This window comes from Chenopodium album, chromosome 10 (assembly GCF_948465745.1).
Source record: "Chenopodium album chromosome 10, dcCheAlbu1.1, whole genome shotgun sequence".
Classification (NCBI taxonomy): domain Eukaryota; kingdom Viridiplantae; phylum Streptophyta; class Magnoliopsida; order Caryophyllales; family Amaranthaceae; genus Chenopodium; species Chenopodium album.
The window spans coordinates 27,962,808-28,034,896 of NC_137843.1; the positions used below are offsets into that span (position 1 = coordinate 27,962,808).

The 72,089-nt window shown below is 38.2% G+C and overlaps 2 protein-coding genes and 3 long non-coding RNA genes across 5 annotated transcripts in view; 2 read left to right on the plus strand and 3 right to left on the minus strand.

The window, feature by feature from the left end:
- LOC145565115 (uncharacterized) overlaps positions 1 to 9,020 on the minus strand; it is a 9,031-nt gene extending 11 nt beyond the window's left edge. Inside the window, exons 1-3 of the mRNA XM_081625210.1 lie at positions 8,422 to 9,020; positions 7,752 to 8,288; positions 1 to 182 (exon numbers count right to left, since the gene is read on the minus strand). The exon at positions 1 to 182 is cut by the window's left edge and continues 11 nt beyond it. Of these exons, the coding sequence (XP_081481336.1) occupies positions 1 to 182; positions 7,752 to 8,288; positions 8,422 to 9,020 (1,318 nt within the window). The remainder of the gene's footprint in view (positions 183 to 7,751; positions 8,289 to 8,421) is intronic.
- Positions 9,021 to 12,499: 3,479 nt separating this feature from the next.
- LOC145565116 (uncharacterized) lies at positions 12,500 to 13,096 on the minus strand. Its single transcript, XM_081625211.1, has one exon. The coding sequence runs from the start codon at positions 13,094 to 13,096 to the stop codon at positions 12,500 to 12,502; it is 597 nt and encodes a 198-aa protein (XP_081481337.1).
- Positions 13,097 to 37,440: 24,344 nt separating this feature from the next.
- LOC145563859 (uncharacterized) lies at positions 37,441 to 38,320 on the plus strand. The gene is made up of 2 exons (XR_014094640.1): positions 37,441 to 37,659; positions 38,096 to 38,320. It is a non-coding gene; the product is annotated as an uncharacterized LOC145563859 (long non-coding RNA).
- Positions 38,321 to 41,773: 3,453 nt separating this feature from the next.
- On the minus strand, positions 41,774 to 43,223 carry LOC145563860 (uncharacterized). The gene is made up of 3 exons (XR_014094641.1): positions 43,036 to 43,223; positions 42,498 to 42,682; positions 41,774 to 42,079 (listed from the first exon to the last, which is right to left on the minus strand). It is a non-coding gene; the product is annotated as an uncharacterized LOC145563860 (long non-coding RNA).
- Positions 43,224 to 51,036: 7,813 nt separating this feature from the next.
- LOC145563861 (uncharacterized) lies at positions 51,037 to 54,307 on the plus strand. The gene is made up of 3 exons (XR_014094642.1): positions 51,037 to 51,174; positions 52,406 to 52,570; positions 53,862 to 54,307. It is a non-coding gene; the product is annotated as an uncharacterized LOC145563861 (long non-coding RNA).
- The last annotated feature ends 17,782 nt before the right edge of the window (positions 54,308 to 72,089 follow it).

Sequence of the window (72,089 nt, forward strand, 5' to 3'; positions counted from 1 at the left end):
CATTCATATTGTTGTCTATGCTATAACACTGTGACTGTGGTGTGTAGAATGCTCTCACCCACTTCACATAGTTCCTTTTCCTCAAGTCCTGGGCAGCCTTGACATTGATCTCATAGAAGAGCTCCATGTTTGCCTCAAATCCATTAGCTATTGTGCTCTTAGCAATCTTCCAAAACCCTCTCCTACAATGTAAACCACCACCAAACATAGTCTTGAAGTTGCAGTACACATGCCTTGCACATCATCTAGTTTTAGCCCTAGGAAAGACAAGTGAAACAGCCTTTAACAGGCCCTTATGCTGGTCAGAAATTATGGTGTATCCAAAACCATCTATAGTGCTGTAGGGAATATTTCAAGCATCAAATTTGAGCCCCACTGTGATTATGCAATCAAGCACGATGGTGTCCAAGGGGAAAGAAACTAGAGCAAAAGAGTCTCCAACAAGTTTTAGGAACTTGTAAACCGTCCACGGCTGTGAAGGTTAAACCCTATTCACGATCACAGAGATGCTAACTCCATAGTGGTCCTGAACCATGTCTGGATATTCGGGGATGATGGTACGAATCCAACCTAAAAGAGATTGAATCTACCCTAAATAGGCCTCTACTTTATTCTTCTCATATTCATGTGCGCTTTCCAATTAACATACAATCAATAAATTAATTCTAAGCATATTTAATTCATAGGCTAACGTAGTATCACCTAATCAAAAGTAATTCCTAAGTCCTCTAGCTAAAGTAGATAAGGAAGTAGGGTCAAATCCACAAGGAAACAGCGTTCTTCTATTCCTAATTAATTAATATAATCTAAACTATTGAGTTACCAAATTATTTTTTAAGGGAATTAAACTACGAAGAATAATTAGGGTGAAATCAATAAAAGGAAGCCTAGGGTCACATGTTCACCAAAAATTAATATTCCGAGATAAAACATAACAATCAACAATTAATATTGCATATATAACATGATTAACAGGCTCTCGCAATTTAGTAATCAACATAGATCTAACAGGCTCTCGCAATTTACAAGATTTAAGTTCCTATTGAAAATAGCCTTTAATATCAAATTAACATATGCTCGATTCATCAATTCAGTATTGCTATACTTTTACAATCAATCACATATGCTCGATTCATAATCCAATTGTAAGGAATTAAAACAATTCAATAAGAAATTATCATTCAATATCAATAACCAACAATAACAAATTATCCCTTCATATTAATTATGGATCCCCCAAGAACCCTAGAATTAAACTACTCACACTTATTTAAATCTAAACTAATCAAAGCATATGAATAAGACATGATTGAAATCAAAACAGAAATTAACGAAGCAATTAAAATCAAAGTAATGAAATAATCAATAAAAGAGAGAAGAAATAATATCAAAAGAAGGAATTATGAAATTGCACTAAAAGGGAAAAACTTGAGTTCAACAATAAATCATCAACTAAGAATCTCTCTAGAGTTAAGTATGAAATATGAAAAAAAGGTACCTAATAAAGATTACAAAAGAGTTTTAATACTGAGCTCAAGAATTAGCCAAAACGACGATTCCTAAACCCCTCAGAAATACACGTGCCCGATCGAGCCCGCCTTTTTCTTCTCCACCGCAATCTGGGCATCCGCCCGATCGGGCCCGGTCTTTTCTTGGCCGAATCCTTTGCTTCTCTTCTTCTTTAGGCTTCAACTCTTATGGGGCCCAAATCCTTATCTTCCTTGGTCCATAGCTCGGACCAAATCCACGAACTAAGCCCTTAATCACCAATATGATTGGTCTTGGGCTACGATCAACGGTCATAAATGTTATACAAGCTTCGATATCTCGTAGTGACCGGAAAACCATAGAAATTCCCGACAAATTCGGGAAATTCCTACAAAACAAATGCCAACTCTAGAAAACACTCGAAACCACACATTAGTATTAAAAGTAGCTCCGAAGAGCTCAAATATGCATAAAAAGATAGTGGGATGGGGGATAAAATAGCAAATAAAACATATATATCAAACTCCTCCAAGCCAAACCTTTGCTTGTCCCTAAGCAAGGAAATGAACAAAACAAATCATAACTTCACCCCAAATCAAATTCAAAATCCATAATACAACTCAAAGCCAATCCAACAAACATGCATCATAATCAATCACTCAAATCCATCCAATTACCAATCTTCCCTAACAATTTTCAAGCAGAGCAAACCACAAGAGCATATAGAATTCAAGACTAGTGCTCACACACTCGACTCTCATTTATGTAGCGAGTAAAAGATATACTCGATCGCTCTCCAACCAACCCCTTTAATGTGAACAATGCCCTCCCAAACTCAGAACACTCGTGTGTTTAAAGAGTTAAGCACTCAACCTATATAGTCGACTCGAAATATATCAAGTCATTCTTTGCATTGATAAACAACTACCTTCACATTCACATAACTCTATGCACAAAGGTTGGAAGGTCTTTAAAGCTTGTAATGTAAGACTAGGGTAAAGGGTAGGAAATATTTGGGAAAATGTGAGAGTAAAGCTATGCTTAAGAGAGCCAAATCCTAAAAAGTCAAGGGCAAAAATTAATAATGACCAAAACATCTCCAACACAACTCAACTCTACAAAAAATTAACCAAAGTACCAAATCAATATTTCACAAATTTTTCAACACTTAAAACTTCAATATAAAGATATGATATTATAGAACTTGAGTGAACCAAACTTTAAACTTTTTTTTTTCTTTTTTTCTTTCTTTTCTTTTGAGCAACCTTCAATCAGAACACTTGAACATTGAAACAATTTCTTTTCTTTTGCTCTTTTTTTTTCTTTTCTTTTTATCTCACATTGGAATTTTCAACTTTGAACAACAAAATTCTCATTTTTCCAATCACAATACCAAAAGAACAAACTACTCTTCTTATTCTCCCACATTGTGCAAATTATGTGCACACTACTCCCTCACCTCACTAACTAATAGCTCCCTCAAGCCAAGTTTGGGACTAATAACCAAATTTGGCTTGTAATGTGGCTAAATAAACAATAAAAGGGCACAAGCAACAACATGGGTAGCAAGAAGGAAACAAATATATCTAATTTCACCCGAGGACACCTACAAGAATGAACGCCTTCGTCCTCCTCATTGTGCATAATAATGAATCATATAAACATTACTCATACTCAAATTCATTGATATACCAGGAACTAACACACATTCCTAACTAAATCAACTAGTCAAGCACTATGTTCACAAGAAGTTGGGCAAAATTGACGCATGTTAAAATTTCAAGGCAGTCAAACATCAAATCATGACCAACTAATCTACAATGTTCATTATCAATAACCAAGAGTCAAAACAATTTTCATCAAGGGGCACAGGGAAGCATGATTCATCTTTTCATTGGAACGTATTTTTGCATTTTTTTTAAAGCAATAAATCTGACCAAAAGAAAAAAAAATTATTAAAAAGAGAGAGGGTGAAAGATATACCATGCGCACACGACAACCTCCCCCCAAGCTAAATCTGACAATGTCCTCATCGTCTTAAAGGGAAGCTAGTAGTCAAGGTGACTACTCCTCATCATAACCGCATCAATGTCACCAAAACCTCGAGGATCACAATGCATCTCTTTGGAACAAATTTGGGCAATAATGAAACAAAGTGTTAGTGGGAAAAAGATAAAAATTGAGTCAGATGCACTATTTTGATCATAACTTTTGATGTAGAAATGATAATGCAGTGATTCTAATTGAATTGGAAAGTAGACTTGAAGATCTTTCCAACGGTAAGTCACACGCAAAAATCAAATAAGAAACGTAAAAGTTATGGCTTGTCAAAGTCGACAAATTTTGCTGACGCGTACGCTCGCCCGATCGAATATGAGTGCAGTCCAGCGTATTCTTCTCCTTTTAAATTAGCCTTCTAAATCAAAATCTACACAAAAAGAAATTCCCAAAAGCATAAGATACACTCTCCTTATGTAACACCCCGTATTTTCAAACTACTATTTAATGTGCATTTCAACCTATTATTAAACGTAATTTCTAATTTAAATTTCTAAATTGAAATGTTTATTTAGTCATCAAAATCCTTATTTTGATTTAAGGGTTATCCCAAGCTTTTCATATCCTAATGTTTTGACAAAACGATTCAAAGTTATTATTTAAAAGGTTTCATATTTGAGTTTTAATCATTTCAAACTATATTTGACTTATCTAAATTGATATTAGCTTTAAAGGGTGATTCCTTAAGTTTAAGCGTCAATTCAGATATTTAACCTATTAAAATTGATATGGGTCATCATGGGTGATTTCTTGACTAAAGTGTCAATTCTATACGTATAAAATGATTTTAGAGTTTTTAATACATTTTACGTTCAATTGTATCAGTATCGATAAATAAAGTTGTATTGGGTGATTCCGTCAACTCATTTGTCAAATTGATATTGTTTATAAACTATTCTTTAATTTATATTTATAAAACTCATTATAATGCCATTTTATTCTTTAGGTCATCATAGATGAATAATATTATTGGTTTCACATCTCGCCTTTTTATATTGTTTTTCCGTAAAATATGAACTTTATATATATTTTTGTATCGTAATTTAAATTATTGTTTTCATTATTATTAATGTAATTACTATTTATATTATTTTTGAAATATTAATAATATAATCTATATTATATGTTTTAAACATATTTTCAAATCGCCTCTTGTTACATTCCTTTCCTAGTCTAGTTTCGGGCTAATTAGAATTTATTTATAAGTCGGGTTTTGCCTTAACATTTTCATGACTAAATAGATTAATATAGGTTTGTTTATTATATTTCTTAAACCCATTCTTAAGCCTGAAGTAATCACTCAATCAAGCCCAAAAGAAGAGCCTTGAACCGATGTATTATGAGGCTTGTTTGTGAGCTTCATTTGAGCCCATTTTATGCTGATTTACATAGCAGCTTTGAGGGATTAGTGGCTGATCATTTTACCCTAAGTAACCTCCTCTAATCAATGGTAATAACACCTAATTATGGCTGCCCAACTCCTCTTCTTTCTCCTTTTACGTACAAAACAAGGCTAGCTTTCATCAGTTTTCTTCACCAAAAAAAAAAACGCAGCACATCTCTTTCTATTATTCGTGGGTTTCAAAGGCAAATCAAGGGGGAAATCAAAGTCTAATTTTCTGCTTAAACCTACCCCAATTCGTGCTCAAATTCCCCCTCTTTCGAAGTGTCAAAATTGAAGAACCTTGAGGGCTTTCGAGAGGGCTGCTTGGGTGGATCTTTGTGCGTGTTGTTGCTACTGTTTGTGCTTGGCGTTGCTGTCCTTTTCTTCTTGTTTTGGTGGCCTATACATCAAGTTAACTAGCCTTTCTTCCCTTAGATTAGAAATGCTAGGTTTTAGGGTTGAATTGATAGGTAGAAATCATGTTAGGATTAGATTGATTTGTTTATTTTCGTTCTTGAAATGTATGTCAGAATTTCGTGTACAATTAAGGAGATTTTGGGTGTTTGAATCATGTTTTTCATGATTGAATTATCTTACAATCAATCCCTAATAGGTGTATGATATTTTGTTATGATTATATTAGGTTTTGTGACGATTTTTGGGTACTTAAAACTGATTTTGTAATCTGATTATGTGCGTATAAGACTGCAGTTTATGCGGTGGTTATTGGTCGTGAATGAGCCATGAATCTAATGATTTTATTTTACATTATTGTAGAGGATTGTTTTGCGATTGATTTGATATATTATGGGTAAAATTCGAAGGTGTTTAAGGCCTCCAAATGACTGATTTTGTGGGACAAGTTGTGCTGCCAACGTGAATTAGGACGTGATATTAGATAGAGTTTATGAGCATGTAAATATCTTATTTTTTGTGACCAATTGAATATATCTTCTAGATTATCATGTTAGGATTATATAGAAGTTTGTATCTTAGTCAAAATATGTGTGTTGAGGCAAAATTCTATCTTTTATATACATGTACTTTCGAATTAGTGTGCTGTAATGACAGCTTGTGTTTCACCTATTCCTAGGCTTTGAATTAACTATTTGTGTTGATTTTATTTCCTAAATTGAATTAGTATCATGGTAGGCTATCACCTAATTAATTCTGGCAGGATTCTAAGCAAGTTTGATTTGTTTTAATGGCGTATAACTAAGTATAGGAACTGCTGCCATCCACTGCGAAAGGAGTGTGATTAGAGAGTTTTCAAGATGTGTTTTGCCAAATTTATAAGCCTAAATGCATGATTAACATGACCTATTGTGTTTTTAGAGTGTGTACTAAAATGAGCTAAGCTTAGTTTCATGTTTAAGGTTGGTTTTAGGGGTGTTTTGTGTGAATGGTACTGCTAGATCCTAAATTGGAGCTGTTGTGTTTATGATTTTTATTTAAGCATGTGAACTCTAGAATTTTAAGTCCGAAATGGTTTTATATGATTCTTATTGAGTATATGTATGTGCCCTAATTTTTATTTCGCATTTGATTTATGTTTGATTGGGTTTTTATGATGATTTTTGGACTCGTATCTTGCTGCCCTGTTTTGGTTGTTTTATGAAATTGTAGTTTGGATTTTTCGTTTTATCAAATGAATTTATGAAAATTTTATAACTATTATATATTAGCTGAAATTATATTTTAAATAAGTGATGTGGGAATATTTGGGTATTATAAACCCCTAAAGTAAAATATTTTGATGTGTGTTCGAATTTGTGTGAGTTGTAATTGTATTGTCGACGTCGTAATGCTTTAGAGAAGAATAACACTGTCTTTAGCATTACTTCGCCAAGAGTTGTGAATGCACTTAATTGTTGAACTCCGATAATTAATCATATTCCCAGACGATACCTTTTGTGATTTATTGCGGTGAAATGTATTTTAAATTGGAGTTTCAATTGAATTTAAGAAATATGATTTTCTTATGCAGTTTGAATTGAGTGTAAGACCATTTTGGGCTTCTCTGCAAATTTCTCAGTGAAATATATTTTATTAGTTATTTTAAATGATTTTTGAATTGTGTGTGGGGCCATAGTCGGGTGTGAGGCCGAGTTGCTTCCCGATGGTTAATGAACATGCTAACTACCTGGATTGCGAGTCTTGGGTAGCTCAACCTGGGTTAATTGTTGTCGTCCGGGGGTGTGTAAGACCTTATAGGCATCTACCCATAACCGGGAGTTGGCCAATCTTAGACACGGTCTCTGCGAGATGACCGGGGGTTCGTCCTGACAAACCTTAGGAAGTGGATTGCGAGGCCACTAGCGTTCCCTCCATGCCAGTTCTGATGTTTTGAATGTTTTGAGTTTGAAATATTGAAACTATGAAATTATTACTTATTTTGAAGCTTATATAAATTATGATTGAAATTAAGTGTTTGAATATCAATTTCTTATTTTAAGTTTATATCGAAGTATTTTATAGTTTTGTAGTTTGTTGGATTTAAGTGATTTCATTTGAGTTTACAAGTTGTATGTGATTGTGGTTTCTTTCTATTAATTTAAGTCTAAAATATTTTATTTCTGATTTGAGGGAGAACTGCTAGTTGCTCCCCACTGATTGTGGAACGTTGTTATAATTTGCAGGTTCTATTTGTTTATTTGATCTATGTGACGATAGGTTGGGAATTAAGAGTTTAGAATCCAAACTTTGGGCTTGTATGCCTTTGTTGTTAGTTTTTTTTTTTTTTTTTTTTTTTTTTTTTTTTTTTTTTGGAAGAAAACGATTAGTGCATTAAATCATAGAAATAGTATCCAAAAGTACATACGGGGAAATCTCATTAGGCACAAGATAATCCCAAAGTTGTTCACGATCAACCAGCACTAACCTAGCTAGGTGATGGGCTACGAAGTTCCTATCACGCTTTACATGGGACCAAAAAATGGAAGAAAAACTCGAGCTAACAGAGACTATGTCCTCTAAGATACCATCAACCATAGCAAAGGAGAAGGATTTCTTCTTAAGCTTAGAGACAAGTGACAAAGAATTTGCCTCAAGGATGACATCGTTAAAGCCCTTGTCTCTGGCCTTCTTCAAACCAAATAGCGATGCTTTGCTTTCTGCAACCAACGGTTCCCAATGAGCTCTGACCCTGCTCACAACCGAGAAAAGAACCCGACTCCTACTGTCACGAGTAATGGCACCCAACCTCACCCAACCTTCTTCAGTGATAGAAGCATCAACGTTTAACTTCACAACACCACAAGGGGGAGGCTGCCACACCTGTCTTCCAGCAGGTTCAATGGGAGGAGAAGTACCACCATATATTCTCTCTGTATACTCACCATAATCAGCCACTAATTTGCTGTGGTGAAGGAGAACAGCCTCATCCAGGTCCCACACATTCTCAAAGACGCATTTGTTACAGCAAAACCAAATAAACCAAGTGAGAAATAAGCATCTTTGATAAATATCATCAGGTTTGGTTTTTTGCCCACCTTAGCAAAATTTCTCCAGACGAAACAGAGTCAACCAAGTTCAGAGCTTCTTTGCAGCCACTTTTCACCCATAATTTTTGCGCACTTGGACACAAAATTACAGCATGGATTGTTGTTTCACTCGCAGAACCACAACAGGGGCAAAGGTGATCATCAATGAGATGCCTATGCACCAAGAGACTTCGAGTTGGCAGAGAGTTAGAGCAGCATCTCCACAAGAAGTGACGAACCTTCGGGGTAGTCTTCGCCTTCCATACTTCAACCCAGAAGCGTTCAAAGTTGTCAAGAGCTAGGGATTTTCCCAAGATGTAAGCAGACTTTACTTCATAGCAGCCCGATTTCGACCATGCCCAAGTAAGAGTGTCCATTGGTCTACGTTCACTAATGGGGATAGCTAAAATTGTAAGCTTGTCCCGATCGTTAAAAATGCTTTCCACCTTGTTTAAATCCCAACAGCAGCCTTCCTCATCAATCAATTCAGCAACTGTGGAACAAAGATCAGTTCTGTTGTCAGAGGTAACAAAACGGCTTACATCATCAATAAGCCAGGGGTCCGACCAGATATTAATGTTGCGACCATCACCCACCCTCCATAACATGCCCTCCTTCACAAGAGCTTTAGAACTCCATAGGCTCTGCCAAGAATAACTCGAAATCGGCCCAAGAGCTGCCTCAAAATGGACGTCCGCGGGTAGTACTTTGCTTTGAGAACACGACTAACAAGAGATGTCTTATTAGTTGCTAGCCTCCAAATCTGTTTTCCGAGAAGAGCTTCATTGAAAACTCCCAAGTCTTTAAAACCCATACCACCAAGGAACTTGGGCTTACACAGTGAATCCCAACTCTTTCAATGAATTTTCCTACCCTTTTCATTAGACCCCCACCAGAATCGAGCCATCATGCCATGGATATCTTGAATTAAACCAATCGGGAACTTATAAACTCCCGTAAGGTAAGTAGGGATAGCTTGAATGACGGCTTTAAGAAGTAATTCTTTCCCGCCCTCGACAAAAGTTTCTCCTTCCATCCTTTTCTTCCAAATTCGGTCCTTCACAAAAGCAAAAACCGCTTTCTTCGATCTCCCCACTTCAGTTGGCAAACCAAGGTATTGATATGGCCCTCAACCATTTCCATACCCAGAATAGAGCTAAAAGTGACCCGAGATAATAATGGAACTCCTTCACTAAAAGATACCTCCGACTTCTCCAAATTAATATTTTGCCCGAAAGTTGTTTCTTATTTGTTGAGAATATCAACAATGACTGAACATTCCTGTCGAGTAGCTCTAGTAAATAAAATACTATCATCTGTAAGGAACAAATGAGTAATCTCCAAACCATTTCTGCTAGCCCGAGCTCCGTGGATCAATTTTTTCTCCGATGCCAACTGTAACATTCTAGACAAGACATCAGCGACTAGAATGAAAAGATAAGGAGAAATAGGGTCACCTTGACGAAGTCCTCTCGACGGAATCAGGGGATCCGAGGGGCCCCCATTGATGATGAAAGAATACTGCACAGTAGACACAAAGGCCATAATAGTATCAACCCAAGCTCCGGCAAACCCCAATTTAGTCAAAAGTCTCCTCAAAAATTCCCATTCCACCCTATCATACGCTTTGCTCATATCCAGTTTCATTGCAACCGTCCCCCTTCGACCCTTAGATCTCTTCTTCATAGTGTGAAAAAGCTCGAGGGCAATCAAAGCATTATGAGTTTTCAGACGTTTGGGAACAAAAGCACTCTGATTTTCAGTTACCATACCATGAAGAAGGGGCTTCAGTCTATTAGCCACAGTTTTTGAAGCTAATTTGTAAAGCACATTACACAAAGAGATTGGTCGGAATTGAGCTATACTAGTGGGGTCTTTAATTTTCGGGATAAGAGCAACATTAGTACGATCATCACCAAAACAGTCACATCAGGGGAATTCTACCAGAAATAATATTATTGACAAAAACAGTCACATCATCACCAACAACATGCCAATATTTCTGGTAAAAAATTGCATGAAGACCATCTGGCCCTTGGGCCTTACATGGGCTCATCTGAGAAAGAGCGGAAAATATTTCATCTTTGGGGAAAGAGCGACATAGAGACAAATTCATTCCTTCAGTCACCATGGCTGGAACACTCTCAAGGACCTCCTCCATCAATGTCTCGTCGATATCACCTCTAGCAAACAAGGAGCCATAAAAATCAAGAATTATCCTTTCAACTTCTTTTTTACCAGTACACTATACCCCATCTGCATTGTTAAGCCCCTTTATATAATTTTTAATTTTTCTTTGAGAAGCCTTGTGGTGGAAGTATTTTGTGTTACGATCCCCATCTTTAATCTCAGAAACCCTCGATCGAAGGAACCAATATGCTTCATTTTTCTCGTGAAGATCATCAAGGATCGCTTCTAGCCTGCTACATTCTGTAAAATATGGGTGGGAACCCGCATTTTGCTGCACTTCTTTGAGGGCCTCTTTGGTTTCTTCTATCTTCTCACCTAAATTTTCGAAAGCATCCTTGCTCCATGATGTGAGGTTGTTTGCAACAGTGAGCAACTTATTTGGCATGTCAAGATGGCGTGAATCATCCCAAGCATTCCTAATTACATCCTCAACTCCATCAGCGAGCAACCAGGAGGTTTCAAAACGAAACCTCTTCTTCCTTACCTTCTTTTTTTGTCGCACCCTAGCTTCGATGTCTAGAAAAATTCCCACGTGGTCCAACTTGAATTTGGTTAGATGAGACACATGAGCCTGGTTAAACCAAGCACACCACCGAGTACATGCAACGAACCATCATGACCAAGTTCCTTCAAATTGCAGTCATCTAGAACTTCCCGAAAGGTATCCATAGCTCGTTGTTCTCTCATAGCCCCCCTCGACTTCTCATTGGAACTAAGAATTTCGTTAAAATCGCCCCTAAAAACCGTGGGATGAGGAGAGTCCAAATAGAGGTCACGCACAAGTGCCCAAGTGTTGTTCTTTAGTGCTCTGTCAACCCACCCGTAAACCCCAATAAACCTCCATATCCGACCCCCAACCTCAGTAACATCTCCACAAATATGGTGGTCTGAAAAAGAAATTAAAGAAAATTGGGTTCCTTCCTTCCAGTACATACACAGGCCTCCCGACTTGCCCATACTATCAACAACAATTGACATAGGATAGCCAATTTTATTTTTTATATTTTTTGATTCTTTCCTACTGATCATAGTTTCACACAAAAAAATTAAATTCGAGCTAATACTACCACTCCAATGCCGGAGTGCACGAATTGCACGAGAGTTGCCCGCCCCCTGGCAATTCCAACACAAGATTTTCATTGCTCTTCAGGGGGTTGGTTCATTCCAACACCCCTTACTTGATTTATCCCGTCTTCGGCAATAAAGGATTGTGTGATTTTTTGTTTTTTTGATAGTTTGCTTCGAAGCCTAACTCATCTCATTGCAATTGCGCTCTTCCAAACTTCTCTTCTTCACTGCCATAACACTAGCATTATCCTCCTGTATCATCCTCCTAACACCATCCACCTCTGCTGCTCTCTTCCTATTAATAACAATTTTGCGACTTCTAGTGTCAGGTAAGTCATGCTCCATATCATCAGTAGTCTCTTCTACAGGCGAAATAGGAAGGCTGCCATCTAAAGTTACACCCTGACCAGTTGTTATGTCTCCCTTTTCCGTTTCAGAAGCAGGGTCTTCAGTCAAGCTCTTCAACCTCAACATAGATTTTGTCGTCGTAGCATCAAACACCTTGACCAAAGCAACCTCCTTGGCCCTTGGAGGGGGAAGCTTAACTTGCGTGCTACCCTAGGAGGGCCAAGTTTCACAGCCTCTGGATCATTGTAGCTCGGAACCCGAGCCTTTCTCATCGAGGACAAACTTTCCTTCCATCATCTCTCCTTCGCAATCTCAGCTTCAGATTTTCGAGGGGCTCTCCTTGGTGAAGCTCGAAGCCAGGGGCCATATTGGTAGACTATCTCCTCGCTCACCTCTCTAGCATCCTCCTTAAAAGCACAACCCCCCTCGTTATGGTCTAACCTCCCACAGAAAAAGCAAAAATCCTCTAGCCTCTCGTATTTCAGGGAAATTCATAAGCCGAAGCACCAACTGCCACAAACAACCCCCTTTGAAGCGGTTTCTCAATGTCAATCATCACCTTCATCCGCATAAATTCTCCCCACCCCAACGGGTTAGATTTGTCTATCTCCAGGAAAGTGCCTAAAAAGTCACCAATTTCAATCAATGTCTTCTTGTTGCACTTGCTAAAAGGGACATCAAGGAGTCTTACCCACATAGGGGCATACTTGAAGATCACTTCAGAGGGTTGTTCTTCCCCATCAATCTCTCTAAGAATAAGTAACTTTCCATCGAAGAACCACGGGCACCCATCTAAGACCTTCTCCTTGTCCGCTTCACTGAGAAACTGAAAAACAAAGAGATTTGTCTCCACCATTTTGATCACTACATTGTCCCGCAGTTTCCAAACTGACATTAACGTGTGTTTCATCGCCTCCATATTGAAAGGTTTGGATGTCAGTAATTTCCCTACCAACGATAGGGCTATCTGATGTTGCATTCCTTCATCCTCATGTTCTCCAGACCGTTCCCCAATAACCTTCGATTCCTCCTCAGTCAATTTAATTTTTTCGAAATCGTTCAGTAAATCATCTGCCATGGTTCCAAGTCTTGGATGGATTTGAAAATTCGATTGAAAATTGTAAAGATTTAATGGAAATTAGGGCAAAATCGCAGGAAAACTAACAAGCCCTAGACGAGGGACGAACAACCCTAGACGAGGGACTCCTTATATTAGTTTCTCTTAGAGTATGCCTTTGTTGTTAGTTGATTGTTTAAGTACTTTGAAATTGGTTTTAGTTTGATTTCAATTTGGCCGATAAGGGTTGTTCTGCCCTTAGCTTTTGAATGCAATTGATTTGTCTATTTTTATGTTCTTTTGTTTATCTCTATTTTATCACTTAGTTCACGCTTAAGTTAAATAACTTAATTGGGATGTTTGAATGATTTAAATTAACTTTTAGACCTAGGTAAAGCTTGACTTTGCCAATCGAAGTTAAGTAGCCTCCCGTTCAGGCGTATTTCCGCTAACGCTTCTAGTTCTAAAAGGACGGGGTATTACACCTTACCTCTCTAAAAAAACAAAAAGAAAACACACAAAACTAAATAAAAAGCAACAAAAATACGGGTTGCCACCCGCAAAGTGCTAGTTTATCAAGATCCCGCTCGACCATACTCCTTCTCTCAATCGGAAGAATTCAATGCCTTGAGTAACTCATCAAACGCTCCTGTAAACATTTCATTAAGCACTAGATAGGGCTTAATTGCAAGCACAATTATCTTTAGATAGAAAAAAAATTAGGCACATGTAAATAGAACTCAAGGTAAAAGGAAAAGTCAAAAGATGAAAATACACCACAAACTTCTACTTCCTTCACTAAAAATTTAGAATAATAGAAACCACATGGAGGTAGTCATTGTCTTTATCATCCAATAATGATTTGAATATTTTACCCTCACGAATAACCTCATCATCAACAACTAATGATTTTTCAAATACCGATTCGTCAACCAATGATTTTCCAACTACATATTCTATAATCGGTGGTTCTTCATCCTCAATAACATTCATATTATTATAGTGTCCATAGGATTTTCATCAAGAGCCTTCTAATAACTTTCATTTGCAACTACTCGTCTCCGAATATGATCACATGTATATATGGAAAGACTCTAAAATCATCCGGAGCACGCACAAAAAACTCACTATAAGGGCATTCAGGATTTTCATGACAAAAACGATATTGACAACAATAGTAGTCAGCTTCTACATAAAAATCCTATAATTCTTGTAGTAGCGTAAGTATGGATATTTTCAACTCATAAGGAATAAAAGGGGAAAAAAATAATAATCTAGACGCTAATAATAATTACAAATAAATATAAAATCGTTTCCCCGACAACGGCACCAAATTTTGATAGGCTAAAGTCGTATCACATATAATATGATTAAGGGCTCTCGTAGTTTATTAATCAACATAGATCTAATAGGCTCTCGCAATTTACTAGATCTAAGTTTCTATTGAAAATAGCCTTTAATATCAAATTAACATCTGCTCGATTCATCAATTTAATATTGCTATACTTTTACAATAAATCACATCTGCTCGATTCATAATCCAATGTAAAGAATTAAAACATTTCAATAAGAAATTATCATGAAATATCAATAACAACCAATAACAAATTATCCCTTCATATTTATTATGGATCCCCATGAACCCTAGAATTAAACTACTCACACATATTTAAATCTAAACTAATCAAAACATATGAATAAGACATGATTGAAATCAAAACACAAATTAATGAAGCAATTAAAATCAAAGTAATGAAATAAGCAATAAAAGAGAGAAGAAATAATACTGAAAGAAGGAATCATGAAATTGCACTAAAAGGGAAAAACTTGAGTTCAACAATAAATCACCAACTAAGAATCTCTCTAGAGTTAAGTATGAAGAATAGTAAAAAAAACGTAGCTAATAAAGATTACAAAAAGAGTTTTAATACTAAGATCAAGAATTAGCCAAAAAGACGATCCTAAACCCCCAAGAAATACACGCGCCCGATCGGGCTCGCCTTTTTCTTCTCCTCCACAATTTGGGCATCCGCCCGATCGAGCCATAGGCCGCCCAATCGGACCCGGTCTTTTGTTGGCTGAATCCTTTGCTTCTCTTCTACTTTGAGCTTCAACTCTTATGGGGCCCAAATCCTTATCTTCCTTGGTCCATAGCTCGAACTAAATCCACGAACCAAGCCCTTAATCACCAATATGATCGGTCTTGGGCTATGATCAACGGTCATAAATGTGATACAAGCTTTGATATCTCGTAGTGGCCAAAACACCATAGAAATTTCTGACAAATTCGGGAAATCCCTACAAAACAAATGCCAACTCTACAAAACACTCGAAACCACACATTAGTACTAAAAGTAGCTCTGAAGAGCTCAAATATGCATAAAAATGACTGTGGGACGGGGGATTAAATAGCATATAAAACACATATATCATTAATCTATGTTAGTTAATTATTAATGCACAAATAATTCTATTATTGGTGATTACTTGAATTAAAATCATATTAGCCTAAAATCAAATTTTTAATTATCTTATTAAGCATGATTTCAAGTACAAATTCCTTTTAAACTTGCAAGAGAGGGCGTGATCAAGCAATAACAATAATCATGAATAATCAAGCAACATAATAATATTAATATTGACACAACAAATCATCATCATCATCATAAATAATATTCTCAAAGAATAATATTAGCAAGATCCTAGGCATAATACTAACATGATTAATAAAAAATCCTAGCATGTCTCTAAATAATAAAAATCAAAGCTTTATCCCTAACATGATGCTATGAACATGCATAATATTAGAAATATTAGTTAATTTCCTAAACATGATATTAAAAAACATAAACACATCTGTTGACACCTGATTGTGTCTCTTCAAAACCAAACCCAGTGATGAATATCTTTCATGTAATTTGATTATCTAACAAGGTGAAATGTGAAATAGTCTCGTTATGCGCCTGTTTTTAATAAAAGTACTTCTTTCTGTTTTAGAAAATATTTCTTTTCGTACCTTATTTATAGAAAACGTCTAGTTAAATTTAGTTTGGTCCATGATATTGGTTCAACAATAGTGTAGTTGGATGGAGCTTGAAAAGAGCTTTTCAATGATATATTATAAACCCAATTCCGATGAATAATGAGGAAGTTATGGCCAAAATACTAAATTGGGCCCAAAACGATTTTATATGGCCCAATGATCAAGTGAAGGGCCCATTAATAACCATTCCTAAAGTTATTAGGAATTACTTTAATTTTCTAGAGTAATCTAGAAAGTTATTTTAAATTCTAATAGGATTAGGATTAAAAATTATACTTTTATATTATTTAGAAAAGATAAAGAATTTAATTTGAAATAAAACAAGTGTTTTAAAAAGATAAAACTGATTTTAATTAAGATAATTACAGAGTCTAATTACCTAATTGTATTGGGAAAGGACTCCGTACAAGATTTTTATCCTGATCAAGCCATCGCGCTGCGGAGTGCTTATCGCGCTGCGATAGGGTCTGTCGCACCACGATAGGCCTATCGAATCGTGATAGGATCTGTCGTGTCCCGATAGCTCTATCGCATCGCGATAGGGTCTGTTTACTTCGAGTAAATTTCTGACTCTTTTCTAAGCGTTTTGGATTTTTTCTCTATAAATCGGGGCATTATTTCCCCGTTTTCAATCATCATCAATCATCTCATTCTATTTTCTCTCTCAAAGCTAGAAGCTTGTTCTTTCTCCCTCTTTCTAAGCCTTCCCTTTTCAAAATACAATACCGCATTCAGGAGTCTTAGACGCACCTAACCAAGCTCGAAGTTGCCTTTGGCCTAGACGTGAAAGGTTGATAATTTTTGAGGGTTTGGTCCCAAATCCCTATTTCAATTATTTAAATTAATTGTTTGATTTAATATTTTCATTGAAATTACTAACGTGTGTGTTCTTTTGATAGAAAGAGATATGAGGCAACAAAGTAAGTTGTTTTATTGCTCTATATCTTTAGAAAGTATGCTTAGATTATATTAATTCTTAGTATCATGTTAGGATGTCCTTTATTGCTTTCTAGTATCATGTTTAGGTTGCTTCCTATTTCTTCTATCATGTTAGTATCATGTTAGGGTTAAAGCTTTGATCTTTAATGTTTAATGACATGCTAGGATTTGTTATTAATCTTGTTAGTATCATGCCTAGGATCTTGCTAATATTATTATGCTTTGAGATTGAGAATATTATTATGATGATGATTGTTGTGTCAATCAATAATTATGTTGCTTTATATTATTGTTATTGCTTGATCACGCCCTCTTTTGCAGGATTAAAGGGAATTTGTACTTGAAATCACGCTTAATAAGATAATTAATAATTTTATTTAGGCTAATGTTATTTTAATTCAAGTGATCGCCAATAATAGATTTATTTGTGCATTAATATTCAACCAACATAGGTTAAACAGGTTTAAGATTAATATATTGATTGTATGTTAGTCAAAAAGCGCACATGAATATGAGAATAATAAAGTAGAGGCCTATATTTAGGGCAGGTTCAATCTCATTTAGGTTGGATTTGCACCTTCATCCCTGAATATCTAGTCATGGTTCAAGACTACTATGGAGTTAGCGATCTCAAGGATCGTGAAGGGGTGTAACCTTCACCCTGCGAACGGTAAGGGTCCCATCCATACGTGCCAACCCTTCCAAAGGTAAGGCTTCCGCGCGATGCATCCGGACTCATAACCATGGACCCTCTTTGATTAACCCTTATCCTTGAACTTTGGAGAACTAGAGTCATGGTTAGGTTTCAAACTCATTGCATTCATGTTGTGACTATTTGACTACTTGTGCATTATTTACTTGTGCAAATTTATATGTGATTACACTAACCATTTGGTTTGACTTGTGATTATAAATATGCTTAAATAAACTATCCAATAACTTAAGGACTTTGTTTAATTAATTTATTAATTAATTTGAGCTAATAAATATGTCTAAAATCGAGTCATAGTTCCTTTGAGTCAACCCGGATTTTTAATTCCCGTATACTGCACAAGCATCAACTTGTTTTGGTCATAAACGGAGTTCTAGAAAGAATTACGAGTCGTAAAGCCTATGGATCTGTAGCCCCGAGTTTTATCTTTCATTTGGCGTTGATTTTATTCAATTCAGAGTCACAGATCAAAAGTTATGACTAAAATACTATAGCCTGTCCAGTTTAGTGCACATACGTGAGGTCTTAACTTAGTCTTTGTTCGAGTCTAGTCACATGGTCATGATACGAGTCTAAACATGGAACTTACACCCACAAATCTTAGCACACACTTTGTGTATATGTGTCACCATGACCATGTCTTAGGTTCATGCATGAGTCGTCCTTTCCGTCATTTGAGTTGGGGGTCCACTCTATTCCTAAATTCTTCCACATCTCTCCTTCTAAATCACCTTCTCTCCACATGCTTTTTCGTCTTCCAAGCCCAATAATGCTACCAACAACATCAACCTCAGTAATGTGTTGGCTCTCAATGCTCCTACTTAGAAATTCCAAAGGAAAATGAGGGTGTATACACCTTTGGGAATGAGCTATGATATTGCTTTCGATCGCTGCACAGTCAAGGATTGATTATGCCTATTGGGCCATTTCCAAAGCCTAGAACTGAGAATAGAACTCCTAGCTATGATCCCAATGCTCACTGCAAGTTTCATCAAGACAAAGGTCATACTATTGAGCAATGCTGGAAGTTAAAGGATGCAATTCAAGACCTGATTGATGCTAATCAGCTTCCTATCCCTCTAGGGGCCAAGAAGCCTAATATTCAAACAGGTTCTCTTTTTGATGCTTTGGCTATCACAGGAGATGAAATCTATTTTGATCCATCACTACTCATCCAATCTGTGGATGAACCTCTACCAGAAGTTGTTTTTATTTCAAGATATGAAGAAGTAAATGGAATTTGGGATAGCGATGATGAAGACATCTATCTCAAAGACATAGCATGTCCACCTCTTGGCGCTGTCAACTATGAAGACAGTGAGGATGTTTGGGGGGACCTTAAGGTCAAGGTTCTCACAAGGAATGGAAGGTTACAACAACCTAGCCCACCTCCACCTCCGCCGCAAGAACAACCGATAGTTGATCCAATTGATCCTTTAAGCAACGATATGATCAAACAACTGCAAAAAACTAAGGTGGAAATGAATGTATGGAAGCTTTTGGCTTCCTCCCACGAGCATCGAAAGGCTGTGATGAATGCTCTGGTGAAGATAGGAGTTGATAGTGATATGACTCCTCAGGGGATAGTTAGTTTTCACACTACCGAGTTACCGAGTACCAGCAATCTGATTTCGTTTTCTGACAAGGATTTGCCCCCGGAAGGGGATTAGCACAACAAGGCCTTGCACCTTACTGTGGTGTGTAGGCAGATGAATGTTCCTATGAGCCTAGTCGATAATGCCTCAGCAATCAATGTATGCCTACTTCGTACTGCGAAGAAGCTTAGCATAAGAGATGAAGAATTGATTCCCTCCACACAAGGGATTCGTGCTTATGATAATACTCGCCGTCAAGCCGTGGGAACTATCATGTTGAATATCACTACTAGAGCTATTGAACGTCGCACCAAGTTTCAAGTGGTGAACATTAAGGCTTCTTTCAATTTGTTGTTAGGGCGCCCTTGGCTTCATGAGCTAAAGGCGATCCCATCGTCGCTGCACCAGAAAGTCAAAGCTATAGTAGGAGGAGTTCCAATCACCATTGATGCCTCTCCTATGCGTATCTAGGTTATTGACACTCCCATTGTCGAGCATGATGAGGAAGATGGGGATCTTTGGGGGTTTTCTCTAGAGGACGTTCTCATGATCGAAGAAGAGAAGAAATGTCATCTCGACTTCAATCCTTATTCGAATGTCAACATTAATGCAATTATGAAAAAGCAAGGGCATTTCCCTGGAATGACCCTTGGACTCAAAAAGAAAATGGCTGAGCTTTGGGGCTATCCTAGTGCACCCAAGAAGGACACTGTTGGCTTGGAATTCAAGCTAACAAAAGAAGATATGAAGCAAGCTTTGCTTAAAATGAGGGCTCGCAACAATGCTCGGGCCATGAAAATAGAAATGACAATGGATTCCTATCTCCTCACTCTCAATGGTCAGTACATCAAGGAAGGGGAGGACTATCCATGCTATGAATTTCCTGAGCCTTTCGTCCACAATGGGAGGCGCGACCCGGGATTCGAAGTATTTTTGGATTGTGACTTCATTAATGAAGGTAATTTGCTCCCAATTAGAGAACCAGCCAGTCTAAGCTCTGATGATATGTGCATCAATCTTCTTTTCGGGCTCGAAAAGAATCAACTCAAGCACATCGATGATGATAACTCTGCGCTCATTCAAAATGTCATGTCGAGCAAAGACTTCAACCCCTTTGAATTCATAGTCCCAGCTGAAGATCTTTTGAAACGATGGCGCAAGAAGGTAAAGATCATTACGCCAAGTGGAGAAAAGCTGGAAGTCACCACTAGCGAAGGCCCTATGTTTGATGAATCTGAATCGTCTGAGTCCGAGTCTGAGTTTGAGTCTGTTGATGAGCCTGTAGGATTTAAGGCCGACCCCTTTTCTGCTATCGAGTTTATTTCTGTAATTCCTCCTAGTGTCAAGTCTCTTGTCGAGTCTCCCCCTTCTATTCGCAATAATCCCAGCGAGGTTGCAGCTGACCTTGCCCTATTTGATGTAATATTTGATGAGTTCAATAAGATGAGTACCTTTGCTTACGATGCGTGTCATTCTCCTAACTCTGATCAATATTTCTTTGCTAATGATAAAAATGACAAAGAAATAATAAAAGCAATAGAAGAACACGATAATAAAACTGCAATAATTGAAGATACAGAAACAGTTAATATTTCCAATGATACTACTCCCAAAGAAGTTGAAATTAGATTAACACTAAGTCAAGACGAACGCAAAGAGCTAATTAACTTGCTTAGTGAATTTGTTGATGTATTTGCTTGGTCCTACCAAGACATGCCAGGTATTGACAGGGATATAGCTCAACACACGATACCACTCATTCTAGGTATGAAGCATGTCAAGCAAAAGCTACGCCGCATGAAACCGGATGTGGATCTGAAAATCAAAGAAGAAATAAAAAAACAGCTGGCTGCGGGTGTCATCAAAGTGTCTAAGTATCTTGAATGGATAGCCAACGTGATTCCAGTTCCAAAGAAAGATGGAAGTGTCAGAATGTGTGTTGATTACAGGGATCTCAATAAGGCAAGCCCAAAGGATGGGTTCCCTCTATCTCACATCGACATTCTGGTTGACAATACAACAAATCATGCACTCCTCTCCTTCATGGATGTATACGCTGGATATAATCAAGTATTGATGGCCGAGGAAGACATGGAGAAAACCACATTCATTACGCAATGGGGAACATATTTCTACAAGGTAATGCCATTTGGGTTGAAAAACACAGGTGCCACCTACTAGAGAGCAACATCAATATTATTACATGATATGATGCATAAAGAAGTAAAGGTGTAAGTTGATTATATGATCATCAAATCAAAATATCGACTAGGCCACATCGTTGCACTCCGCAAGTTCTTTGAACGACTCCGTAAATACAACATGAGATTGAATCCAACAAAGTGTGCATTCGAAGTTACATTAAGCAAACTCCTTAGCTATGTGATCAGTTCTCGAGGGATTGAAATAGATACCTCAAAGGTCAAGGAAATTATGGCCATGCCACCACCCAAAACTGAGAAGGAGATTCGAGGTTTCATCGGAAGATTGCAATACATAAGTAGGTTCATATCTAAACTCACTGCGATATGTGAACCTATATTCAAGAAACTTAAGAAGAATGTTCCAGTCACATGGGATGATGACTGCTAAAAAGCTTTCGACAAGATCAAAGAGTACTTGGAAAATCCACCTGTGCTAGCACTAGCAATCATAACTTTCCTTTTCGACTCTACCTTACGGTCACACGAGAAACAATGAGAGCAAAGCTAGCACAAGAGATCGAGAGCAAAGAAAATGCAATATACTATTTGAGCAAGAAGCTTCAAGGCTATGAAACTCGGTACACACCACTTGAAAAGTTGTGTCTTGCACTCGTGTGGGCCGCACAAAAATTAAGGCATTACATGCTCACTCATACAGCGCATGTTGAGTTAAAGATGGATCCTCTCAAGTACCTGTTTGAGAAAGTAACTCTCAATAGCAGATTATCAAGGAGGATAGTCAACTTTCTCAATTTGACTTGAAATTTGTACCACAAAAGGCCATCAAAGGCCATCATCTTTCTCACGGAGCAACTAGATGAAGTGGAATACACGTACTTGCCTAGAGAAGAAAATCAGTTTGCCGATGTAGACACCTAAAAATGTCTCCCCAAAACCAAACCTGATGATGAACAACCTTTCACCGCCATTATTGGTCGGGTTGAGTATTTAATCTTAGAGTGCTTAAATACATATTCAATCCCAATACATTTCATAAAACAACCCAATTCTTAGCCCATTTCCCCAAACCATAACTTATTTTCCTCTTTCCGTGCCTTTAAACCCAAAATAATACATTTCGTGTCCCTTAAAATCATTTATTTCGTGTCCTTTTATAAAAACGTTTAGACCAGTTTAATTTGATCCATAATATGGGTCCAATGATTGAATAGTTGGATAGTTCTTGAAAAGAGCTTTCCAACGATGTATTATAAGCCCAAATCCGAGTTATAACGAATAAGTTATGGCCAAAATACTAAATTGAGCCTAAATCGAACCTAAGTCCACCTCACCTACAACCCAATGATCATGTGGAGGGTCCAAATGCTTTAATCCCATTCCTAAACCAATTAGGATTAATTAGAAGCTTCTATAAGTCTCTAAAAGATCTTAGTTATTTTTGTTGAAAAGATAAGATTAAAGAGTTTGAAATTGAATAAAACTCCTCTTTTTAAAAGTCCTAATTCTATTTGAATTGAAAGACGTTCAAAGATAGTCAGATATGATTTTCGTGTCTCATAGATTTTATCCAAATCTGAGATGGTTGGATAGCCCTTGAAATTATCTTTTCAATGATTTATTATATATTAATTCCGAGGTACAACGAAAAAGATATAAAAGAAATACGACATATTATTTATCTTATTCCAATTTCTGGATCAAAAGATATGATAAAAACAAAAACTGCAAAAACAGTTGCCTATCGCAAGAGTTTTATTCCGATTCGAATTTGAATCTTTTCTTGATTCTTTAACCCTTCTTTTTTCTTTATAAATAGAGGTCGTATCACCCCTTTTTCAATCATCAACAAGCTTGATCACCAAAAATCATTCTCTTTCTCCCTACACTAAAAAATCATTCTCTCTTATCCCTCTATTCTTCCTTATTCTTCCACCATACATCCCTTAAGCACTCCAAGGAGTCCATACTTTACCCGAGGTTCCGTCCTTAAACCAAGGCGTGAAAGGTATAATTAACTGAGGGTTTGGACCAAATCAACTCTACTTTTTATTTAATTTAATTTCAATTTAATTTATTATTTATTGAAGTTACTAACAGTTTATTCATGATGTAGCAATTCAAGGAAACACGAAAAGTGAGTGATTAATTCACTTAATTACTCTTATTTTTATTCTTGTTACTAGTATCATGATCAGGTTTATTTATATTTTATTTGACTAACGATATTATTGTTGAATTGCTTCCAATATTAATGTTAATTTTATTATATTTATTGATCACCATATTGCATGTTTAAAGGGAATATGTAATTGAAAATCACGACTAATAAGATAATTTGGACAACTAGTTTAGGTTCCTCTTTAATCTTTGTTATTTAATTAAGTGATCACAAATATTTTAGAATTATATGTTGCATTAATATTCAACTAATTTAGCATAATAATAGTTTGGAGCGAATTGAATATTTTGTTTGTATGCCTTTGAGAACACAGGAATCACTTTCCACAATAAGAATCGAGTAGAGGCCAATATGGGCGAATGTGACTCCATGACTCACTTCGTACTATCATTCCCGATCCTCCTTTCGTGGTTCCGAACCATATGGAGTTAGTAATCTCATTGATTATGAATGGGGTTTAACCTTCACGGGTCAATCGTTGTTGCCTTTTGTTGTCCCTTTATCATGGTTGCCTTTTATGATCCGTGAACGGTTTACAAGTTCCTTAAAAACTTGTTGGCGGCTCACTACTTTATTTGTCCCTAATCGTACATGTCAATTCCCACTTCCTTTGAGTGCCAAGCATATTCACACATGCTTAACGTAGGCGTGTTTCGAACGACGCCTACAACCGACACACTAGCTAAGTTGGCGTCAATGGTTCAAATCCCGAGAGATACAATCAGAATGCCATTGAATATAGAAAGAAGTATGAGCTGGCTTATGTTCACACACTTTATGATGAACAAGATTCACAAAAAGAAGACGAAAAGCCATGGTACACAGACATCCTTAACTATGTAACGAAGGGAGAATACCCTCTTAACACTGATAAAAGGGCACGATGTGCTTTGAGGCTCCTAGCCTCACAGTATGTGCTCATTAGGGGAGAACTCCATAAGAGGGTCGCACAAGGGAGAAACCTCTTATGCATAGCTAAGAAAGAAGCATACAAAACCATGGAAAACCTTTATGTTAAGATATGCGGAACACATATGAATGCTAAGATGTTAGTTCAAAAGATTCAACGACAAGGTTATTATTAGACTACCATGGAGAGAGACTGCCACGAATATGACAAGAAATGTATGAAGTGTCAAGTCTACGCAAATTTGCAGCACGTCCCACCTTCGCTTCTCTACACATACACTTCTTCAGGCCATGGCCTTTCTCTAATTGGGGAATAAACATCATTGGGAAGAAAACACCGCCGGGACAAGGGGGGCACGAGTTCATCTTTGTAGCAATCGACTATTTCACCAAATGGGTTGAGGTTGCTTCATACGCTAAACTCACAGCAAAACATGTAGCTCAGTTCATCGAGAAAAACATTATATGTCGCTATTGTGTGCCTCATGAAATCATCAGTGATAACGGGACGCATTTCCAAGCTGAATGTGCAGAATTATTACAGAAATATCACATCAAACATCACAGATCATCACCTTACAGGCCACAAACCAATGGTGCAGTGGAATCGGCTAACAAGAACGTAAAGACCATCATTGAAAAGATGATGAAAAACTATAAAGATTGGCCAAGCAAGCTACATTTTGCTCTTTGGTGTTATCGAACTTCTATTCGTGCACCAACCGGGGCCACCCCCTTCTCTTTAGTGTATGGAGTTAAAGCCGTACAACCAATTGAGTTAGAGATCCCTTCTCTACGGATTGCATCAGAAAGCCAAGTAGATGAAGTCGACTGAATTAGAGCAAGATATGATGAACTAGTCTTACTTGACAAAAAACGCTTGGCAGCTTTGCATCATGTCCAAACCTACTAACAGCGTATGGCACGACACTTCAATAAAAAGGTCAAGACTAGGAACATCAAATAAGGTGATCTGATACTAAAACACTTCGCAAAAACGTTCTAGATCCAAGAGGAAATTTTAGACCAAACTGGTCAGGTCCATACATTGTCAAAGCTATCTTATCTGGTAGAGTGGCACAATTAGTAGACATGGATGGCAATGGTTTCCACAATTTAACCAACTTGGATCATCTTAGGAAATTTATGCTTAATTGCATTGTTCAAGACCCAATAGAGCTACGTTTGTGCTGATTTCTTTTCAAGGATACGTAGGCAACCCCTCAAGGGGACCCGACTAGTTTAAAAATAAAAATTCCTTCTTCGTCAACCAAAAACAGTGTATAAGGCAGCAGAATGTGAAAAACCGAGAAAAATTGCACAGCAGCGAGTACCGCGCCATAGCAAAACACACTGTGAAGCGGAAAAATACGTCGTGACGCGGCAGACTCTGCCGTGACACGGCAGTTTATTTGTGCGGAATTTTGCAATTTTGGTTTATTTTCACTGTTTTGACAATTATTATTCTTCCATTGCGTCCGACTTCTTGATTCGGATAAATAAATAAAAAAATATTTACATGAAAGTCATTGTAAGTTTTAATTAAGGTAAAAATAAATATGCTATTATTAATGAAATAAATGTCACTACAAATATTGGCATTATACACCTCATTTAAAAATTAAAACTTAAATCATAAAAGCAAAGCAATATTGGTCTAATCTTTCTTAGCTTTAGCAACCCCTTTCTTCTTTTCAATTAGGTTGGCCTTCACCATTAGTGTGTCTTTTGTAACTCGAACCGTTACACCCCTAGTAGAGCTTTCCCCCCTTTCACCTCTCTCAGGTTTCTTAGGTTGTTTCTCCCTATACACCATCTTGTCTTTACCCTTTCCTTTTACCCAACTCTTCTTCTTAGGCATGATAGGAGTCTTAAACTCAATTCCTCGTGTTCTCGGATCAAGATGATCTTTAGGAGGCGCCTTCCTACTTCCAAGTCATTCCTTCACATCACCATCAAACTTACGCGATCTAACTCGTTCCCTCCTACTTCGAGGATTCAACCATGACTTGTATGCACTAGATAAGGGTGGAGGAGGTTGATTACTCGCAGAAAAGGTCCACTAAGGCCTTCCAATCCAATATGTCTCTTACTTATGAACATTACTTTCATGCAATGATACTTCACGAGGACTATCATTATAGCGTGGAACTAGTTGTTCAAGTCCATATTGTCGCATCAATCGGGAAGGGCAATAAAAAGTCAATTTCGAGATATTAGGAACACAACGATATGGAGTATCATTCGTCCCGACAATCCTAGTAAGCCTCCACCAAGGCACCACCCATCGAATGGAAAATTCTCTCTTCACAAAGAACAACTTCCAATCATCATAAGACATGTTTGCAGAGTAGTTTTTCTTCCTAAGAACTAAATCATTGGGACCATATTTTTCAACATCGTCGGGGGCTTCAAAAAGTTCCAAGCGCTCCATCAACCAAATCTGCCCAAAAAAAAAAATTCAGCATCGCAATAGGCTACGCACCACGACATGGGAAACACTGCCGTGTCGCGACAAACAATAACGTGATGCGACAAAAACTACCGTGACACGACGCATACCAAGTGTCACGGTATTAACGTAGAATTTTCCCTTACCTGCAATATTACTAGAGAGCCCTTCCAGACGGCTTTTCGGTCAGATTATGCTTCATCAAGACCACGCAGAGTTTCTCTAAGGCAAGTAGGCATAGAGGATCTTCCAGATTCAACATGTTCAAGCACGGAAGCTAGACTAGCATGTCCTACTCTACCGTTTGCAAATAAAAGCTTGCTAAACATGCAAAAAAAAATATGCCCTCCTACGGTATACATGATATGATTCAGAGACAGGACAATTAAAATATAAATTTGCAAGCTTTTCTAGATCTACTTCGTTACCACACACAATTCTATTTAAATCTGTGTCTGTCAGATTTAGATGACGCTCAAAATCCTGGAAATAATATTCACGCAGGGTAGACATTTCAATAAGAACTCTAGTAGGGAAGCCAAAGATAGCACCAAATTCCTCCAGCAGAGGATAGATTTCATCATAATCTAACTTGAAACAATTGGTTTCCGGACTCCAATAATCTAAGGCTACTCTAAGAAAATCATATTCAATTGCTACGTGCCTTAACGCTAGTAAACCTTTGACATGGAATAATTCTAGCTCTATTTTCTCTGCATTGGTCAAGGAATACGACCAATCACGCAATGTATTATCAAAATTTTGAGACATTATTATTGAAATATAAAATTCTAGCTTTTTATGTTTCGTAATTATGCATATCATGAATAAACTGGACATCATTTATAGCCAAAAGAGTCCATAAACGCGAAAAAGTTATCCAGTTGCACGCGCAAAAGCACCGGTGCTTTATTTGCGCACCCGACACAACAATGGATACCGTGTCACGGGACAGAGCTCCGTGGTGCGACATTACTACATCGTGACATGGTATTTACCACGTGTTGCGGTGTTCACACGTCACCAATTTTTATCCTCGACCTATTTTTTCCGGATTTTCTTTTGTTTTCCTTAACCATTTCTCCTTCAAACTACTCCTTTTTCAAGTGTTTTATTCCTAATAATCTCCCTTTATTTTTATTATTTCATTTTTTTTTCGAGGACGTTGTAAAACTTGTCTCTTTTTATTTTTATTTTGGGGAAGTTGTAAAATTTGTCCCATTTTATTTTTTATTTTTTATTTTTATTTTTATTTTGGGAGAAGTTGTAAAACTTGTCCTATTTTATTTTTTATTTATTTTTATTTTGGGGAAATTGTAAATTTTTTCCTTTCTTTAGTTTTTTTTCTCTTTCTTTTGAGAAGGTTGGTACCCTCCATTTACGAAAAACTATGATTTTATTCGCATCATTAATAAATAAACAATCACACACAAACAGTCACAGGCACACACTAACATACACACTAATTAAATAAATAAAGTGTCAAATACAGAAAGTGTGAATAAAATGTACAAAGTGAGTCATGATACATAAATAATGTCAAGTGTCATCAACCAAGAACATAATAAAAACCCTCGATTAAAACTCTCTAGATCTGGAAGAACTAGGATCAGTGTCTTGCTGAGGCTGCGAGTAAGGGAATGGCGCACCAAAAAGGCCCTCCATCATCCAAGTACGAGGAGTAGTGTCCCTACTAGTCCCCGCGACTCCTACAGAAGACAAAGTCATGGCAGGCCTTGACCAACTGGTAAAGTGCGTAGGCTGACTCCAAGATGTAGGCATCGTCGGTGGAGGCATCATCCCAAACACTGGAAACCTGATGTAAGCCCTGGTAAACGAAAAATCCCTCGAAACAGGCATTTCTTGGCAGAATTTGGCTTTTTCGCAACCCTAAAAGGATCAGAATATTTCCAGAATATCGATTCCACCCAAAATTCACTAATCTAGAGCGAAAATCTGGGTTCTGAAGCCAAAGTTCTTAATAAAACGAGATTAAAATTAATAAAATTGAGCTACTGATCTAATTAAAAACATAACCAGAAATTAAATCAATTTATAAACCCTTGAAAATTTTAGTTTCAAAAATAAATGAGCAAGGCTCCGATACCGCTGTTGGGTTTCGGTAAGTCTAACTCACCGCGGAACAAAACCCGACCCCAAGACTCGCTCATAATTAATATAACTAAATGACATAAATAACAAGAAAGAGAGAAAAGACAATCTTACCCTTGTCGCATGCTTCGCTCACACTCGGAGCTTTTACTTCAAAGCCAAGTCTTACAAGCGCAAAGACCTCCTACGGTATCCACCCACAACTCGACACGATTGGTCTCTAACTCAGAGATTAGCCGAGTCGAACCAAAACACTACTCGAGTATTATATAAACTTAAAGGTTTTCTCTCAAGTGGAGATGCCTTATTGAGTTTCTACTCAAGTGAATTTCTCGAATTCCCAAGGTGGGTATTTATAGAGAATGTCATGAGAGAATTCAACTCTCCCATCAATGTGGGAGAGTTGGTAAAATCAATTTCCCATTTTATTTTTAAATCAAAAATAAAAGAAAATATCAAACAAGTAATTATTCAACAAGTGGCAATCATAGAATAAGAGGTTAGGTGAGGACAACAAGGGGAGAGGACCATTCCTTCCTCCCCAAGCTTCCCTTTAGCCGCCACTCACTAGCCACATGTGCGACCAGCCTTGGGTGCTAAGGCAACCTGGCTGGTGCCTAGGACCTTGGTTGGGCTGCTCGCATTGGCTGCTTGCTCGAGCGCCACAGCTGTTGCTGCTATGCGCGCATTGCTAGCAGTGCTAGCACGCTAGCGCGCTGCTAGCTAGCTGTTGCTAGCTTGCTGCTGCTGCTGTGCATGTGCTAGCACTGCTTGCTAGCCATGCACTATCAGCGATGCTAGCAGTGGTGCGCTAGCATGCCGCGCCACGCACCAGCCAGCGCTGCTAGCAGCCTAGGCTCGGTGCGGTGCGCATGCTAGCCACAATGTTATCCCAAGTTTCCCTAGCACTCGGTTTTCTTGGGGCATTCCGATGTTAGGGGTATTTTAGTAAATGTTGATTAATTATTAATTTTACCGTCTCGTCTTTTATTAATTCGACTCAACTTGCGATGCTCGGTTTCGACGCTCCTAGCTTGATTTCTGACGTCTAAATATTTAATACTCAAGCGACTCATTAATTCCTTTCTGGATTAATTCCTCGTATCGGATCGTTAGTTGCTTGGGTGTGACCCGAAGGTTTTATTCAAGATTAAGCTGTAATATTAATTATACATTAATATCACTGATCGGAAGCGGCCTCCAACTAAGCAGTCCGATCACTTGACCTCACTGAATAATTAGCTTTCTAATAATTCCGAACCCTCTATTAGAATAATACACTTGTTCGAAGGACCCTATTCCGAGGGGGTTCGGAATTATTAGAAAGCTAATTTTTCAGTGAGGTCAAGTGATCGGAATGCCTGGGTGAAGGCCGCTTCCGATCAGTAATATTAATGCATAATTAATATTACAGCTTAATCTTGACTGAACCCTTCGGGTCACACCCAAGCAACTAACGACCCGAAGCGACGAATTAATTAATAAGTCGACTGAGTAATTAATATTTAGACGTCGGAAATGCGAGCTTGGAGCGTCGAAACCGAGCGTCGGAAGTCGAGTCGAAAATAGTAAAAAACGAGACGTGAAAATAATAATAAATCAACAAAGACCAAAATACCCCTAGCATCGGAATGCCCCAAGCAAACCGAGTGCTAGGGGCATATGGCCTAGCATGGTGGCTAGCATGCGCACCATGCCGAGCCTAGGCTAGCTGGTGCGTGCTAGCGCACCAATGCTAGCATCGCAAAGCTGGGTGCTGCCTTGTGCGTGAATTAGCTAGCAGCCATGCCGCAGCAGCCAGCACGCTAGGCGCGCCAGCTAGCAGCAGCATGGCTGGGCCATTGCATGCTGCCTAGCAAGCTGGGCTTCGGCCTAGCAGCCCGCAAGCAATGCGTGGCTTGCTAGGCCGTGGCATCTGGTAGCCCGCACCAATGTGCGAGGCATGCAGCTAGCACCCCGCACATTGTGCGCGGCGTGCTGGCAGCTAGCCTCGGCCAAGCAGCCCGCACTTGGTGCGTGGGCCTATTGAGCCGTAGCACATGGCAGCCCACCTTGGGTGCCTTGATGCCCAAGTGTGGGTGCCACATGGCGCAAAATAAATGGGAGTTGGGGCATTGAGGTGGCCAGTTATGGGAGTGAGAGTGGGGAGCAAGTTTGGTCCCCCCTCTTCCAAATGGTCCTAACCTAACCTCTCATATGAGCTTGCCACTTGTTGATTTATTACTAGTTTGATTATTAATTTTATTTAAGCTTTAAAATAAAATGAAAATCCAATTCTCCCACATTGATGGGAGAGCTTTTCACACTCATGATTTTCCCTACAAATACCCAAGTTGGGGTATTGGAAAAATCACTTGAGTAAGAGTTGAAAAAGGCATCACTAGTAGTGAAAACCTTTGAACTCAAGAGTTGAAAAAGGCATCACCTTTGTGAAAACCTTTGAACTCAATTACTCGGGTTTCGGTCGGGCCTTGCTAACTCCAAGGCATTGGACCTAGTCGGTGTTCGAGTTGTGGGTGGACCTCCGTTGGAGGTCGTCGTATTTTCGAGGCTAGCTTTCGAAGTAAGAGCCCCTTGAGGTTGGACGAAGCACACGTCAAAGGTATAATTATTATCTTAATCTTGTCATTAAGTTAATTATGTTTATGGTTTTATTTATTGCGAGTGCGGTCTTGTTTTTAGGTTTGTTTTCGCGGTGAGTCGGACTCACCAAACCCCAACAAAGTGGTCATTAATCGTCTATCATTTAAATGATCTTAATTAGGGATAATTTTCGATTATAATATTCAATGTTCACTTAATAGGTGTTTCTTTACCCAAGACTCGTCTTGATACCCTATTTTGAATATTCTCATAATCGAATGGACTCAATATTTAATTCTAAACCACAATTAAATAGAAACGGAGTGATAAAATTGCATAAAATTAAATTACTCTAAAACTTGAATGGTTCATCTTAGTGTCTTACATCAAAATGTTCAAAATTAATTAAAACACTAAACAGGGAAATCAAAGCCAATCTCCAACGTGCCTGATTCCCATTGCCTCAACGTTCTTGTTTTGCTTCACTTGAGGCAGAGGTTTAGTTAGTGGATCGGCTACATTGTCGTCCGTTCAACTTTACAAATTCTGATTTCACCCGCTAACTTCCATTCCCTTATCATGTGAAATCGTCGCTTGACATGTTTGACCTTCTGATGTCCCCTTGGCTCTCTAGCCTGAGCAATAGCTCCATTGTGGTCACAATAAAGGGCTATTGGACCCTTGTTTTGCTTCACTTGAGGCAGAGGTTTAGTTAGTGGATCGGCTACATTGTCGTCCGTTCCAACTTTACAAATTCTGATTTCACCCGCTAACTTCCATTCTCTTATCATGTGAAATCGTCGCTTGACATATTTGACCTTCTGATGTCCCCTTGGCTCTCTAGCCTGAGCAATAGCTCCATTGTTGTCACAATAAAGGGCTATTGGACCCTTGATAGAGGGTACAACATCAAGTTCACCAACGAACTTACGAATCCAAACTTCCTCCTTAGCCGCTTCAGCAACTGCCAATTATTCGGCTTCAAATGTAGAATCTGCAGTTGCTCTTTGCTTGGCACTCTTCCAACTAAACACTCCTCCATTTAGACAAAACACATATCCAGACTGTGATTTGAAATTGTCTCTGTCAGTTTGGAAGCTTACGTCGGTATAACCTTCAACAACTAATTTTTCTAAGCCATCATTTACCAGGAATTTATCCTTGTTCCTTTTTAGGTATTTTAGGATATTCTTGGCCGCAGTCCAATGTGCCTTTCCTGGGTCTGATTGGTATCGGCTCGTAGCACTCAAGGCATACGATACATCTGGCCTAGTACATATCATGGCATACATGATCGATCCAATAAGGGAAGCATATGGAATCTGATTCATCCTTTCCCGCTCATCAGGTGTCTTTGGACACTGCATCTTGCTTAGGGTTATGCCATGTGACATGGGTAGGTGACCTCTCTTGGCCTCCTGCATGTTGAATCGAGCCAATACCTTATCAACGTAAGTACTTTGGCTTAATCCAATCATCCTCTTATATCTATCCCTATAGATCTTGATGCCCAATATGTACTGAGCCTCACCCAAGCCTTTCATTGAAAAACATTTTCCAAGCCAGGCCTTTACAGACTCTAACATTGGAATACTGTTTCCAATGAGCAATATGTCATCGACATATAAGACTAGGAAGGCAATGTCACTCCCACTGACATTCTTGTAAACACAAGATTCATTTGAATTCTTGATAAAACCAAACTTACTGATGGCTTCATCGAATCACAGAATTCAACTTCTGCTAGCTTACTTTAGCCCGTAAATGGACTTTTTAAGCTTTCACACTTTCCCAGCGTTGTTTTGGTCGACAAAATCGTCAGGCTGTGTCATATACACAGTTTCTTCCAAAATTCCATTTAGGAAGGCGGTTTTGACGTCCATCTGCCATATTTCATAATTGTAATATGCAGCAATCGTTAGGATGATCCGAACGGATTTAAGCATTGCGACTGGAGAAAAGGTTTCATCATAATCAATACCATGAATTTGCCTATAACCTTTTGCTACCAGTCTAGCTTTGTAAATGAATACATTTCCATCTTTGTTGGTTTTTAATTTGAAAATCCACTTACATCCGATAGATGTGTAACCTTCGGGTAAGTCAACCAAATCCCATGCTTGATTTTCAAACATGGAATCCATTTCAGATCTCATGGCCTCTTTCCATTTAGCACAGTCGGTGCTCGCCATCGCTTGCTTGTAGGTTGTCGGTTCGTCTCCATCCACTACCAGGATGTCCTGATTCTTGGTTAATACGACACCAAGATACCTATCAGGTTGAGACTTTGGCCTTTACGACCTACGTAGGGTAATGGACGGAGCATTTGCATTATCGGTTTGACTTTGCACATTTTGACCAGCGTCAATAGATGTTGTCTGAGCACTTTGACTGTCAATTCGATTTTGTTGCTCGTTCTCTCGAACTTCATCGAGTTCGATTTTCCTCCTACTTGTCATTTTGGAAAGGTGTTCCTTCTCCAAAAAGACACCATCGCGAGCAACAAATACTTTGTTTTTGGATTTGTTGTAGAAGTAATACCCTTTGGTTTCTTTTGGGTAGCCCACAAAGAAAACCTTGTCAGATTTGGGGTGAAGTTTGTCAGAAATTAATTTCTTGACATATGCTTCGCATCCCCATATCTTGAGAAAAGACAACCTTGGAGGTTTCTTCGTCCAAAATTAGTATGGAGTCTTTTTCACAGCTTTTGATGGAGCACGGTTCAGTGTTAGGCCGCGGTTAGAAGTGCGTTTCCCCAGAAAGAAATAGGAAGATCACTAAGACTCATTGTTGATCGTACCATGTCTAGCAAGGTTCGATTTCTCCTTTCGGATACTCTGTTCCATTGTGGAGTTCCTAGAGGTGTCAATTATGAAAGTATACCATTTTCTTTCAGACGGTCATCGAATTTTTGGGTTAAGTATTCACCACCTCGATCCGATCGAAGGGCTTTAATTTTCTTGCCAAGCTGATTTTCAACATTACTCTGAAATTCTTTAAATTTCTCAAACGATTTAGATTTGTGCTACATAAGGTAGACATATCCATATCTACTATAGTCGTCTGTAAAGGTGATAAAATATCGATGGCCGTTTCTTATGGTTGTGCTTATTGGTCCACAAACATCGGTGTACTAGACCCAACAAGTCACTTGCCCTTTCTCCCAACTTGGAGAATGGCTGCTTTATCATCTTGCCGAATAAACATCCTTCGCAATTCTCAAACGATTGTAAATTGAATGAGTCAAGAACACCTTCCTGTAGAAGTTTCTTGATGCGTTTGATGTTAATGTGGTCAAGACGGCAATTCCACAAGTACGTCTCATTTGACTCAATGGTCTTAGCTTTCTTGGTGGTATTATTAACCATAGACATCTACCTTTGGCCTCCTGTTCCGACAGGAAGTGCTATGACGATAAATAAAGCCATCTTTGTGTTGGATCAATGTGAGGAATGCTTATGGACAACTAATTAACTCACAAAAATGCAAAATAACTAGCCAAACCCAAAACAAAATGAATTAAGGTCCAAGTCGACTAAGCCTGATCATAATTAGGTTTAAGCCCGAGGTTAAAACGGTAAAACCTAATTATAACGGATTGAGAGGCGCCTAGGTTAAAAATCAATGCTGCCGTAGAGAAATCCGCCCGCATCTCAATGAGTCGCACTAGTCTGGTGCGCGTAACTCATAAGGTTGCGCGTGACACCCGGCGCAATCTCTAGTGATGCGCTTGCAAAAGATTCATAATTTTATAAAAATATAAAATCGAATCTTACTATAATATCACACGCAAGACATTCAGTTGCGCTGCTCATAGCAACACATCAAAATCACTTGCGCTGGGTTGTCGCGAACCCATTCAGCGCGCGACACCTGCTGCGGTAGAATACGTGAAACCCTAAATGCATCAATTCCCTATAAATAGAGGCTTAATACGAGGCTGAAACATACAGAAATTAACCTAAAACGCTAGCAGAAACTTTGTGAACTCTTAACCCTTTTGTCCTAAACACTCACCCCCTCAATACTTGTTACTACGGTGGAGGTTACCGAAAAAGAAGGAATCCGTAAGTGTTCTAAACGAAGATCTAGCAAGGAGAAGTGGTAATTCCCGAGCACTTAGATCAATCACCTTTATTTTCTTGTTTAAATAACTTTTAATTAATTAATTAGTGTTGTTTGACCACTTTAAACAAACTTTTAATTAATTAATTCCACATAGTATTTTGCGTTAAAAAAGAATAGAATTGAATAATTAATAGTTGATTGATCACTTAAGTCAAGGCGAATCTTGTTTATTTGTCGTTCTTTTCACGAATATTGATTAAATAAGAATAACGACCTTTGCAATGTAATTCCTACGTGATTGATGTTTGTAAATAAAATCAACTAACTTAGTTTTAGGTATTACGTTGCATATATTGTTTGGTGATGAAATTGTGAAAAAGGAAGAGTTAGTAGAGGCCGTACTAGGGCTAGGATAGCGATTCCCCCCTAAAGGGAACGTTATTTTAGTACCCTCGCTCCCGAACACATTTCTGGTACACCTAGACCAATTTAGAAATGGGTAAAGTTACGATTTGTGCTAAATATCCCTTGAACTCTACTTGGGAGAAAGGCATGAACGAGGTTTATGAGTTTTCCTAAAATTAAACTCATTAGCGACTCCTACTTGTTTCTTACAAAAAAAACGTAATGATAGAATCAATTCTAATTCAAGGTCCCCCAAACAGTCAAGAATTCAAATTCTAATACACCCTAACAAGTGTAAAATCCTAGTCTTTTAAAGGGTCATGGGCATTTAAGGAGAAGGATCCCCTACGACGGGCACACCCTCCTTACAGTGGCAACTCCACTAGGGACTTAGAGGTTACAAGATTAATTTTTAGTTATGGTCCAAGTTTTCCAACAGTAGGTTGCCTATGGGTTGTAATGAGAATCAACTTGGATAATCTTTAGTTAGAGAGCGAGACTTGAACGCATAATATCTTCCTTTTTCACAAAAGTAAAAATCTAACAAGCAACATTGCATCATGCATAAATCATAGCACACTATAACCTTTAGGGATTGGCTAATTGACTAGGGGTTGCCGTGAGTCAACACGTTGAGTGATTGATTTGGGCTATGTCATGAGTCAACACGTTGAGTGATTGATTTGTGCATCGTTTCTTAAGATATGGTACCTTTGGACACCCAAGCTTTTGACCTTAGAAAGGCATTATGTGAATCCCAACTTATGGTATGCTTATGTGATTATACGACTATATGCTACGTGTTTAGGATAGCTTTTTTAGTTTGTTTAGGTTCCCAATTGCGAAGTTGTCGCTTTATAATTTTGAGTCGCATTCGAAGGGTATCATAAAAAAAAATCGTCAAAAAATAAAGAAGACACAAAAAAAAAACAAAAATTGCTCGTAAAAAAAAAATTGTACGAGCAGGTGGCGCTAGGGATGGCAATGGATCTGAACCCGACCCGGATCCGTGGATCCAGATCCGTTTTTCACGGATCTGGGTCCTCAAATTTTGGACCCGACGGATCCGGGTCGGATCTGGATCCTGCTAGAAAAAACGGATCTGAGTCCGGGTCTAATTCCTGGACCCGGACCCGGATCCGTGGATCCGTTTTATAAATTCATTAAAAAAATATTAAAAAAAAATAAAAAATCTAATGGTCACAACTTTCAACCAAAATACCCAAGTACCCAACCTTACCCACATATCAGAAAGACAAAACCCAAATAAACAAACCCTAACTTTCTCAATCTAATTTCCCTTCTCCAATCTCCACGACTCCAAACTCTTTATCAAAGCGGCGACGAACGAAACGAGGACCTTCAGATCGACGGTGAACCTTCTCCAATCGCGAGCCTACCTCCGTTCAAAACTTCAGATCCGTAATTCCAATACTCCCTTCTCTTTCTTTATTGTTTACCTTTTATGAGAAAATAAAGTAAGATAGTAGTAGTAAATTTTGTTTTTGATGTTTCTGTACAAATTTTTGTTTATTTGATGAATTTGTATCATGTTTATGTGCTGCGATTTTAAGGGTTAATTTGTACTAGTTATTTTTTATTATTGCCTTTTCTATTTCTGTACATGTTTTTTTTGTCTTCTCTAATTTGTAGCTGCGATTTTGTGTGTTTAATATGCATATATGCTGCAATTTTATGTGTAAATGTAATTTGTGTTAATTTGTTTGATTAATTTGTAATTTACTACTGTGAGGTAAATTATTGATATGGTAAGATTCATAAATTATTATTAAGACATACTTTGTAGAATTTAGTTTTTTGCCAATTGCTAATTCTTCTCTTTGTTTCTTTATTCTAGGATGTTGATGGTGTTAGTACTTAGTAGTGATGAAGATTAGTCCTTTCCGGAGAAGGATTTTGGATGTTCATATCAGATACATCATCATTTGTAACATCGTACATTCGTACTTTATTTAAATGCTAGCTTGTAATTTTTTTTCAAAGACAATATTTGTGTTACTTTGTATTTAGTTGTATAATCCTAATTTATGTATTAAACTCGGTTGAAATGCGTTTTTTATTACATTTGTTTCAAAAAATTAAGCAAAACATGTAGGACCCGTTTTGGACCCGGATCCGGACCCAGATCCGTAGATCCGTCGGATCTGGATCTGGGTCTTCATTTTCCAGACCCGACGGATCCGGGGCGGATCTGGATCCAAGGTTGAAAAACGGATCTAGATCCGGGTCCATCCAGATCCGACCCATTGCCATCCCTAGGTGGCGCGCGCAACTCATGAAGTTGCGCGACAACGACCAGCGCAAGAGCCTGGGATGCGCGCGTCCTCCGCGCGCAACCTGGTTACTTGTGCTTGCAAGACGCGCGCAACCTGGTTACTTGTGCTTGCCTACTGTTACGAGGTACTTTTGATTTCTCAAAGAACAATTAATTCGTACAAACAATATCATTATTAATGAATTGTTTAAAGGCGATGTTATCCATTCGAATGCATCTTGCGTCTTTTTCTTTTTTTTTTCTTTCTTTCTTTTTTCTTCTCTTTTGTCTTCTAAACAAGCGTATCGATTTCCATAACCTTTCGTACTTCCTTTAGGGCCAGTTTCCAAGCTTGGGAACAAAGACTCCCGGGCACTCGCATTCGACGTTTACCATCAAACAATTCACCCCTTTCAAACCATCTTCCCTCAACAACTCACTCTACTCCAACAACGATGTCGACCATAGAGCAACTCCAAGAAGAGATTGTTCGCTTAAGAGAGGAAAGGGCTCAAGAGGCTGAGGAGAGAAGAATTAAGAAACTAGAAAAAACTGAAAAGAAAAATGCCGAAACTTTATCCTTACAACAAAAGATGGATGAACTGTCCATAAAAGAGAAGTCGTTAGAGAAGCTTGTTCTTCGTTCCACAATGGGGAACAAGTACTTTGACGCAGAAAAGTTTGCTCCTCCTACAGGACTCACTTGACCAGAAAAGTTCGTAGCTACGAACTTGCCAATATTTAAGGTCACCGATGATCCAAAAAATCATTGAATGAGTTTTACTGGCACCTTGGCTTTAAAGGGAGTTGATCCTAAGCTTTATGCTTTGACTTTCCCTTTATCTCTAAACCCAGCCGCGAGAGAGTGGTACTATGGGATAGATGCTAAGTTCAAGACATCATGGGAAGATGTAGTTTTGGCTTTCATCACCCAATATGAGAGTAACGTAGAGTTTAAATAAACTTTGCGTGAACTTGAAATGCTTAAGCAAGGCGACGATGAAGGTTTCCTTGTCTTCTATGGTAGATGGCGAGAAAAGGTGGCCCACCTTACCCAAAGGCCACCTGAACTCTGGTTAGTACAAAAGTTCATTGACAATTGTCATGAAAAGTACAATAAACATCTACGCTACCTTGGTTTACACACTTTTCAAAAGGTCTATTCTGTGGTTACTAGGATTGAAGATGATCTTGCTAAAGAAAAGGCAAATAAGCCTTATCATCATCAACCTAAGAACAACCACAAAAAGGGGAATGATAACACTTCATCCTCTATTGAATTATTTGCGACTTCCACACAATATAATGGCACAATGCAGTATCATAATAATGACCGTCGGAGAAGATGGACAAGAGAAAGAAAATTAACACAATTTCCTGTGAGGTATAAAGAGTTGCTAGAGAAATTAAACGAAAAGGGATTGCTCGCACCAACAGGGCCAACGCCACCCACTTCTCCAGAAAAAAGAAATTCTCAATGGGATGGCTATGCCTATTGTACTTATCATAGAGGTGTTGGGCATGATACTGAACGTTGCTTTGTCCTAAAGCACAAAATTCAAGATCTAGTAGACTATGGGAGAATTCACACGCCTAAACCCAACAACAATGTATCCTCATTGGGGACATTTCACATTGATGAGAATCATATGGGAAGTGATACGTTCAATCCTTTGAATTATATCACTCCCATAGGGAAGCCTCTAATCACAACACTCATAGAGGAAACTAATGAAGTGTATGGGTTATGGGACGACGACTTCCAAGACTTATATGTCTCTAAGTATGCCGCCGTCCCACCTCCACCTTGCTTACAAAAAGAAACAAGTGGAGCGCTTGCTTGGGATCATTTCTTTGGGAAATCACAAGATTTATCAAATCTCTCCTTGGATGAACAATGACATCAAGCACAACTCATGAAGCATCCTGAAATGGAGGCACATTCAAGGCCTCTAGAAGAAAATTGGTTCACGAGTCCTACAACTAACCCAAACGAGATAGATCATTTAACTCGTTCTGGGCGAGTTTATCAAACGCAACCAAATGGATCGTCGACCACTCAAAATCAAGTTCAAAATCAAGTACCACCTCCACCTGAGGTGGAAGATTCATTGGCCAAACAACTTCGCCAATCTAAGGCGAGTGTTAGCATTTGGGAACTCCTAAGTACATCCAAAGAACATAGGAATTCTCTCATGAATTCTCTAACGGCTTTGTCCATAAGTACGGACACAACTCCACAGGATCTCATTAGCTTTCTTACTAGCGAAAATCCGACAAATCAATCACCTTTACTAGTGATGATTTGCCCTCAAAAGACATTACCCACAACAATGCATTATACCTAACTGTGGGGTGCAAGGGATACAACATCCCTCTTACTTTAGTTGACAATGGGTCTGCCGTAAATGTATTCCCATTACGAACTGTGAAATACTTAGGCCTTAATTCAGGAAAAGACTTTCAATCAACAACACAAAGCATTAGGGCCTATGACAATTCAAGTAGATCGGTGTGTGGAACTGTCAAGCTACCAATTACCACAGGCCCAATACAAAAGATGGTTGAATTCCATGTTATGGACATTAAACCTACATTCAACCTTCTTCTTGGACGTCCTTAGATACATGAGCTTGGAGCAATACCATCTTCGCTCCATCAAATGATTAGGTTGAACTATCCAGGTCTTCTTATGACTATACATGCTTCTCCTCTTAAAATAGCAATAAACGATTAATCACTTCTTGAAATAAACCACGATAATGATGAAGAGGACATGTGGGGATTCACCGCGGAGGCAATTTGCACACTAGAAATGGAGGAAAGCCTTGATGAACCATTCAAGCTTGATCCATATTCCACCCCAATAGTAAATTACACTACTACAAAATTGACCAAGGTGACCATATCAAAATGGCCAAAGAGACTACCTTAGGGGTGGTCTCTACCTCACAGGTCTCTTGTTTTAAAAAGAGAGACTACTTATTTGGTATATATGGTCTCAATTTATGAAAAAACTGAGACCACCTATTTCAAATAGATGGTCTCAGTTTTTGAAAAATTGAGACCATTTATTTGAAATAGATGGTTTCTGTTTTTGAAAAGCTAAGACCACCTGTTTCAAATACATGGTCTCTTTCCTCTTTTTTTTTTTTTTTTTTTTTGAGGGTATTTTTTTTTTTTTTGAAAAAAAAAAATTTAATTTGTATTTTAATATATATACAATTTCTTTTTGACGAAATATATATATATACAATTTCATTTAAACAAAAATACAATTTCATTTAAACAAAAAAAATACAATTCTTCTGCCTGTAACACTTACAACAAATACAACTAGTATATACTTGCAAGAAATTTATACAAATCTCATACTAAAAAAATACTCTATAATACTAGTCAAGGGCAAGGCCTTCTAATGCTACAATTCCTCTACTTGTAACATCAATCTCACGGCAACTAAAAATTTAACAAGCAAAACCATTATCGAAAAATCGCTAGTGAAAAAGAGTTGATGCTGCTAAAAGTCTCCACACAAGAGAGCTTGATTGTTCACGGGCTCAGCTGCTGCCATATATAAACAAAACAAATTTAAATCTATATGGAACAACGAAAAATTAATAAAAAAAAAAAAAAAAACAAATTTAAATCTATATGGAACAACGAAAAACATAGCATTGAGAATTAACCCACTAATTGACATAGCTACCTGCCTACCTAGTTATCTTATAATTAAGCATTAAAATACAACAACAATTGAACATCAGACACCTAATTATCTAGCATTAGAGAAAGCCCAACTTACTAGAATTCGGCCATGATGTTCAAAATATTCTAATCTTAATCTATTGAATAAAATTGAAATTACTAATAAGTCATTTTAATCCACATATCAATTGGTGTTTTCTTAATAACCAACTAATTCACTAATGTAACATAAGTAAAAGAATCAAAAGAATCAAAAGTATAATATATATATATATACCTTAACCGGGATGCTGCCTTCCGAGAATCACAATCGGCTAGGCCGCTTCCGTCCGACGCCGTCAACACCTCAACTAGGACGAACGGGAAGCCAAGAACTCGACTTTCACCACCGACTGGACGAGAAGTCGAGAACACAACCGAGATTTACAAATTAACCTTGGAGCCGTTGAATGAGCTCAATTTCTGTCCGAATCAATGCACTTCAAACATAAGGCATACAAAGCAAGAGCACACTCGAGTTCGATCCGAATGAAATGAATAATTTAGTTCCTCATCAATTGCTGAAATAAGTTCAAATTTGCAGTAAAAATAAAATCTTCCTATGTTCAAATACCAACTCAAGCCCGGACACTTAAGTTACCTCAAACAAAGGCATTCTATACACCATTGTATGACTAAGAACAACCTAACATTTGATTGATAAATTCTAAGGCATTACAAATTCAATACTATCAATTCAATCAAAAAAACACCAATTGAGTGATAAACAACCCAAATTTCTAAAAAAGAAAAAAATCAGGAAGAAGAAGATTTACCTGTTGTATGGAATCAAGGAATGACTTGATTACATTAACAGTAGACATAATTGATCATCCCAGATTGCGAAATTGAGGGAAAAGTATGAAAGTGAACCTAAAATGAGGAAAGAGAAAGTGATGGGGGAGATGGTGGGACGTGGTAAGAAGGAGAGAGAAAGGGAGATGTTGAAATGAGGGGGGTGGCGGCTGGCGGGCTCATCGACTTGATTAGGGTTTAGGATTTTTTATTATTTAAAAAAACAAAAAAAAAAAAAAAAAAAAAAAGACCATTGTTTAAAGAGAATATGTAATTGAAAATCACGCCTAATAAGATAATTTGGATGATCGGTTTAGGTTCCTTTTTAATCTTGTTGTTAATTAAAGTGATCATTAATATTTTAGAATTATGTGTGCATTAATATTCAACCAATTTAGTAGAATAATAGTTTGGAGCGAATTGAATACTTTGTTTTTATGCCTTTGAGATCGCAGGAATCACTTTTCACTATAAGAATCGAGTAGAGGCTAATACGGGCGAATGTGACTCCATGACTCACTTCGTACCATCATCCTTAATCCTTCTTTCGTGGTTTCGAACCATATGGAGTTAGTAATCTCATGGATTATGAATGGGGTGTAACCTTCACGGGTCAATCTTTGTTGCCTATCGTTGTCCTTTTATTCGTGGTTGTCTTTTATGATCCATGAACGGTTTACAAGTTCCTTAATAACTTGTTAGCGGCTCCCTACTTTGCTTTATCCCTAATCGTGTCCCTAATCGTAATGTCAATTCTCACTTCCTATGAGTGTTAAGCATATTCACAACATGCTTTACGTAGGCGCGCTTCAAACGACGCCTACAGTTGGTTGTCAAATATTGACAATTTGAGTCTTCAACTCAATATTTCATGTTTATCAAAACTACCTAGTATTTTGAATACATGATGTCCAACCGTCCTTTTGGACTTAGTTTATAAAAGTCATTTATGAGAGTTGTATTTTAGAAATGCTTTTCCTTTCTTTGAGAACCATCCTCAAGGATTTCCTTTACCAATCAATGAAAACAATATAATTTGATTTAGAATTCTACAAATATAAGCGTAAAGTATAACCACTTATTAAGATAATAACATAGTAAGTTTGAAATTTAAAAGCATACATGCAAACTTTCAATCTTATTAAGCGTCTTATCCACGCATTAAAATTGTCCCTTTTAGGCGGAATAAAACGATTCCAAGATCCCAAAAATCAGAAATTGATTAAGCATGTTTTGACTTGTCTTAACACTTGATATTTGAAGGTAAGCAATCTGATTGCTGATAGCTCTAAGCTATTCTTGGTTCGATAAAGCGTCTCATCTAATGCTTCCATGACGTTTATCTCCATTACCACGACATTTAAGGACTCCTTACTGATATCATTAAGTTTCACCAAAATCAACATGTATGCCTAGTATACCTTACGTTCCTAGGGAAATAGTGATGCCTTGCTTTGGCATAGCCCATCACTATGTGCATTAGTTCAATAAGTGTTATCTTGGACTGGCAAATTTGACTTAATTTTATAAGGACCTAGGGTTTCTATGTTGGTTGATTTAAGTGACCTTAATTAATCATCACAACATTCGAAATCCTAAACATGCATCTAACATATCATTCATATATAAGCACAATTATGTATAGAAAATATAAGTAAAAGATGCAATTTGCAACTAGCATGACCCCTTGAGTCTTCAAGTCTTCAAGGGTCTCCATGGCAACTTCATGGCTTCGTCTTCTTAGAAACGCCGTCTTCGAGACATCACCATCAATTATGCAATTACTATTAATTACGAGTAGGATTAATCTAAATATGAAGGTACAAAAATACGCAACGGTTCGTAGACCGTATTAAAATTTACAAAAATACATAACGGATTGTAATCCGTATTTACTATCCTAATCAGGCCTCACTAGTTGCCTTTTCATAAAAACCTGTGATAGAATACTCATTCCATTCATCCATTCACTACATGTGAATGGCCCATGCATTTTACAACGTAAAGAAAGTAATAATGCAAAAACACGCAAACTAGTAACTAACTTAGGTGGTTAATCCAATTAACGCGCCTAATTAAAACTAGTCAAAGTTGTTAACCTATTATGTGATTAAACGCAATAAAATAGCTCAAGTAAATAATGAAGCTCCCACTAAATTTCGCATCCAAATTTATCAATCCAATTAATTAAGCCAGTAAACCCAAAATTTTGCCAAACAATTTTGCAAGTGCCGGGAAAAACCGAGGCCCTAGCCTCATTTTAATTAAAATAATTAAACAATTAAATAAATAAATAATTTTTGCAAAAATCGCAAAACATAAAGCCCTACCATGCTTGAGTGCCTAGCACCACACAACGAGGCTTGGTTTTCTAGGCACCGAGCCTCGGCATGTTGCGTGGCTGCTACTCGTACAACCCTTGCTGCTGTGCTAGGCTCGTGCTGCTTGGCAGCCACAAGCCGTAGCTCCTCATAACAGGCCTGCCCAACACGTACCAAGCACCGCACAAATGCTGCTCGCACGCACGCATGTCGACGCAGCAGCCCAGTAGCCTTGGCAGTCACATGCAGGTTGCACAAGCAGCCTGGCTGGCCGAAGCTTGCTTGGGGCTATTGTGCCTCGATTTACGTGCTTGTTCTTTCTGATTTTTTTGTCCCGATTTTTTTGTGACATTAAATTAATTCTAAATTTATTTTAGAACCAACATTTAAGCGAAATGAAAATAAAACATGTCCAACTTAAATAAATTCAATTTTAGTGCACAAACTTAAATTAATTTAAAAACCATTCTTTAAATTATTTTTTGTTCAAGTTGATGCTACAAGATTGAAGGGCTAATCTCACAATTAATTCAACCAAAACATAAATAAAAAAGGAGCTTTGACAAAAATAAAAGAAGTTGGAAAAATAAACACAATCATCTAATGAAAATTTTCCAACACTAACTTGTGTTTATTTGAAAAGATCACATCTTACAATATGAAGATTAATCAATTTTCAATCACAAATCAATCACAAGTTTGAACCTTTATGACTTTAATCAACTTGTAAAATGATTAAATCCAAGATTAGTTCAACATGGAATCTAGAAAGTAAAGATCCAACCAAATAAAAGATTAAAGATTGGTACTTTAACATTTTAGGGGCTTCAAAATTACAAATTCACCTTAAATATCCACACTTGAAGAAATTAATTTGCTAGAATGTAAAATAACAAGTTTATGTGAAAAAGAGCCAACCAAATTAAGCACATATTATAACTTTATAATCATGTTTAAAAGGGCTTTATATTGTAGTAGATTAATTATGTAACCATACACATAATCTACCATTAACATGCCATAATTAATCAAGGTTTAAAGATTTAAAAAATTTCATCAAAAACGAAAAACCCCTCGAAAAACCACTTTCTGGGTGGATTGTGGCTTATGGAAGGTCATTTTTAATCACTATGTGGGTAAAGAATGATTTAGAACGTTGATTCCACCCAAAATTCACTAGTTTCGGGTCAAAATTTAGGTTCTTGAACCAAAATTAGCTTAAATACGAGATTAAATCTAATTAGAACGAGCTTCTAATCTAATTAGAAAGCAAACCAGAAACTTAAATCCATTTAAATCACCTTAATTAATTGTTAGTTACAATAATTAAATGAGCGCGGCCTGTAACACCCCGTTTAAAACAGAAGGTGAGACGTTAGCGGAAATAACGTCAAGACGGAAATGTCACTCTAAAGGTTACTAAAAACTAAAGGGAATAAATAAATAATAGAAATAAATATAAAAAAATTGATTAAAGAAAACTTTGAACGTGACAGAACAACCTCAAACCGACTATCCCAAAAAGAGAAGTTTAAAAGATAACAAAAGAAAGTCTATAAAACTTCCAAAAACAAACTAACACTCTGCTCTCAGCCCCGACTCAATAGGAACTACTCTTCACCTGCAAATAACATTTAGGTTCCACAATCAGCGGCGAGTACCTAGCAGTTATCCCAAAACTTGTAGAAACACAAAGCTAAGCGTAGGGTAAAGCATAGAAGCAGACATATAGGCAATACAACATACAAGTCAAACAATAACTTAATAACATATACAAGATGAGACATATTGTAAGGAGGGTGTGCCCATCGTAGGGGATCCTTCTCCTTATATGCCCATGGCCCTTAAAAGCCTAGGACTTTACACTTGTTAGGGTGTATTAGGATTTGAATTCCTGACTGTTTGGGGGACCTTGAATTAGAGTTGATCCTATCATTACGTTTTTTTTATAAGAAACAAGTAAGGAGTCGCCAATGAGTTTTAAGAAAACTCATAAACCTCATTCATGCATTTCCCCCAAGTAGAGTTTAAGGGATATTTAGCATGAATCGTAAGTTTACCCATGCCCAAATTGGTTTACGTGTACCAGAAATGAGTTCGAGAGCGAGGGTACCACGATTACGTTCCCTTTAGGGGGGAATTGCTATCCTAGCCCTAGTGCGGCCTCTACTAGCTCTTCCTTTTTCACAATTTCATTACCAAACAATATATGCAACGTGATACTTAAAAACTAAGTTAGTTGATTTTCTTTACAAGCATTAATCACATAGGAATTACATTGCAAAAGTCGTTATTCTTATTTAATCAATATTCGTGAAAAAGAACAAGAAATAAACAATATTTGCCTTGTCTTAGGTGATCAAACAACAATTAATTATTCAATTCTATTCTTTATTTAACATAAGATACTATGTGAAATAAATTAATTAAAAGTTTGTTTAAAATGGTCAAACAACACTAATTAATCAATTAAAGGTTTGTTTAAACAAATGAAAAAGATGATTGATCTAAGTGCCTAGGAATTTACCACTTCTCCTTGCTAGATCTTCGTTTAGAACACTTATGGACTCCTTCTTGTTCGGGAACCTCCACCGTAGTAACAACTAGTAAAGGGGTGAGTGTTTAGGACAAGAGGGTTAAGAGTACACAAGTTCACAAAGTTTCTGCCAGAGTTTCGGGTTCATTCCAGTCTATTTAAGCCTCGTATTAAGCCTCTATTTATAGGGAATGGATGCATTTAGGGTTTTGAGTGCTCTTTCGCAGCAGGTGTCGCGCGCATCTGAATGGGTTGCGCGCGACAGCCCAGCGCAAGTGATACAAATGCGTTGCTAAGGGTAGCGTAACTGGATGTCTTGCGCACGGTATTATGGTAAGATTCGATTTTATATTTTTATGAAATTCTGAATCTTTCGCAAGCGCATCACTAGAGGTTGCGCTAGGTGTCACACGCAACCTTGTGAGTTGCGAGCGCCAGACTTGCGCGACTCATTGAGATGCGCGCAGGTTTTTCTGCGGCAGCTTTAATTTTTAACCTAAGCACCTCTAAATCCGTTAAAATTAGGTTTTAACCTCGGGCTTAAGCCTAATTATGATCGGGCTTAGTTAATTTGGACTTTAATTCATTTTGTTTTGGGTTAGGCTAGATGTTTTGCATTTTTGTGGCTCAATTAGTTGTCCATAAGCATTTTTCACGTTGATCCAACACAAAGATGGTTTTATTTATCGTCATAGGACTTCCTGTCGGGAAAAGAGGCCAAAAGTAGATGTCTACAGTTAGCCCCCACTTTGATTGAGTCTAGAATATACGAGGATCAAAGTAGCCAAGGAAATAAATCCGAGACTCATTCTGTGAAGTTCCCTAAGAATAGAGAATCTTTCAGTAATGTTAAGGATGTCGAAACGATCCTTGATTCGCTAAGTGTTTGAGACAAGTAGCTATTAAGGCTTGAAAAAGTATTTTCTAGTCTTAACATGCTAAAGAATCTAGATTGATCCTTTGCAACTGTAGAAAGCTTTTACAAGTAAAGGCTGTCCTGGGTAATGTCATGTCTTGAGAAGATATCGGTTTAAAAAGAGTAAAGAGGATGATATCCTCTCAATTATGGCATCGTTGATCTAAAGTCCCTTGATATGTCATTGAAACTTTAGTCTATGATTCTAACAAGTTTAAAAGATGATAAAAGAAGAGGTGTTTCGGCATTCGTAGCCTAACACGTGAATAGAGGTTTTGATACTCGCTTGCCAAAACGCGGTATTCGGGGTCCACAAGATAGAAATACATGTCTCAGGACTGGAGGCATATATCCAAATCCAGTGAGAGAGAAGAAAATCGGCAACTCTCTCAGCAGTTTTGTGTACAAGACGAAAACACGCGTCTCAAGATTGTGGGCACGTGCCTAAACAGGTGCGACATCGCATGTCGCTCGTTATACAGGGGGTGGACGGACACCCTAACTGTTCTGTAAGCCAGTAAGCTCACTAACAAACGTATTTTCTTCCAATCAAGAAGTGTCTGTTCTCGATTGGTTCAGCGCGCTAGTTGACTCTTTGAGCTAATTCCTACAGAAAGATAGAAAGACTAAAAATTCTACCCTTTTTGTTACGGGAGGTAGATCACGTTGCTGGGAAGAGGTGAAATTTTACGCAACACCTACGCCATACAATTTTATGATGTATGATAACGCCATCCTTTTCGTTGTGGATGCCAAAAAGAAAGAAAAGAACTTGAAATTTATAAAGTCAGTACAGTAAAATGACAAACCTGTCTATGGGAGCTTTTACGTAAAGCACCACTATGGAACATTTTAAGACACGCTCACGAAAAACGTCCAAAATGTATGCTTATGGCAGCACAAAGCGCTGTGTGCATGCAGGATGATGCAAAAAACTATCAAAGAAGAAAACAAACTACAAGATGCAAAGCAATTAAAAGATTTCGATAATTTGCGCGCCATTACGTCTAATAACGAGCAAAAACAATTAGAAATAAATCAAACGGATCGAAATCAAAGTACCGGTCTTTTAAGTGACCAGTATCTGCGCGCAACTCAATAGGTCGCGCTGGCCAGGCGCGCGTATCGTTCTGAGTTGCGATGGGCTGTCACAAGCAACAGATTCAGTTACGCGCGACATTTAAGTCAGTACAAGAGAAATCGAAGAGCGCGATTTCAGTTCGCTCTCTCCTCTTTCTTTCTCCATTTTCGTCCCTTTCTCACTCTACAAAGCTCGGAATTCTTTGCTCTTTGAGGCTAAAGGAAGCAAATCTCAACCCCTATTAATATTTTCCACAATCCAATGTAAGTTTTTGCTAATCTTATTTCGTTTTTTGGCTGAGTTTAGGGAATTTTGAACCATTAAACCCCAAAATTCGAATTTGGGGGTTTTTTATTCGATCCATTATTCTTGAAATTGTTTTTCCATGTTGTCATGCTTTGTTTAAGGAGTGTTTTGCAACAAATTTCATGAAAAATGGTGGAGTATTGAACTTTGTATGAGCATTTCTTTGTTTAAGTGCTTTCTTGATATTTTTTCTTCGAATTTAGTTTGAACTTGTTGTTTTTTCTTGCTCACATGGTTATACTTGACAATTATGAAGTGAATAATAGTATTTGAACTACAATTACTTTCATGGATCATGTTTCGAAAATTCTGAATCCACTACAAGAAAAAGGGGAATTAGCAACTGATTTTTGCGACTACCGTAATAATCAGTCGCAAAAATAATTTTTGCGGTGAAAAAAACGAGTAGTCACAAATTTTGCAACCGATTTTGCAGTAGTTGCTATGCGGTCGCTAATTAGCAACTGTTTTTTGCGACTACCATAATAATCCGTCGCAAAAATAATTTTTGCGACTGAAAAAGACGAGTAGTCGCAAATTTTGCAACCGATTTTGCAGTAGTTGCTATGTAGTCGCTAATATGCAACACTCTTATAATTTTTGCGACTAAATTGTAGTTGCTAGAGTTAATACTTTTGAAACTATTTTTTTAAACAAATTTGCGACTAATATGGTACTAGTTGATACCATTGTTTTTAAAATTTATTAAAAAAGAAATTAAAATACCCTTAGTAAGTTAGTATGATAAGGAGTTTCCGCTAAAAACAAGAACTACACTTCTTAGTCCTTGAGTCACTACAGTAATACAGTATAATACAGAGTTTACATACTCTTCTTCCTTAAAAAAAATTAAAAAAATAAAAAAAAAACTCTCAGAAGGCCAAGTTCAGATCGAGAATCAACCCGTCGCCGTCGTAGTTCCTCTGCCGCCGCTGCGCCACCTTTCCATTTTTCTCCCAGGTTAGTTACGTATTCTTCCCCTTCCTACAATCCATTCCATCTTTCTCTTCGTGCAATTCACCAATTGCGAATTTTAGGGTTTAAAATTGCGAATTTTAGGGTTTATTGAGTTTTTTTGTCCAATTTTTTATTTTAATCTGGTTTTCATGGTTTAATTGAAGTCAATTAATGAAAAACCATTTAAAATTTATTGATTATGCAAAAGCCCTAATTATTTTCAATGTAAGGATCGCAAGTCTGATTAAAAGAAGATTAAACAAGAATTTTATCTTAAACTTTGATTTCACATATAAATTATGCATATATAACCCCAGAAAGAGATGTTATAATTCGAATCAAATAAAAATAAGGAATAAAATAAACAATAAATTATTGCGAGCCTGGCAATGTTGCGTGGTAGCGGTGCTGCGCGCAGTGATCGTGGGTGCTGGCCTGCGCTACGACGGTTGTCGGAACAGTTTAATTAGATGGTGAATTTTGAATAGCAGAGAAAAGTGATTATTTATTAGTGGAGTAGTCTTTGAAATTCAAACGGTTGAGTGCACCATTTTATTTTATTTTGTTCCATCCAAAGATTTTTTGGTTGTTTGGTTTGAAAGAATGATGTTTGCAGATTGTAGATTGATAGTTAAAACCTGTGCCATTAAATGCTTGGGAATCAGGAAATTTTAGTCAGATTTACAAACTATAAGTCTTTTGCATACCCATGATATAGTCAAGCTTTCTCAATCTGACATTATAATTTAGGTGTTGATGTGATTAGTTGTTTAGGATATTGATACATCAGGTTAAATTGAATGCTACATATGTTGGGTTTTGCAAACCATAGTGAAGGGTTGCATTATCAAGTTTCCCTCCCTTTCAAATCATCTAGTTTCTGCTATGGTTATTGTGGATCAATCATTAATGCACAAAACTTTGTGTTATTTCTTGCTTTGCTCTAGTGTTTTTGCCATTTAATTTAGCAATTATTGTTTTTTTGCTCATTTTATCTTGACATGCTCTCTATTTTGCAGCTATCTTTGGGCTATTTTTGCTCTGATTTCGATCTTTTGTGATGTTTCTAATTGGGTGCTCTTGAATTGTTTCTTTTAGTCTTTAATTAATGTGCATTTGTTGGAAAAATCAAATCTTTTTTATTTTGCCATTAATTTAGTTATATTTTCTGTTTTCTAGGTGTTTTTCTTAAAAAAAAATTTGTCTAATTGTTTTTGTTTGGAATTTTTATCAGAAAAACAAAGCTTACACATTTGATATATATGGAAATCGATGGAAAGAGAGGATGTACAGTCAATTATTATTGGTTTGGTACAGTAAAGTTTCTAAAGCATATGGTTACCGGGAAAATTTTTATTGGTTATGCGGCAATCCAAGACGATGTATACTAATCATCTGAGTATGTAACTTTATTCCTTTTATTTGATAATTTATTGAGTTTTGTTTTTCTTTATAGATAAATATTGCGTGAAATGGCTATTGTGTTTCTTTCAATCTTTAATGTCGGATTTTTTAAAATTGATGTGTTCATTGTTATCTTGTTGAAAGCTTAGTCGATTAATAATTTGCTTGAATTTATTTTGTGTGAGTTATTGTTTTTTCCATGTAGGGCCGTAGGGGTTATTGTAGATAGGCTTTCATTTCTATATATTTGTTGTAATTTGATCATGACTCCTAAGTATTGGAGTTGATTGCTTTAATGGTTGCTGAAATATAGTATTATGCTTTGAATTTTAGAACTTGCGTATCTCTGATTATGTGCATGTAAACTTATAAAGCTCAATGTATAGTGACATTTGGAACTTGGCTTGATAGAAATAGTTGTTGTAGACTGCTTTGCTAGTTTAGACATTATACGGATATTTTAGATTTTAGCTGAAATGACTGGCTACATTATACTTGTAAATATGAAGCCTCTCACATCCTTAATAATGATAGTACTTTGTTTTATTTTTTATGTGCCCCTTTTTCTATTTTTGGGGTTGGGGATATCATCAGTACTATGTTTTAGTAGTATGGGTGTATATAAGAACTTATGGAAACTGAATTGCTACCTGAAACACATGTTACAGAGATCTATTTAAAAGGTACCAAGAGAAGTTTCGAGGGGGTGCTATTGTAGGGGACATGGTTGTGATGGCACTTAAGGAGTCGATGAATGCATATCTCTGCTTCAAATCCTGTGACTGCTCATTTAGTTTCACTTGGACAGTAAATTGTTTTTTTTTCCTTTTTTTCTTTCCCCCCTGCTGGCTGTTACTACCTTTCCCTCACCCTGCATGCTTCCCTGATGTACTTTCCCCCCTTACTGGCTGCTGCTGCCTTTTTCCCCTCCTTTGCTGTTAGTCAGATTACAATGGTGGATAAGTTCAAGAGGTGACCTTTTTGTTGTTTTATACTATCATTTTTCTATTTTTTTGTACACTCTTTGTTTATTTCCCTTTCAAATATCTAGAATTATATTCTCGCTCCTTGCTATGCCCACTAGTTCTACGGTTCAGAATCGTAGAAAATACCCCTAAAAAAATCGTAGCAAATGTCATTTTTTCTACCAGTGGCCCAAACTAATGAATTATTGAATTAGTAGTATTGTATTTGTTTAATTTCGTTCAACATGCAATGTCTTCTTTTGCCGACTCTTTGTGTATTTAATCTTCTACTTCCTGAAATATCTCATCTGTTGCTGTTAGAATGAATCTCAGCATAAGTTGGATACAAGGAATAGGAAGGTGTTGAACTTCTCACCGTACTGCATCATCTTCTACTCCTTCCATGATTTCTCAACTAAGCTCTCAAGTTGAAGAATTAAAGAAGATGGTTGAAGAACACCATAACAAGGCAGAAAAAAGCCAAAAATTACCGGCAGAAAGCTTAAAATATGCAAAGGAAATTGTCGAAAATCATGAGATCAAAAAAGCTACATGGAAGAAGGAAAAATTAGCTATGCACAACCGATCTTTAATTTTTAGAGGCTTGTATATCGTCATTAGTTCTTATTGGAAGTAGCTTCCTTGATGTGGAAGATGATTTTTGAAACAATCAATCATATGGTTTATAATACTGTTTATTAATACATTGATACAAAATTGATAATAATTTGGATATTTGAATAAAATTAACATTTTGGTTATTTGAATTTATGCGTGGGTACCTTTTTTTTTTTGGTGATTGATATTAGTCGTCGCTAAATTATGGTCTCCAAATATTGATAATCAGTCGTAAAAATTTAGAGACTGTAGATTTGTTTTAGAGACTGATTAGTTAGTTGCAAAATAATTAGTCTCAGTAGTCGGGAATCTGTCGCAAAAAATTAGTCTTTGTAGTCGCAAAAGTTTGGTCTCGTATGTAGTCGCTAATCCGTCGTGATAAAAATTAGCCTTAATAGTTGCAAATCCGTCGCAAGAAATTAGTCTATGTAGTCGCAAAAGTTTGGTCTCGTAGTCACAAAAGTTTGGTCTTGAGTCGTTAATCTGTCGCAAATGTAGTCTTAAAACATTGGTCTCCGTAGTCGCTAATCCGTCGCAAATATTTTACGACGGACAAGATTTAGTTGCTAAAATTTGAAAGTTAGTTGCTAAATGACAGTTGCAAAGTTGTTGCAAATCCATCGCTAAATTTGCGACTGTTCAAAAATTAGTCGCAAAAATGGATTTGCGACGAGGTCTTTGGCAACTAACCAAATTAGTTGCAAATCCGTCGCAAATCTATTTTTGCGACGGATTTGCGACTACTTAGTCCGTCGCTAATTCCCTTTTTTCTTGTAGTGATCCGAAAAATGGTGCGAAGTATACACTTTAGCTTTTTTTTCCATGTTCCAACCTCAAGATTGTTTGATAGACAATAATTATGTTTATGGTATTATTATTCATCTCAAAGTAGTTAATTCTTTGAGATTTAGGAATATAATCTCTAGAATACTTTAGTTGAAACTGGTATAGGATGGCTTTTGTGGGTGTTAAAGCCCCCATTTACTGAGTTTAACTGCAGGTATTGTAGCCCCCAAGCGTGGGTGGCATTCGATTTTGTGTTTTGCTCTTTCGGCAGTCGTTATGCTGCCGAAATGAGTCTAGAACACGTATACTAGTCTTTTTAGGAAAAAAAAACAACTAATAAGGAATTTTATCCATTATAGCATGGACTCCCCTCCATTCATCGATGCTGAGGAGGACCTAGGAGTGCCTGTGCCTGACGAGGCGGTTTGCCCTCGAAAGAGGATGACACGTCCCCGTGAGGAGGTTTGAGAGCGACGTGTCAGGGCTGATCGACATCGTCATGAGGATGTGGTCTGGGAGGCTCCTCCCAACTGGGACCCTCAGGTCCTTAAGTGGGACCCGAACCATCATGTTTCGATTCGGAGTTGGCGCGGCATAGTGAGTTCTTTTGTGCCTTTGTCCTTTCATCGTTTCTTTCTCTTTTGAAAAGTCATGACCGTATTTTCTCGTATATTTTCTTTTAAAGTGAGCCTAGCATGCGTTTGTACAGCTCGGGTGACTTGAGAGGCAGTTTCGAGAGTTTACCCGACGCGGTAAAGGAGGTGCTGGAGCTTTCGGGGATCAGCCTCCAGCTGGCGGCTCTTCGAGACTTATCGAGTAAGCCTGCATCGTCAGCTTTCCTTCGTGGGTTGCTGGAGTTTTGGTGGGATTCCACCAACACTTTCCACTTCCCATGGGGAGAGATGACAGTTACCCCTTTCGACTTCTCTATGATCACGGGTTTTCCTTTCGGAGGTGAGCTTGTGGTTATGGAAACCGTGAAGGGGTCAAACGAGAGGCTGCACGACCTCGTGGGGGACCGTTTAGCGGCGGCCCTTCATATGTACGCGCAGTCTTGTCCGTACTCGTTTCTTGCCGACAAGCTGTCGGCTGACGTGGTAAATCGATAGTGTACACCTGAGCAGCTGGCTCGGATATATATTGCCCACGTTCTTTCCATCACTATTCTGAGTAATCGGGGAGATCGTTTCGCTATCGGGTTACTCGTTTTCCTCAGTGATTAAGGGCAAGTGAGTAACTTGAGTTGGGCGGAGGTGCCATATGCCCGTATGCTTACAGCTATGGGCAAGGCGACCCGGGTGTTGGATTCCGCAGCAGCTACTGAGGTGCCTCGGATCTCCATTTCGTGGCATGGTCATATCCTCGAGGTGCGTATCTTAATCTTTTTCATGTTTTGTTCATCATCATTTTGGCTTTGATTAATTGTATTCTTTTCCTTAGGCTTGGGGGTACTCGTACCTGCCTTTTCTAGCCCCCGGGATACTTGGGGAGGCTCGTTTTCCTATCGACCATCGTTTAGTCACGATTAGGAAAATACGAGCAACTTCAGCCTGCGACTTTCGCCAGAGGATTCTTTCGGCGACTCCTGCGTCGGTGAGTATGATTTTGACAACACACATTTCCATGTATATATTTTTTTGAATGATTTTCTCATGTGGTTGTGTTTTGTAGATCGATCTCCGTCCTTGGAGATTGATTGTTGGGGTCCCTAAGGCTGTCCGAGCAGGTATGGTTCGCTGCTGTTTCCGGGCCCTTTATCAAGGACTCCCTGTGCTCTAGAGAACGGACGCTTGGTTCTTAGGCAAGCGTGTGTTCTGGCAGTTCTCGTCCGAGGAACCATTTTGGTTCCTACGAACCCTCCGATCTAGATGCTGCGTCCGGACCTGTTGTCTACCGAGGATCGAGCTCGGCAATCCTTGGATATCGAGCGGAGCAGCTGGTGCTGCCGGGTGCATCTTACCCGACGTTTGTTGCATCCAGGCTGACTCCTTTTGCAGCTTTCGTTTCGATTAGAATTTTTCTTTTCACTTCCTTTTCTTTATCTATTGTTCAGAACTTTGACTCTTTTATTATTGTATTTTCAGCGAGTCTAGCTGGGTGGTTGGATGCCTCCCACGGCGGAGATTATGTATACCGACACTTTCGAGTTGGTAATTCGTGAGATTCTTCCAGCGGCGGAGGATGAGGACGTACCGTTCGTACCGGAGACGGTTGAGTCGGTATGTTTATTTTGTATATGTATATTTTTTCTTTTTCATATATCATATACATTTGTTTTATAACTGTCCTTTATTACTATTATTTTTTGGAACAGGTTCCGCGAGAGACCGTGAACGACATGTTGAGGACTATGCGCACTTTCCGAGCTGCTTATCGGAGAGCCCTCGTGGCTTTGTCATGTCGTGATCATTGGATGATTGCGGTAAGTTTGTTTGCTTGTTTTTTTTTTTTGTATATCAAAGTTATTACACGTGTTGTGTATTAATCTTTGTTTTGGATTTTGCAGGATGTACAGCAGCCTTCCGGGAGTCGCCGAGCATCCTGACTTCCGTTATTATTTTTTTTTGGCTTATGGAATACATTTTTATACTTTTACCGTTGTACATATGACACATTTTTTTTGTATATATTATAATTTATTTCCATAAGAATTTAAAAGCGAAAAAATTTTCCGAGGGAGGGAAAGGGTTCCCGACTTACCCCCTCGAAAAAATAACGAAAAAGAAAAGAAAAGAAAAAAAAACAAAAGAAAACAAAGGGAAAGAAAAAAAAAGGATGAAAAAAAAGAAAGAACTTAAAAGAAAAATAAAATAAAAAAGAAATAAAAAATGAACTTAGAGAAATAAAAAGAAAAAGAAAAAAAGAAAATAAAATAAAATAAAAAAAGTAAAGAAAGGAAACAAAACTGACAAAGGCAAGCGTATGGATTAGTCATAAGATTTCGTTAGTATTCCATATTTGGTACTCCGAAATATGGAAACAACCAACCAACATGATGCGACAGAATAGGGCGCACGCAACTAGGTGGGTTGCGCGCGGCTGTCGCATGTAAATTGGTTGCGCGTGGTAGGCACGCGCCACCTGCGGGTGAACTTTCCTTTGGGCGAAAATTGCCAAAAAAATTACCCCGTTTGGGTCTATTTAAACGTGGTTTCGTGTAGGCTTTTGATCATCTCACATTCATTCGTTGATAGTATTAAGAAGAAAAATTATTGCTCTCTTTCTACTTGTTCTTTTTTTTTTTTTTTTTTTTACTTTTCCAATGGTAAAAACATTTAAGCAAAGTTTGAAACATTGAGTCACCTCCCTTTCAACTGAGGATAAATTAGCTTTTAAAATATACCACCTTGACCCTTTATTAAGCTATATGCAACTCAATATAAATTTTGATTTCCTCCATGCCGAGTTAATCATTGGGACTCGAACCATCATCTTTTCCTCTTTAAAGGGGATGAAATTGTCCCATTACCTGGCAAGTTTGAGGCTCTACTAGGCTTCCCTACAAATACTCTCCCCGTGACATATGCCCTTACCTTGTTAGATTCCAAACCTATATTTCAACGATTTTTTGGCTTGAATGACAATTATATGGCAAAAATTGGGACAGAAGAAGGCGTGAACTTAATTCAATTTATTGAACATTTCGTCGCCCCTCGTGACAATTTGACTAAACAACGTTTTAAACTTCGTTCTTTGTGTTTTTGTCTTATTGTCAATTGTTTGCTTAGGACAGGTAAAGAATATGGAGATTATTCCATGGTGTCCATAGTGGAGCAAATAGAGGGATGTCATTTACCTGCTCCCTTAGATCTGGCGGAAACTATACTTTGCTTGAATCGCCTCAGAGGAGATCCAAAGGAGAACGGTTTCACTGGAAGTCCACTACTATTACATGTACGTTTTTATTTCTTTTCTATTACGTCGTATCCCAGCGCAGCCTTGAAAGTTGCGCTGGCCTGACCAGCGTAATCTTCTAGGATGCGCGCGAGTGGCGCACAAGACTGATTATCATGCGCACGCCACCTGCTGGTGTAAATTCGCAAATTAATTTTTCTTCTTTTTTTTTCATATTTGGCTCATGTAGCACTTGCGAATTGTTGATCAGCCACAAAATCTTGAGGATAATAGAGTGAGAACGTTCCCTGGTCATCGCATTCTTTACAAACATAAAAATGAGGAAGAATGGACGTCTTTTTTCTGTCATGGGGTTCTTAACATACGCTTTGTGATTCCTTGGTGGAACATAAGTAGTATGATTGGGAATAGTTTTAATTGTCTCTACATTAAGCTTTTAGGCCTCTCTAGTACTACTTACATCTTTCCTTGCAGGGTGATGAGACAGTATGGGATGACACAAATTATTCCCCCACAGGATTGTGATGCCCCTAAAGATGTGATTTTTAAACCTGAACGGATTTCTCGTTGGAGGGAATATTGGTCTAGTCTTCCTAAGTGGGTGGTGCAAAATCCCACGGCAAGCATAGTACTATCTTCCTTCTACAAAGCTTGGATGAATGCGGCGGACAAGGGAGAGTCAAATAAGGCTCGTCAACAAAATCAAGCCGCCTTGGCTCGCAATCCGCCCAAGCCTTCGATGCATTCGGCCACTACTACTCCTCCTAATGGCTAAAATAAAGGAGTGAGAAGAAAGTTAGACTCCTCCTCATCACCTAAGGCTCGTTTAAGGGAACCTAAAAGGAAGGCTCCTTCTAAACCTGTGCAACAAGGCGTGAAGATTAAGGAACCTTCATCAAATCCTCGTGAAAAGGCTCCATCAAATACTAAGGACAAGGGAAAGAGAGTTGAAAAGCCCCCTATTCCTCAGTTGAAGAACAACATTTGGGTAAAAAAGAAGAGCGAAGGGGAAAGCTCTAAGGTTGCTGAGAGTACTGCAATGAAAACTACTCCTCCTTCAACTGTAACGATTGAGGATATAGTAAAACCTTAGAATGTTACACAATATTAATAGTTTAATGAATTTTTTTTGAATAAAGTGTAATCACTACTATGTTTTTTTTTTTTCAAATTACTTATTATCTAGTTTTATGATGTTTTTGAATTTTGTTTGGAATAAATATGAGCACTTTTTTTTATATGACCGAATCATAAAGATTGCCTACGTATTCGTATTAAGTAATCAGGTCTTTGCGTAGTTCTTTGCAAAAAGAGTTTTTTTTTAAGAAAAAAAAATTTCTTTAATCCTACTTGTAGAAATTAAATGAAAAATTAATCAAACTTTTTTTAATAACTTAAATCAAAGTTTAATTTTGTTGTTTTTCGAGTTTACATAATATTTGAAAACGCCCTTATTTATTCACTAGTAAAAATCAAAATTTTATTCAAGCATAAAATTCTAGGTTCGTAGTTCGTCATCAGGTGGCGCGCGCAATGTCCAAGGTTGCGTGTGAAATCAGCGTGCAACTAATTTAGTTGCGCGCGACACCTGTACTACGAGTGTTAAAAAAAATTAATCATTATTACCCCCCCAAGTGTGAAGAGTTTTTTCGTGATGTTCGAAAAAAATCTGAACAATTTGAACGGTATATGTTTTTTTATTACCCCCCCAAGTGTTATGAGCTTTACCGTGTGTAGGCGTCGTTTGAAGTGCGCCTACGTTAAGCATATTGTGAATATGATTGGCACTCATAGGAAGTGGGAATTGACGTATACGATTAGGGACAAGGAAAGTAGGGAGCCGCCAACAAGTTTTTAAGGAACTTGTAAACCGTTCACGGATCATTATAAGGCAACCACGATAAAGGGACAACGATAAGAAACAACGATTGACCCATGAAGGTTACACCCCATTCATAATCCATGAGATTACTAACTCTATATGGTTCGGAACCACGAAAGGAGGATCGCGGATGAAGGTACGAAGTGAGTCATGGAGTCACATTCGCCTGTATTGGCCTCTACTCGATTTTTATTGTGAATAGTGATTCCTGTGATATCAAAGGAATGCAAACAAAGATTCAATTCGCTCCAAACTATTATTAAGCTAAATTGGTTGAATATTAATGCAACACATAATTCTAAAATATCGTGATCACTTAGTTAAACAACGGGATTAAAAAGGAACCTAATCCGGTTGTCCAAATTATCTTATTAGGCATGATTTTCAATTACACATTCCCTTTAAACATGAAATATTGTGATCGTAAATAATAGAACAAACATTAATATTGGAAGCAATTTAACAATAAATCCAACAATATAAAATCGTTAGAAAAATAATGGAAATAAAGGAACATGATTCCTTACTTTGATTTTGCTTGCTTGCAACGATAAAACAATAAACGAGTTAGTAACTTCAAGGAAATAAATAAAACAATAATTAAAATTAAATTAAATAGAGTTGATTTAGGGCCAAACCCTTAAATAGTTCTACCTTTCACGCCTTGGTTTAAGGACAGAACCTCAGGTAAAGTATGGACTCCTCGGAGTGCTTAAGGAATGTATTTTGGAAGAATAAGGTAGGCTAGTATTTAGGCTAGAGCATAGAAGAGAGAAGAGAATGTTGATTGATGTCCCGAACAACAGAAATAAGGGGGTATTTATGGGGAAAATGAGCAGAGGGAACGCACGGAACCCTAAAAAAGATAAAAACCCTAAAAAACAATGCCGCGACACGTCAGCTTTATGCCACGACACAGGGGAAAATAGTGTGACGCGGGACAGCAAACAGACTACAGAAGATAAAACACGTTTAAGGATTATGCAGAGAAAACACGGAGCAATCCCGTGACACGGTATATGCACTGTGGCATGGGAAAATATGTCGTGGCGTGGCAACATTTCCTGTGACGCGGCACAGTTTGTCGTGACGCGGCGGATCCTGCTTTCATTTTTACGTCCAGATACATTTTAACCCTAATTACGCTCAGCATTTTTAAGTGCCGTTTCATAATTTCGGGCTATTTAGGTTTACTATTTATTAATTGGGCTAAAATGATAAATAATATGAAATGAATAAAAAAGGTTTGGGCCAAAATAAAAATTGGACTATGCTCTGATTAAACATTAGGATTGATTTTATGAACTGAGTTTGATTGAATATGAATTTTAAGCACTCCCGGGATTAAATACTCAACCCGACCAATAATGGCGGTGAAAAGTTGTTTATCATCGGGTTTGGTTTCGGGGAGACATTTTTAGGTGTCTACAGAAGCCCCCACTTTGACTGAGTTTGTAGAAACGTCAGTTTCGTAAACGATAGTAAAAGTAGTCGATAGGGAAGGAGAATGGGTTAAGATGTTCTGCGATCCTAAATCACTCTGTATACGCCGATACCTGCAGAAAAATGTTAGTTCCACGGATAAAAGAGTAAAGGGATAAAATGTGTATCTGACACCAGTGTATCGGTGACAAATGAGTTTGGTAGCTTCCTATGCTTGAAGGAATCCACCGAATGACGTTTTGTTGAGATACTTTCCATGTTTGAGTAAAGTCGAATGATGAATTTGGTAACTTTCTATGCTTGAAGAAATCTATCGGATGATACTTTCCGTGCTTGAGGAAAGTCGACATTGAATTTGGTGGTTTTCTATGCTTGAAGAAATCCACCGGTTAAGATACTTTCCATGCTTGAGGAAAGTCGATAGACGATATAATCGTTGACTTCTCCACCTTGAGAGGTGGCGACGACCGACAATTTTCCATGCTTGAGGAAAAACTTGTCTAATTATGAGATTGCAAGTCTCTTTGTATCGAGAACCTTGCGCCATGAAATGATGGTGGTTCGATTGTCCTCGAACGTGGGTCGCAGATGATCAGACCTTTGATGTTTACTAGGGGCAAAATGGTAATTTAGGTACCATTTAAATATCAGTTAGAATTTTCGGCGTATTTTCAGTGAGAAAATAACTGTCCAAAAGCTACGAAAAATCGTCCAAACCTGGTCATAGATGCCAGGAATATTCGCTGGAAAAGGGCAGGACACGCATACACACCGTGTCACGTGGCAATCTGCCGTGACACGGCGTAATATGCCGTCAGACGACATTTTTTCCCTTTTTTTTATTTGTGCTGCTGAATTGGTCAAAGCTGCTGACAGATTGCAGGGGTGCAGGTCACGCGTGTCACATGGCAGAACGTCGTGACACGGCAGTGCTCTCTGTCACGCGACATAGTTTTGCATGGCCGGTAATGCTTTTTCTGTTGAAACGGTCAGCATGCTTGAATACTGCACTCGTTGACTTGCTACATTACCGCGTCACGTGAAGACCGCACCATGACACGACACACGTCACCGCGTCATGGCGTGTTGCTTTGCCCTTTAAATTTGAATTTTCGCTTCATTTTCCTCATTTTAATTTCATTTTGCTGCTATTCGAGCTCGAGATCACCATTTTCACTATTCTTGAAGCTTATCTCTCTCGTTTTTTGTTTTTTTATATTTTTTTTATATTTTCGCTCAAATTACCGCGTCGCGACGGCCGCCTTCGTGACACGACGTGTGTTACCATGTCGCGGCGTCGTGATACCATGTCATGGTGTGTTCGTGTTCTCCGCCCTCGCTGCTGCACTTTTTGGGCTCATTCTCACTTAATTCTCCATCAAATTCACTCAAATCTCTTGCTAGCTTCCTCATTTTTGAACCTCTACAAGAATCATGTAAGTTTCTTTGCTTTTTGTCTCAAATTTTGCTGTAAATGAGCATTTTTGCTTGAAACCCTTAAAAAATCAAATTGGGAGGTTTTTGATTTCGAGCTTTTATGTCGAAATTCTTGCCATGAATTAGCTTGTATATGAATGTATGTTGGTTTATGAGCAATTTGAGACTAAGTTTGCATGATTTAGTGAAGAAATGAGCAAATCACCATTTTTGGTACTACTTTGTGCGTGAAATGGTGTTCTTGTTGTTTCTTTGCACTTGAACTGATGATATAATGGTTGTAGATCTTGTAAAATATGCTATGATGTACCGATCTATTGTTTTTGTGCAATTTCGAAACATGCTCTGTTTTTGTGTATGTACTATATTGTCATGGAGAACATAGTATCATGCGAATAGGAGAAGTGTAGTATTAGTTTGTCATGTAGAAACTAAGTACTAGAAATAACTCTATTATTTTGCTAATTTCTAGACTTGAGGTAAAAGTTTAGCGCATAATAGAAAATGCAACTTGAGGTAGCTGTTAAGCTATTTTTGAATAAATAACTAAATAACTTAGGAAATGAGGCTAAGTATTTAGATTTTTATTTTTTGTTGAACATAATAGCATGCCTAGACAACGAGATCGAGATATTTCTACTCGTGGCCAACGTCAGGCTTTCCAAGAGGACACTCCCACGGTTCCCGGGGATATAGACGATGCCTTGGAGACCGAGTCTCGCCCCTCTACGAGTAGGGGAAGGTGGACTCCACCTTCATGGACACCAGACAAATTGGTTTTCTGTCGTGAGAAACATATTTCTCACCGTCCACTTTCCGGAATAGTCGATGGTGTGCTTCGCCATCATGGTTCAGGAGCTGGAGACTTGATTCCCCGGCTATACAGGATCATCACAGGGGATCCTACCACCAACGCCTTGTGGGAGTCTGCTGGTTTGGAAGATTTTTATTCAGCAGTTATGGGATTTCGCAGCCCCTAGGGCTGTTGTTCGATAGTTGTTCGAGCGCTGTTGGAGTATTTTTGGGATACTACCAACACTTTCCACTTTTCTTGGGGGGAGATGACGGTGACTCCTCTTGATTTCAGCATGATCAGCGACTTGTGCTTCACCGAGCGGCCTGTACGGCGGATTCTTAACCTCACTTGGGGGGCGAGTGAGGTAGCGGAGTTGTTAGGTCCTGTCGTTCAGAATATCAGGACTCGACCTTCTTTGCCATTTTAGGAGACTCAGTGGCAGAAGTCTCGGCCCTCTCAGCCATTCCGACCTTCACAACCTGAGTTCAGGCCGGTCACTACTCCTATGGACCAGGGCTTATTTTCAGTTCCATTGTCTAGGACGATGCCTCCACCGACGCTTCCTACATCTTGAAGTCAGCCTACGCTGTTTACCAGCTGGACAGGACCTGCTTTGAGTACGTCTTCTGCTGGAGATGTTGGTACTAGTAGGGACGCTACTCCTCGCACTCGGATGATGCAGAGTCTTTTTGGTCCGCCATTCTCTTACTCGCGGTCTCATGATGACACTGATCCCAGTTCTAGATCTGAGCAGTTTTGACCGAGGGTTTTCATTATGTACTTGGTTGATGACACATGACGCTATTTATGTACCATGACTCACTTTGTATATTTTATTCACACTTTATGTATTTGACGTTATTTACTCAATTAGTGTGCATGTTACTGTGTGCTTGAGACGGAATGTGTGTGATTGTGTATTTATTAATGATGCGAAAAAAAACTTTATTTTTCGTAAGTGGAGTGTACCGACCTTCCCCAAAAGAAAAAGAAAATAAAAATGGGACTAGTTTTACAACTTCCCCAAAAAGAAAAAAAAATGGGACAAGTTTTACAACTTCCCCAAAAGAAAATAAAAATAAAAATAAAAATGGGACAAGTTTTACAACTTCCCCAAAAGAAAAAAAAATATAAATAAAAATAAAATAAAGGGAGAATTTTATTAGGAATAAAACTCTCAAAAAACGAGATTGAAGGATAAACGGTGAAGGAAAATACAATAAAAATCCGGAAAAAATAGGTCAAGGATAAAAATTAAAAAGCCCGTAACCACCGTGACACGTCAGAATATACCGCGTCATGGTAACGTTTGTCGTGTCACGGCATTTTGTCCCATGACACGGTGGAATTTCCCGTGTCACAACGTGCAAATACTGCAGCGGTGTGTTTTCCGCGTGTAACTGGATAGATTTTTCGCGTTTCTGAACGCTGTTGGCTATAAATTACGACCAGTTAATTCGTGATATGCATAATTACGAAACATAAAATAGCTAGAATTTCATATTTCAATAATAATGTCTCAGAATTTTGATAATACATTGCGTGACTGGTCATATTCTTTGACTAATGTAGACAAAAGAGAGCTAGAATTGTTTCATGTCAGAGGTTTATAAGCATTAAGGCATGTAGCAATTGAACATGATTTTCTGAGAGCAGCCTTAGATTATTGGAGTCTGAAAACTCATTGTTTTAAGTTCGGTTATGATGAAATCTGTCCGCTGCCAGAAGAATTTGGTGCTATCTTTGGCTTCCCTGCTAGAAATCTCGTTGCAATGCCTACCCTGCGTGATATTATTACCAGGATTTTGAACGCCATCTAAATCTGATCGATCCAGATTTAAATAGAATTGTGTGTGGTAATGAGGTAGATCTAGAAAAACTTGCAAATTTATATTTTAATTGTCCTATCTCTGAGTCATATCATGTATATCATAGAAGGGTTTATATTTTTTGCATGTTTAGAAAGCTTTTATTTGCAAACGACAGAGTAGGACATGCTAGTTTAGCATCTGTGCTTGAACATGTTGAATCTGGAAGATCCCCTATGCCTACTTGCCTTGGAGAAACTTTGCGTGGTCTCGACGAAGCAAAATCTGACGGAAAGCCATCAGGAAGGTCACGACGCTCTTTTTTTTTTTAATTTACAGATTTGGTTGATGGAGCGATTGGAACTCTTTGAAGCCCCGGACGATATTGAAAAATATGGTCCCAATGATCTAGTTCGTAGGAAGAAAAATTACTCTGCAAATATGTCATATGATGATTGGAAGGTATTTTTTACAAAGAGAGAATTTTCCATTCGATGGGTAATGCCTTGCTGGAGGCTCACTAGGATGGTTGGGACGAATGATACACCGTATTGTCGTGTTCCTAGTATGTTAAAGTTGACTTTTTATTGCCCTTCCCGATTGATGCGACAATATGGACTTGAACAAGTAGTTCTACGCTATAACGATAGTCCCTGTGAAGTATCATTTCATGAAAGTAATGTTCACAAGTATGAGACCTATTTGATTGGAAGGCCTATGGGGACTGTTTCTGCGAGCAACCAATCTACTCCCCCTTATCTAGTGCATACAAGGCATGGTTGAATCCTCGAAGTAGGAGGGAGCGAGTCGGATCACGTAAGTTTGATGTGAAGGGACGACTTGGAAGTAAGAAGGGGCCTCCTAAATATCGTCTAGGTCCGAGAACACAAGGGATTGAATTTAAGACTCCTATAATGCCTAAGAAGAAGAGTTATGTGAAAGGAAAGGGTAAAGAAAAGATGGTTTATAGGAAAAGGCAACCTAAGAACTATGAGAGGGGTGAAAGGGGTGAAAGTTCAACTAAAGGTGTGACGGTTCGAGCTACAAAAGATACACTAATGGTGAAGGCCGACCTAGTTGAAAAGAAGAAGGAAGCTTCTAAAGTGAAGAAGGATTAGACCAATATTGCTTTGCTTTTATGATTTAAGTTTTTATTTTTTAAATAAGGCGTATGATGCCAATAATGTAGTCACATTTATTTCAATAATAATAGCATATTTATTTTTGCCTTAATGACTTTTTTTTTAATCCGAGTCAAGAAGTCGGATGCAACGGAAGAATCGAACAAAACAATTAATAAAACTCATGGAAATACCGCCGCGTCACGATGAATATTGCCGTGTCACGACAATTTTTGCCGCGTCGCTGTACATTTTGCTGTGACAGGGTGTTGTTGCGTGGTATTTTTATGCCAAAATGTCGTCGTGTCGCGGTAATATGTGCCGTTGTACGGTGGCTGTTGCCGTGTCACGACGTACAATGCTGTGTCACGGTGCCTTTGCTGCTGCATATGTTCGCCAAAGTTCTGCCATTTAGCCTCATTTTCTGCCGTGTCGCGACATTTTCAGAACGTGACACGGTGGCTGTAGGTATGTTGACGAAGAAAGGATTTTTATTTTTAAAGTGGTCGGGCCCCCTTGAGGGGTTGCCTACGTATCCTTAAAAGGAATCAGGCCGAACGTAGCTCTATCGGGTCTTGAACCCTTGCAACTAAGCATCAAATTTCTTGAGTTGATCCAAATTGGTTAAATTGTAGAAACTGTTGCCATCCATGTTTACTAATTGTGCCGCCCCGCCAGACAAATTGGACTTCACAATGTATGGACCTGACCAGTTTGGTCTAAATTTTCCCCTTGGATCTAACACATTTTTGCGAAGTGCCTTAAGTACTAAGTCACCTTCTTTGATATTCCTAGTCTTGACTTTTTTGTTGAAATGTCGTGCTATACACTGTTGGTAGATTTGGACATGATGCAAAGCTGCCAAGCGTTTTTCGTCAAGTAAGACTAGTTCATCATATCGCACTCTAATCTAGTCGATTTCATCCAGTTGGCTTTCCAACGCGATTCGTAGAGAAGGGATTTCAAGCTCTATTGGTTGTACAACTTCAACTCCATAGACCAAAGAGAAAGGGGTAGCCCCCGTTGATGTACGAACAAAAGTTCGATAACCCTAAAGAGCGAAATGTAGCTTGCTTGGCCAATCTTTGTAATTTTCCGTCATCTTTTCGATGATAGTTTTCACATTCTTATTGGCCGATTCAACCGCACCATTGGTTTGTGGTCGATAGGGTGACGATCTGTGATGTTTGATATGATATTTTTGTAACAATTCTGCGCACTCGGCTTGGAAATGCGTCCCATTATCACAGATCATTTCGTGCGGTACACCATAGCGGCATATAATGTTTTTCTCGATGAATTGAGCTACATGTTTTGCCGTGAGTTTAGCATATGAAGCAGCCTCTACCCATTTGGTGAAGTAGTCGATTGCTACAAGGATGAACTCGTGTCCTCCTTGTCCGGGTGGTGTTATCTTCCCAATGATGTCGATTCCCCAAGTAGAGAAAGGCCATGGAGAAGTATATGTGTAGAGAAGCGAAGGTGGAACGTGTTGCAAATTTGCGTAGACTTGACACTTCATACATTTCTTCACATATTCGTGACAGTCTCTCTCCATGGTAGTCCAATAATAACCTTGTCGTTGAATCTTTTGGACTAACATTTTAGCATTCATATGCGTTCCACATATTCCGGCGTGAAGGTTTTCCATGGTTCTGTATGCTTCTTTCTTAGCTATGCATAAGAGATTTCTCCCTTGAGCGGTCCTTTTGTGGAGTTCTCCCCTAATGAGCACATACTGTGAGGCCAGGAGCCTCAAAGCACGGCGTGCCCTTTTATCAGTGTTAGGAGGGTATTCTCCCTTCGTCACATAGTTAAGGATATCTGTATACCATGGCTCTTCATCTTCTTCTTGCGATTCTTGTTCATCATCAAGTGCATGAACATAAGACAGCTCGTATCTTCTTTCTATGGTCAATGGCATTCGAATTGTGTGTCTTGGAATTCGCACCATTGATGCCAACTTAGCTAGTGCGTCGGCAAACTGATTTTCTTCTCTAGGCAAATATGTGTATTCCACTTCATCTAGTTGCTCCGTGAGAGTTTCTAAATGAGCTTGATACGCAGCGAGACTTTCACTTCTCACTTTCCATCTCTTGGAGATCTGGTTGATGATTAGTGACGAATCGCCTTAGATTCTGAGCTTCTTAATTCCAAGGGCCACTGCTGTTTCTAATCCCAAGATGCATGCTTCATATTCTGCAGCATTGTTGGTGACATCAAAGTCGAGCTTCATGGAAATTGGGATGTGTTCTTCGTTGGGCGATACGAGCAAGACTCCTACACCACAACCTTTTTGGTTCGAAGCTCCATCGAAATAGAGCGTCCAGCTATCATCCTTAGTCATTAGTAGATCCTCATCAGGGAAATCATACTCTTCTTCTTCTTTCTTAGCTTCTTCCAATGGAAAATCTGCTAAGAAGTCAGAAACAGCAGAACCTTTGATGGCCTTTTGTGGTACGAATTTCAAGTCAAACTAAGCAAGGTTGACTATCCATCTTGATAATCTGCCATTGAGTGTTTCCTTTTCAAACAGGTACTTGAGAGGATCCATCTTTGACACAACATGAACTGTATGAGTGAGCATGTAATGCCTTAATTTCTGTGCGGCCCACACGAGTGCGAGACACAACTTTTCAAGTGGTGTGTACCTGATCTCATAACCTTGAAGCTTTTTACTCAAATAATGGATTGCGTTCTCTTTGCTCTCGATTTCTTGTGCTAGCATTGCCCCCATCGTTTCTCTTGTTACCGTAAGGTAGAGTCGAAGAGGAAAGTCAGGTATTGCTGGTGCTAGCACTGGTGGATTTGCCAGGTATTCTTTGATCTTGTCAAAAGCTTTTTGGAAATCATCATCCCATGTAACTGGAACGTTCTTCTTTAGCTTCTTGAATATAGGTTCACATATCGCAGTGAGTTTGGATATGAACCTACTTATATATTACAACCTTCCGATAAAACCTCAAATTTTCTTCTCAATCTTGGATTGTGGCATGGCCATGATTGCCTTGACTTTTGTGGGATCTATTTCAATCCCTCGAGAACTGATCACATAGCCAAGTAGTTTTCCTGATGTAACTCCGAATGCACACTTTGCTGGATTCAATCTCATGTTATACTTGCGGAGTATTTCAAAGAATTTGCGAAGTGCAGTGATGTGGCCTGGCCGATCTTTTGACTTGACAATCATATCATCAACATAGACCTCCACATCTTTATGCATCATATCATGTAATAAAGCTGTGGCTGCTCTTTGGTAGGTGGCACCCGCGTTTTTCACCCGAATGGCATTATCGTATAGCAATATGTTCCCCATTGTGTGATGAATGTGGTTTTCTCCATGTCTTACTCAGCCATCAGTACTTGATTATATCCAGCGTAGCCGTCCATGAATGATAGGAGTGCATGGTTTGCCGTGTTGTCGTCCAGAATGTCAATGGAGGTAGAGGGAACCCATCCTTTGGGCTTACCTTGTTGAGATCCCTGTAATCAACACACATTCTGACCCTTCCATCTTTCTTTGGAACTGGAACCACATTAGCTATCCACTCTGGATACTTAGGCACTTTGATGAAACCTGCAGCCAATTGTTTTCTAATTTCTTCCTTGATTTTTAGAGCCACATCCGGTTTCATACGGCGTAGCTTTTGTTTGACATGCTTCATACCTAGAATGAGTGGTATTGTATGCTGAGCTATATCCCTGTCCATCCCTGGCATATCTTGGTATGACCAAGCAAATATATCAACAAATTCACTAAGAAAGTTAATTAACTCTTTGCGTTCGCCTTGACTTAGTGTTAATCAAATTTTAACTTCTTTAAGAGTCGTATCATTCGAAATATTAACTATTTCTGTATCTTCAATAATTGTAGTTTTATTTTCATGTTCTTACATTGCTTTTATTATTTCTTTGTCATTTTTATCATTAGCAAAGCAATATTGATCAGGGTTAGGGGAATGACACGCATTGTAAGCAAAGGTACTCATTTCATTGAATTCATTGGTCATTACATCAAAGAGGGCAAGGTCAGCTGCGACTTCGCCGGAATTATTTGGGATATAGGGAGGAGACTCTACAAGAGGCTCAATACTAGGAGGAACTACAAAAGAAGACTCAATAACAAAAAGGGGGTTGGCCTCAGATCCTAAAGACCCATCAACAGACTCAGACTCGGACTCGAACCCAGACGATTCAGATTCATCAAACATAGGACCTTCGCCAGTGGTCACTTCCAGCTTTCCTCCACTCGGCGTAGTGATCCTCACTGTCTTGCGCCATCCCTTTAGAACACCATCAGCTGGGACAATTAACTCAGAGGGGTCGAAATCTTTGCTCGATATGACAGCTTGAATGAGCTTAGAATTGTCATTGCTGATAGGCTTGGGTTCATTCTTTTCCAGTCCAAAAAGAAGATTAATGTTCATATCATCAGAGCTCGGACTAACTGGTTTCTCAGCTGTTGAGAACTCGCCTTCGTCGATGAAATCACAATCCAAGAACATCTCAAAACCTGGCTCACGCTTCCCATTGTGGACGAAAGGCTCCGGGAATTCATAGCATGGGAAGTTTTCCCCTTCTTTAATATACTGGCCATTGAGAGTGAAGGGATAAGGATCCACAGCCATTTCCGTCTTCATGGTTCGAGCATTGTTGCGAGCTTTCATCTTCGAGAGAGCTTGTTTCACATCTTCCTTTGTTGGTTTGAACCCCAAGCTAAAGGTGTCTTTCTTGGGTGCACCAGGGTGACCCTAGAGTTCAGCCATCTTTTTCTTAAGTCCAAGGGTCATTCTAGGGAAATGC

Excerpts from the sequence above, each read along its gene's own strand:
- LOC145565116 (XM_081625211.1), bottom strand. The coding sequence starts at position 13,096 with ATGGCAGATGATTTACTGAACGATTTCGAAAAAATTAAATTGACTGAG.